General features: G+C 43.7%; 6 protein-coding genes and 1 non-coding gene across 12 annotated transcripts in view; 1 reads left to right on the forward strand and 6 right to left on the reverse strand.

Moving 5' to 3' along the window:
- Nucleotides 1-1,927: 1,927 nt before the first annotated feature.
- Nucleotides 1,928-5,095, reverse strand: med19a (mediator complex subunit 19a). Its single transcript, XM_024382970.2, has 6 exons — nucleotides 4,735-5,095; nucleotides 3,934-4,056; nucleotides 3,418-3,551; nucleotides 2,695-2,791; nucleotides 2,519-2,613; nucleotides 1,928-2,365 (listed from the first exon to the last, which is right to left on the reverse strand). Exons 1-6 carry the CDS (start codon nucleotides 4,952-4,954, stop codon nucleotides 2,300-2,302), a joined length of 735 nt encoding a protein of 244 aa, XP_024238738.1. The 5' UTR covers nucleotides 4,955-5,095; the 3' UTR covers nucleotides 1,928-2,299.
- Nucleotides 5,096-5,233: 138 nt separating this feature from the next.
- On the reverse strand, nucleotides 5,234-6,644 carry si:dkey-6i22.5 (polyamine-modulated factor 1). The gene is made up of 5 exons (XM_024382971.2): nucleotides 6,412-6,644; nucleotides 6,201-6,306; nucleotides 6,022-6,122; nucleotides 5,628-5,823; nucleotides 5,234-5,482 (listed from the first exon to the last, which is right to left on the reverse strand). The coding sequence occupies exons 1-5, from the start codon at nucleotides 6,642-6,644 to the stop codon at nucleotides 5,405-5,407; spliced, it is 714 nt and encodes a 237-aa protein (XP_024238739.1). The 3' UTR covers nucleotides 5,234-5,404.
- tmx2a (thioredoxin-related transmembrane protein 2a) lies at nucleotides 6,627-11,642 on the forward strand. 2 transcript variants are annotated; one of them, XM_024382973.2, is made up of 7 exons: nucleotides 6,627-6,762; nucleotides 6,999-7,736; nucleotides 8,685-8,761; nucleotides 8,935-9,018; nucleotides 10,685-10,759; nucleotides 10,960-11,089; nucleotides 11,207-11,642. In XM_024382973.2, exons 5-7 carry the CDS (start codon nucleotides 10,725-10,727, stop codon nucleotides 11,375-11,377), a joined length of 336 nt encoding a protein of 111 aa, XP_024238741.1. In that variant the 5' UTR covers nucleotides 6,627-6,762; nucleotides 6,999-7,736; nucleotides 8,685-8,761; nucleotides 8,935-9,018; nucleotides 10,685-10,724; the 3' UTR covers nucleotides 11,378-11,642. The 2 variants fall into 2 exon arrangements, with proteins under 2 accessions (XP_024238741.1, XP_024238740.1); XM_024382972.2 differs by lacking the exon at nucleotides 6,627-6,762 and having other exon boundaries at nucleotides 6,792-7,068; nucleotides 7,623-7,736.
- Nucleotides 11,643-14,227: 2,585 nt separating this feature from the next.
- Nucleotides 14,228-33,334, reverse strand: LOC112220962 (palmitoyltransferase ZDHHC5-B-like). The gene is made up of 13 exons (XM_042303097.1): nucleotides 33,082-33,334; nucleotides 22,790-24,229; nucleotides 22,560-22,681; nucleotides 22,329-22,486; nucleotides 21,718-21,890; nucleotides 21,531-21,633; nucleotides 21,343-21,434; nucleotides 20,996-21,128; nucleotides 20,802-20,910; nucleotides 20,611-20,717; nucleotides 17,769-17,817; nucleotides 16,905-17,733; nucleotides 14,228-16,493 (listed from the first exon to the last, which is right to left on the reverse strand). The coding sequence occupies exons 2-13, from the start codon at nucleotides 22,936-22,938 to the stop codon at nucleotides 16,388-16,390; spliced, it is 2,130 nt and encodes a 709-aa protein (XP_042159031.1). The 5' UTR covers nucleotides 22,939-24,229; nucleotides 33,082-33,334; the 3' UTR covers nucleotides 14,228-16,387.
- Nucleotides 33,335-47,687: 14,353 nt separating this feature from the next.
- Nucleotides 47,688-52,864, reverse strand: LOC112220963 (polyribonucleotide 5'-hydroxyl-kinase Clp1). Its single transcript, XM_024382976.2, has 6 exons — nucleotides 52,764-52,864; nucleotides 51,307-51,578; nucleotides 51,074-51,181; nucleotides 50,792-50,911; nucleotides 50,425-50,562; nucleotides 47,688-48,810 (listed from the first exon to the last, which is right to left on the reverse strand). Exons 2-6 carry the CDS (start codon nucleotides 51,574-51,576, stop codon nucleotides 48,115-48,117), a joined length of 1,332 nt encoding a protein of 443 aa, XP_024238744.1. The 5' UTR covers nucleotides 51,577-51,578; nucleotides 52,764-52,864; the 3' UTR covers nucleotides 47,688-48,114.
- Nucleotides 52,865-53,626: 762 nt separating this feature from the next.
- Nucleotides 53,627-58,294, reverse strand: LOC112220528. 4 transcript variants are annotated; one of them, XR_006079556.1, is made up of 4 exons: nucleotides 58,162-58,294; nucleotides 54,364-54,502; nucleotides 53,985-54,127; nucleotides 53,627-53,794 (listed from the first exon to the last, which is right to left on the reverse strand). It is a non-coding gene; the product is annotated as an uncharacterized LOC112220528 (transcript). The 4 variants fall into 4 exon arrangements; XR_006079558.1 differs by lacking the exon at nucleotides 58,162-58,294 and adding an exon at nucleotides 54,933-54,972; XR_006079555.1 differs by lacking the exon at nucleotides 58,162-58,294 and adding an exon at nucleotides 54,624-54,729.
- Nucleotides 58,295-65,702: 7,408 nt separating this feature from the next.
- The window catches only part of LOC112220964 (reticulon-4 receptor-like 2), a 5,412-nt gene continuing 1,387 nt past the window's right edge, over nucleotides 65,703-69,727 (reverse strand). For both annotated transcript variants that reach the window (XM_024382977.2, XM_024382978.2), the window contains exons 2-4: nucleotides 69,025-69,251; nucleotides 68,585-68,818; nucleotides 65,703-68,497 (exon numbers count right to left, since the gene is read on the reverse strand). In XM_024382977.2, coding sequence (XP_024238745.2) covers nucleotides 67,625-68,497; nucleotides 68,585-68,818; nucleotides 69,025-69,251 — 1,334 coding nt within the window. In that variant the 3' untranslated portion in view covers nucleotides 65,703-67,624. The remainder of the gene's footprint in view (nucleotides 68,498-68,584; nucleotides 68,819-69,024; nucleotides 69,252-69,727) is intronic.

Genomic DNA, 69,727 nt, shown 5'->3' on the forward strand with positions numbered 1-69,727 from the left:
TAGAAAACAGTAAAAATAAAGAAAAACTCTTGAATGAGTAGGTGTCCAAACTAGTGGTCGACCGATTAATCGGAATGGCCGATTACAAGTTTTCATTTCAATTGGAAAATCTGTATTTTTGTACACCGATTTGGCGGATTTAAAAAAAAAAAAAAAAATGTACACCTTTATTTAACTAGACAAGTCGGTTAATAACACATTTTTATTTTCAATGACGGCCTAGGAACGGTGGGTTAACTGCCTTGTTCAGGGGCAGAACGACTGTTTTTTACCTTGTCAGCTCGAGGATTCAATCTTGCAACCTTACGGTTAACTAGTCCAACGCTCTAACCACCTGCCTCTCATTGCAATCCACGAGGAGCCTGCCTGTTACGCGAATGCAGTAAGAAGCCAAGGTAAGTTGCTAGCTAGCATTAAACTCAACTTATAAAAATCAATCAATCATAATCACTAGTTAACTACACATGGTTGATGATATTACTAGTTTATCTAGCGTGTCCTGTGTTGCATATAATCGATGCGGTGCACATTCGTGAAAAAAAGGACTGTCGTTGCTCCAACGTTTACCTAACCATAAACATCAATGCCTTTCTTAAAATCAATACACAAGTATATATTTTTAAACCTGCTTATTTAGTGAATATTGCCTGCTAACATGAATTTCTTCGTCACTTCTCTTGCAACAGAGTCAGGGTATATGCAGCAGTTTGGGCCGCCTGGCTCGTTGCGAACTGTGTGAAGACTATTTCTTCCTAACAAAGACAGCCAACTTCGCCAAACGGGGGATGATTTAACAAAAGCGCATTTGCGAAAAAAGCACAATCGTTGCACGACTGTACCTAACCATAAACATCAATGCCTTTCTAAAAATCAATACACAGAAGTATATATTTTTAAACCTGCATATTTTGTTAAAAGAAATCCAGGTTAGCAGGTGAAATTGTGTCACTTCTCTTGCGTTCATTACACGCAGAGTCAGTGTATATGCAACAGTTTGGGCCGCCTAATTTGCCAGAATTTTACATAATTATGACATAACATTGAAGGTTGTGCAATGTAACAGGAATATTTAGACTGATGGATGCCACCCGTTAGATAAAATACGGAACGGTTCCGTATTTCACTGAAAGAATAAACATTTTGTTTGAGATGATAGTTTCTGGATTCGACCATATTAATGACCTAAGGCTCGTATTTCTGTGTGTTATTATGTTATAAATAAGTCTATGATTTGATAGAGCAGTCTGACTGAGCGATGGTAGGCACCAGCAGGCTCGTAAGCATTCATTCAAACAGCAATTTCATGCGTTTTGCCAGCAGCTCTTTGCAATGCTTCAAGCATTGCGCTGTTTATGACTTCAAGCCTATCAACTCCCGAGATTAGGCTGGTGTAACCGATGTGAAATGGCTAGCTAGTTAGCAGGGTGCGCGCTAATAGCGTTTCAAACATCACTCGCTCTGAGACTTGGAGTAGTTGTTCCCCTTGCTCTGCATGGGTAACGCTGCTTCGAGGGTGGCTGTTGTTGATGTGTTCCTTGTTCGAGCCCAGGTAGGAGCGAGGAGAGGGACGGAAGCAATACTGTTACACTGGCAATACTAAAGTGCCTATAAGAACAACCAATAGTCAAAGGTATGTGAAATACAAATCGTATAGAGGCTAAATATTATTTGAGGCTAAATTGATTTTATTGATGTACTATATTAAGTTAAAATAAGTGTTCATTCAGTATTGTTGTAATTGTCATGATTACAAATAAATAAATAAATACAATTTTAAAAAATTGGCCGATTAATCGCTATAGGTTTTTTTTGGTCCTCCAATAAATCAGTATCAGCGTTGAAAAATCATAATCGGTCAACCTCTAGTCCAAACTTTTGACTGGTACTGTAAATTATCAAAAATGTCTAAAAACCTGTTTTTGCTTTGTCATTATGGGGTATTGTGTGTTGATTGATGAGGGAAAAAACAATTTAATCACTTTTAGAATAAGACTAACGTAACAAAATGTGGAAAAGGTCAAAGGGTTTTTATACTTTCCGAAGGCACTGTACTCAGTCAGAACATCAGTGACCTTCTGTCTGTCATACTGTAACAACATTACTCTACCATGCTCACATCCAATCTGCCACCCACACACTTTCTCACAAACTCACATACTGTACAAACAGACATTTGTGTATCCCTCTCTCACAAATGCATAATCTCTCGTATCTGCATACATTCTCACAAACAGTTCCTGATTCTCTTCAAACACACTCACACGCTGCTCCTCACACACACACACCGTGTCTGTCTGGTCTATCGGAGGCTGTTGCTGTTGGGCTGAGAGCCAGCCAAGCCAGGGTGGTCCGGACTGTGGCGGTTCTGCAAGAAGAGGCACAAACACTATAGAAAAAGTCCCAACCCATAGCCATTGGCTTCAGCTCTCAGTCAATCCCCTCCCTCCTAACCCCTATGCCTCCTATATCCAAACGTCAGTGAAAGAGGTGGATAGTGGGTCAGGACAGTAAGTCTTACCTTCTTCTTTTTCTTCTCCTTCTTTTTCTTCTTGCGATCGGGGTCGTCATCCCTCTTTTTCTTCTTCTTCTTGGGGTCAGAGTCTGACGGGGTTTCTGTAAAAACACAAGGAAGGGTTTCAAAGGATGTGGGATGGTGTCAGTACCTCTGTGTGTGTGTGTGTGTGTGTGTGTTACCTTGTGGTATGGGATCTTGTGGTCGGTGGTGTTTGTGCTTGTTTTTACTCTTCTTCTTTGGGGGCTGTATGTGCATCAGTCTGTACTGCTCTGGTAGCTGGAACACAAACAGAGTTTATACCATCTTCACATCTTCGTTAGCAGTACAGAAATTATACAGCCAAATGTTGATTAATAAAGTTCCCTAGAATGTGTGAGCTGTGTTGGGTAGGTTACTTTCTAAACATAATCCATTCCAGTTAAATGCACAAATTTGTAATCAGTAATGGAACTGTTCGATTACCTAAACTCAATAACGTAATCAGATTATTTTAAGTTACTTTTGGATTACTTTCCCCTTAAATTAAGAAATATTATAAGAAGACAAAAAGGATCCATCAAAAGCATTTCGTGTTTCACCATTGTGGTATCTGACCTGTGGTCAGACTCAGGTGGAACAAACTTAAACCTGTGTCTTTTTTCAATGCTGAATTGAATATCCCTGAGAAAACAGGAAGGTGTGAATTTATTTTTTTGCAAACATTCTTTCTGAATTTAAAAGTAGTCCAAGAAGTAATCTAGTTTTTCAAAAGTATCTATAATATATATATATATATATATATATATATATATATATATTTTTAAATAGTCTGGTAAAGTAACAGATTACCTGTAATCAGATTACCTGTAATCAGTTACTCTCCGTGTGTGTGTGCGCGTGTGCATGCTTGTGTGTGTGTTTACAGGTCCGGTGTGTAGTCTGAAGCCGGTGAGGCTGGCTCCGGTCAGAGGGCTGAAGGAGTTGCCACACACTGGAGGCTTCTCTATCAGAGAGCGCAACGAACTGCCATCCTGGGTGCCAGGACAGTCTATCATACCTAGAGAAAAAACCAAAGTTATATTTTCACAGACTGGATAGGTGCAGTGAAATGGGAGTCAGCTGTAGTAGTACGGCGTCCCTTGAGCAAATTAGGATTAAGTGACTTCTTCAAGGGCACATTAAACACCATGTCTCCTCGGGTATTTGAACCAGTGACCTTTCAGTTACTGGCCCAATGCTCTAACCACTAGGCTACCTGCTGCACAGAAGAAAAGTGAAAACGGAGACACTGATTACATAGAGACAGAGGAGAGATGGAGAAGAGGCAAGTGTGTGAGGTATGGGAATACTCAGTGTGATGGGTCCACAGAAAATCACTGACATGCACAGACAAAAACACACAAAGTAAACAGCGCAACTGTGCTGTGTGTGTAGTTCACCTGGTAACTCTGGCAGGAAGTTGCTGAGCTTCTCCTTAACCTTCTTGCCACAGAACTTGTTGTAGGCGTGTTCCAGGTTGTAATGGGTGATTAGGTTGGTGTTGCCCGTCAGCTCATTGCCCACTGTGGGGCACACACAAAGGATAAGACACTGTCAATACAGTAACAAGATCCCTACAGACGTCAATGTCCCATTCAACGGTTCAGAGTGAGTAACTTGTTATGGCTAATGTGGAAACTAGGAAGTGTACCTAAAAATGTATAAAGCAAAGATAACACTATCTGCTAGAGAAATTAGATTACATTCCATACTGACCACGGCACACACTTGGGCTAGGCCTACAGAATGCACCATCAATTAATATACTACCCACTGGGCTAACTAGTCAGTAACCAGCTTGCTCTAGAGCAGGGTTTCCTCAAACTCGGTCCTGGGTCACCCCTTGGGTGCACGTTTTAGTTTTTGCCTGAGCACTACACAGCTGATTCAAAGAATCCAAGTTTGATGATGAGTTTGTTATTTGAATCAGCTGTGTAGTGCTAAGGCAAAAACCAAAACGTGCACCCAAGGAGGGACCCAGGACCGAGAATGGGAAACCCTGCTCAAGAGAACCCAACGGAGTAAACTGTTTACAGCCGGTCCCCCTTTACAGGTCATTACAGTCTATTGAATGGACTAGTAACTAGCTCCAACACATGTTAGTTAATATTAGAAAATAACACGAGGTAGCAAATAATAATATTCCACTCAAGTATGAATAAACATATTACGTACTGCCTACAATGAAATGTTAACTTTACCTGGTAGCTCTCGCAGTAAATAAAAAGGTTCGTTCATTGCTCCCGGCTTCCGTAGAGCAGGCCCCTCATCCCCGTGCTGAGGTGGCATCTGAGCCGCCATGGTGACTTGATTTGGCGGCAGAGGCGGTGGTGGTTTTCCCGATCCGAATCCCAAAGACGATGATCCGGGTGGTCCCTGAGCTTCATTTTGCCCATACAGATTTGAAAACATTTCCGTCATGTCTATTGCGAGTATCTAATATATATATATATATATTTTAAAGACATCGATTTCCTCCCCTATACTTTTAGTTTTGTACACATTGAGCCACGATTGTCTGACAACAACTTGTCTCGACTTCTTTGTGGCATAGTCGGCGTAGTACCGTAATACCAGCAATATATTTGCCGGTTAAATTGTATTGACAATGGTCCCGATATGAAAGTGTTCGTTTCAAAAGTTAATCTTGTATATTTGAATGATGTACTGTAGCTACTAAATGAAAGCAATACGTTTGTGTTGCGTTTTTGTATTTTGAGTTTATTTAATAACAAAAAGCACAAGGCAGACATTGGAATAAAATAACTGGTATACTCCTTACAAAAATGCACAGTTTACAGATGTCAGGGTTAGAGTTATGACTCAAATTGGTCAAATCCATTCTGCTTTAGAACAGGTCATTACTCAGGGTTAAACATCAAAGGTCGCAGGAGGGCAGAGGGAGGAAGAGAGCGCTTGGAACTCGGCAAAAGCTGTCTGTGCAGGTGCCTAGAGATGCAGGAAGAAAAAGAAACAATGAAAACATAATATTGCTAAACCAAAGCCAAAACTGACACTGACTCATTCCATATACAGGTTAGAGGACTTGTGCAGCTCTGTGCCCCCTAATGCAGTGATTCTCCATCTTGCTCACCTTCCACTCATCCACAGCTGTTGCGATGCGCTGTTCGGTCTGAGCGATGCCCTCCCTGCCTGCCTGCACCCTCTGAGCCAGCACAGCATTCTCCTGCAGAATCTTCTTCAGCTCCCTCCGCAGGTAAGCCTCCTGCTTCAGGTAGTATGGTGTCACAAAACTACACAGGTCCTGCTCAGGCACTCCACTGGGACGCCTGGGGGATATGAAGAGGAGTAGGGTGAACAGAAGTGGCACTGGACACTGATCTAAGGTCAGATCCTACAAGGTGAGCACACATAAATGGATGTAATGGCATACAGGACAATCCAAGATGGAGGAAGACACTAGGCACAGCAGCATACAGACACAAACAAAGAGACCAACATCCTCTTTGATGGTGACAGTGACTAACCATGCAGGGTCTTGGCTGTTCTTAGCAGCTTCTTCCAGTTTGTTCAGCTCATCCAGTTTGTACTGTAGCTCCCCCTCTTCGATCAGTTTATTGATGTCATCCTGTATAAGTGCCACACACACACAGTCAAAATTCTAACATTCCCTCATATGAAGTGTACTTACGGGATGGTCACCAACCTGTATAGTCCTCTGTAGGTCTTCTATGAACTGCTTGTGGATGTTCTCTGTCACCTGTGGGTTCTTCTTGTAGAACGGATGGAACGTGTGGGCAAATCTGTGAAAACTGACAACAGGTTCAGACAGATTTAGCTGTCTAGTATCCCAAGGGTGCAACATTGTTCAGCTCAACGTAATATATAGCCAAATGTATCATTCACGAACTACTTACCTTGCATCGGATATAAACTTCTGTAGGCTCTTCTCCATTACTTTGTTGAACAGCAATAGCCTGTTCCTCCGGGGCTCGGCTCCGTCTGACCGGCGAGAATCATTTCCATGACCCGACGACGGAGACGAAACATCTCCTGTTGCATTACTAGACTGATCCTCCATATTATCTCCTGAACTTTTAGCACCTTTGTGACGAATTTCCTCCTGAGTTGTTTCACCAGTTTCTTCCATGTTCAACTTTTTTTTTTACAGTACCCGCCAAAGCGCTAGAAACCTACAAGAAACGCCCATCTACGGAACGCCAACATGTACAAAAAGTTACTGTGTCATTGTACGCACGCGCAGATAGGTATTCTATGTTACGTACATTCACTTTGAGCAATCTTTGGTTGAGCTTTTGCTGCATCAACTGTAATTTTCCTCAAACTCCTTTCTTTCTCTTCTCTATGTTGCATGCTGCGTGAACATGGGGTTGATCACCGAAGTTATTGCTTTCTTTTACCACTTACCTCAAATATACAAATGGCTCTTCAAGCCTTATTACATATTGTCTACATTGATGTCCACTGCATTCCTCATACTTAGGAAGTGTCCGGGACTTTGCGAAAACCTGAACACTGAACGGGAGGACCGGAACCCATGCGACTTTGACTTGGTCAGTATCAGGGAAGCGTGGCAGCGCTGTTGCGCTAAATCTTCTGGGTTGTGGTGTTACTGTAAATATTTATTTTATAACACTTTGTATGTAATATTGTGGGGCCTGTCTTACAGAGAGAAGTGGATATTATTATGTTTATCGGTGCGATTGTCATGATGAAGAACAGGAGAGACAGTCAATTCTGAATGAATGACACCGGTTTGGCCAGGTGGCAGGTGTGAGCCCATTGTTGTCACTGAAAATCTCTCATATGTTTACAGTATAAACAGTAAACATCAGAACACACACATGCACAGGCAACTTGCCCGACAAACCCTCACATACCATAAACCACTTAAGGAGATGTTGATCTGCTGAGGATGGGTTTGCTCTTGACAATCTGTTTGTTTTGTAAACATGAGAATACAGTTGATTGTAATGGCACTGCTTATTTCGGTCACTTGTCCTAACCCCCCTACCCTCTTTTCTATCCATTCAGTTGTATTATTCCTATCTCTACTCCACCCCCTTATCTCTCTGTCATGAACCCTAATCTTTATCCTATTCTCCAGTCACCATAGAGCAGCATGCAGGGAACCTGTTTATGTTCAGTAAGGTGGCCAACATTATCCTCTTCTTCAGGCTGGACATCAGACTGGGCTTCCTCTATTTCTTACTGTGCATTGGTGAGCTGACATACTGTCATACTACCCTTAATGTCACTGCTATCAGTTATTATGCATTATAACTAGTGCCCAGAGGAAGTTGTTGTACTCCTTGTTCAGACAAGACAATGCATGCTTCAGTGTTTCAGTTGGACTTTGACTTTGTTAGTCGAAACCAACTAGTCTGTCTATGCTCTGTGAGTGATCTTGGCAGCATAGGTTAGGAGTTATAGCTAATACCAACTATACTGAACAAAAATATAAATGTTACATGAAACAATTTCAGTCAATTTAAATAAATTCATGAGGCTGTAATCTATGGATTTCACATGACTGGACAGGGGTGCAGCTATGGGTGGGCCTTGGAGGGCATAGGCTCACCCACTTGGCAGCCAGGCCCACCCACTAGGGAGCAAAGTCCAGCCAATCAGAATTAGTTTTTCCCACAAGGCCCACCCATGGTTACACGTGGTCTGCAGTTGTGAGGCCGGTTGGACGTACTGCCAATTCTCTAAAGAGACATTGGAGGCAGTTTATGGTAGAGAAATGTATATTAAATGATCTGGGAACAGCTCTGGTGGAAAATCCTGCAAGTCAGCATGCCAATTGCAGGCTCCCTCAGAACTTGAGACATCTGTGGTATCTGTGGTATTGCACATTTTAAAGTGACCTTTTATTGTCCCCAGCACAAGATGCACCTATGTAATGATCATGCTGTTCAATCAGCTTCTTGATATGCCACACCTGTCAGATGGAAGATTATATTGGCAAAGAAGAAATGCTTACTAAACAGCAATGTAAACAAATTTGTGCAAAACATTTGAGAGAAATAAGCTTTTTGTGTGTATGGAAAATTATTTATGCTCATGAAACATGTTTACTTTACATATTGCATTTATATTTGTGTTCAGTGTATCTATTCTACAGTATCATATTCTAAAAATGTTGCTGTTTCCTATCCTATCCCAGCATTCGTCATGACCTGCAAACCACCACTCTACATGGGCCCAGAGTACATCAAGTACTTCAGTGAAAAGACCATAGACGTAAGTGTGGTAATCCAAGCCTTGAGACGTGACAGCCATGAAGATTAGACAACATACTGTAGACTGTTGATCCGAGTTAGCTGACTGTCATTACAGTATTACTGACTATAAGTGAGCATTAGATGTTATTTACAACAGTTTAAATGTTACTAATCCATGTTCTACTGCTCTAGTAGCCCTGCCTGCCATGATGGTACTTTTAGTAGCAGAAGACACCCACCTGGGAACCAGACTACTATTCCAGTGATCTATTAGAGGTAATCTAATGTAATCTGGTCTAATCCCATTGGACATGAGGAGTTTAATCATGATACTCGTGTGACGTGGATCGTTGAGTTCTATGCTAACTGGGCTGAGTGTCAGTCCTTCGCTGACCTCTGTCTCACTTATTTGCTTCCTCCCTCTCTATCTCCTCTTGTCTGTGTACATTTACCCCCTCCTCTACTCTTATCCCAGTGAAACACTCTTCTCTAATGTTGTTGTGTTAACTAAACATGGCTGTCTCCTGTTCTCCTCGGTTTTTCAGGTATAACTGTTGTCTTTGGCGATGCCAGATTAAGTGATATGACATGCTATTCTATAAAATAATTTCTCCGTAATTAATATCACCTGATTGAGCTAATCATGTAAATGTAATTAACTAGAGAGTCGGGGCACCACAAAATAATATTTATAGAGCTGTTATCTTCTGAATAAACTCTGAAAGACCTAGTAATATTTTACATCAATAGCAGTCAATATTAATCGTCACCTTAATTCAGTCTCATCTGAAAGTTGTAAATTCTTGGTTATCTGCACGAACCCTGGCTAACAAGTTGAATCAGCAATGCAAAATTGGGTTAAATTATTTATTTACCAAATACCTAACTAATCAACACAGAATTACACATACACATAATTAATCATAACTTGATTACAAATTACGTCATAAAGGAAAACGTCCCAAGCGGTAGGAACAGACATGACATCTTGTTACACAAAAGAAAAGGGCTGGGCTTGAGTGAAAGAGCGGGAAGACTGAGGAACAAAGGGCGAAGCTGTGCTATCGTAAATACAGTATCTTATGCATTCTAAATTACCGCCCATTTGGAAAAGGAAAATGCAATAAATATTTACTCTGAACTGCGCTTCAGTAGATGGAAGGCCGTGTTGCCAAACCGAGTCCTTTGAAGAATGTCTCTGGTTGTCAATTGTATACGTTGTAGTAACGTCGTTGTGTGATAGATGGGATACTCTGTCTGTTCCTTCCCAACCCTCGTTTGTAGCTGCTGTTGCTAACTCAACGGCTAGGAGGTATCACTTCTGTAGTGAATAAGAGTTCAAAGTTCATACCATTCGCAACCAAAGCTCACGTTGGCTTCGTTCTGTAGTTATTATCTGAACCATTCTGACATCGGACCGTCGTCCTCACATCCTCGGAACAGGAGGTTATATTGTCGTTAAGGCTTTATATAGGAAGGGAGAGGAGGGCGTGTTTGAAAAGGTTTATAGCCCATGTCCCTTCACAGGGGCGGGCCACTGATTGAGCAGAGCCCTAACCTTATGAAAACCCAAATCTCACATTTTAGAAGCTAAAATCACATTTCATCCAATCACGAATAATTTCATATTCAAACATTTAAATTGAACAACAATTCCATGTGAATCCGATAACTCTGATGTGTATACTTTCCACTGTAGAGTTTGTCATCTTATCATTGATGAGAATGTCTCAGATGACAACCGAGCTGACATCATATTCATTAAGTACCACCGCATATGTTCAATTGGTTGGATTACCAGAATATAGTTCATTTCCCCCCACCTTCTGATGTTCCCAGAATCTCTATGTTAACCAAGGGGTTTGCAAATGTAACATCAGTAGGGAAGAGAGAGGAAAAAGGGGGGAAGATGTATTTATGACTGTCATAAACCTACCCCCAGGCCAACGTCATGACACTGTACTGGACTGCGGTTTGGGAAGATGGATGCTGGCCGGTACGGAGAGGTGGCTCAGAGGTAAGACTTTCCCTTATGGACATTGGAAGTGTTTCTGACAAACTATATTTTCACGAGAATGCTCCATTACATTTTTAAATTTAGATTCTAAGACCCTAGACTGCATGTCAGTCTGTCTACATTTAAGACAATAAGGAACTGCTTATTTCCACAGCCTGAATTGTATTTCTGCCGTGTGCTGACTATGTATTTTTCTACAGGTACAAGGTTAGCACCTCCTCTCTGGCCAAGCAGCTCCCTTCATTGGTGCTTTTCCAGTCAGGGCGGGAGGTCATGAGGCATCCAATGGTGGACAATAAGTTTCGAGCTGTGTCCTGGACTTTCAGCGAGGTGTGTGTTGTGGGGAATCATCGGTCTGTGTGCGGGCTTGTGTGTGCGTGACTTGATGAAGTGTGGAAATGGCTTTAGGTCCCCACTCACATAACCGTGTGCCTCATTCACATCTAGGAAAACATGATACGTGTCTTCAACCTGAACAAGCTCTTCAAGGCATCTAAGAAGATAAAGAAGGGTCGTGGTGTGAAAGGAGAGGACCAGAACCCCTCACTACCAGACGAGGGCAGCGAAGAGCGCCAACCTGAACCAGACACCCCAGCAGAGAGCAAGAAAGACCAGTAGTGACGAAGGGACAACAGGGACTGGATTGTTCTACTGCACACAGTTCACTGCTCGTCACACAATCGCTGTCAGTTATCACTGGTTGTATTACCAGACGACCAGGATTCAAGTTAATTCACGAGCTTGGGCTTGTGGAAAAGCTGCTGCACGCAAACCAAAAGGGACAGAATGAGCTACACTACATGGCCAAAAGTATGTGGACACCCGCTTGTTGAAAAATCTCAATCCTAAATCATGGGCATTAAAATTGGAGTTGGTCCCCCTTTGCTGCTATCAAATCAAATGTTATTTGTCACATGCACCGAATACAACAGGTGTAGACCTTACAGTGAAATGCTTACTTACAAGCCCTTAACCAACAAGAAGTTAAGGAAAAACCTTAAGTTACAAAAAGTATAAATAACACAATTAAAACAGCAGCAGTAAAATAGCAATAGCGAGGCTATATATAGGGGGTACCAGTACAGAGTCAATGTGTGGGGGCACTGGTTAGTCGAGGTAATATGTACAGTGGCAAGAAAAAGTATGTGAATCCTTTGGAATTATCTGGATTTCTGCATAAATTGGTCATAACATTTGATCCGATCTTCATCTAAGTCACAACAATAGACAAACACAGTCTCTGCGGCAGCAGACGAGGGTTGACTAGGGTTATAACAGCCTCCACTACTCTGCATTCAGCCACAAGTCCATTAGTGAGGTCGGGTACTGACGTTGGGCGATTAGGCCTGGCTCGCAGTCGGTGTTCAAATTCATCCCAAAGGTGTTCGATGGGGTTGAAGTAGGGCTGGGTGATATGGCCTAAAAGCAATATCTCAATTTATTTCAGAGGTTTGGACGATTCACGATATATATATATATCTCAAGTTCTTGTTTTTCTCTAAACAAATTAAAAAAGGTCCAGACATAATTTAATTTTCTTAATTAAAATTAATATACAAGGCATCAAGGCCTATTTGTGCAAAACAAATGAACACAAACACATCTATTGTTTAGGAATGTTTGACCACTAGCTGTTCGATTATATATTTATATATACACATTTTGAATGAACATTTATTAATTTAGTTAATTTGTTGTTATAATTAAAACAGCCTGTGGTTATTTGCTATTGGATTGGCAGAATGACATAACTACTAACACATTAGCCTACAGCTGGCCTGAACATAACTTTTTTTGAATGCACTTTAATTCTACAATGTCACACTTACCGATGGCGAGGTGAAGCCTGTGCCCAAAGCACTGCAGGTGGGTCCAGTTGTTCAAGCGCAATGCTTTTTTCATGTTGCTCCCGATGTCAGTTGTCATGCACACCGACAGACAATGCCAAAGAGTCTTTGAGACCCTGGGCTATTACTTCACCCGTATGATGATCGGGGAAGTATGGAATTCTTACCCCGCTACACTTCTCTGGCGTGGTTACAATTTGTGAAAGGTTGTGATTGGTGGATAACCTCTGTGCCCGTGTTGTCACGCAATTGGGACATGATTCGACATTGGGCTGACAGAGAAGAGACAGTGAGATGCTGCATTTGTGAAATGTTACAACATTATAACAGAACCTCGATTCTTGTAATACAGGCATTTTCCATATCGAGCTAAAACATAAACTCAAATATATAGAAAAAACTATATATCGCCCAGCCCTAGGTTGAAGTCAGGGCTCTATGCAGGCCAGTCAAGTTCTTCCACACTGATCTCAACAAACCATTCCTGTATGGAAGTCGCTTTGTGCACAGGGGCATTGTCATGCTGAAACAGCAAAGAAGCTTCCCCAAACTGTTGCTATAAAGGACAGAATCATCTAGAATGTCATTGTATGCTGTAGTGTTAAGATTTCCCTTCACTGGAACTAAGGGACCTAGCACGAACCATGAAAAACAGCCCCAGACCATTATTCCTCCTCCACCAAACTTTACAGTTGTAAGTATGCATTCAGGCAGGTAGCGTTCTCCTGGCATCCCCAAACCCAGGTTCGTCCGTCCGACTGCCAGATGGTGAAGCGTGATTTATCACTCCAGAAAACGCATTTTCACTGCTCCAGAGTCCAATTGTGCATGGTGAGCTTAGGCTTGTGTGCAGCTGCTTGGCCATAGAAACCCATTTATGAAGCTCCCAACAAACAGTTCTTGTGCTGACATTGCTTCCAGAGGAAGTTCGGAACTCGGTAGTGAGTGGAGTGTTGCAACCGAGGACAGACGATTTTTACACGCTTCAGCACTCGCCAGTACCGTTCTGTGGACTTGTGTGGCCTACCACTTGTCGGCTGAGCCGTTGTTGCTCCTAGATGTTTCCACTTCACAATATCAGCACTTACAATTGCCCAGCTCTAGCAGGGCAGAAATTCAACGAACTGACTTGTTGGAAAGGAGGCATCCTATGACAGTGCCACATTAAAAGTCACTGAGCTCTTCAGTAAGGCCATTCTAGTACCAATGTTTGTCTACGGAGATTGTATGGTTGTGTGCTCGATTTTAAACACCGCTCAGCAACGGGTGTGGCTGAACTAGCCAAATACACAAATTTGAAGGGGTGTCCACATACTTTTGTATATATGGTGTATCTAAATGGAAACATCTAACCTTCCCAATTATCGATGCCTTAAATTATTGAAGTGAAAATGCCTTACACCGCCATCTCACTCATTCATCCATAACAGTTTTACTGTGACTGCAGTGAGTTTGTTTTACTTTTACTTTCATGTTCTGATGCCTTTTGGGTCACATTTCACACCAAAGTATTGAGTCAAACTGACAGTTGGTATAATCTGTTCTGCCAAAAGTGAAATAAAACTTATCCTCCCAGACCCCTGCCATACTCTCGGCTGATTTTTGATTGAAGACAGACACGTTTCTCCATCAGGGCAACCTTTTAATCTGAGAAGACATCTTTAAAAACCACATCATAAGGCCATTTTGGAACTGTCTTTTTCATATTCATCATTGAAGTAATTTGTGACACTCTTTCCATTCAGCACAGCTTACAACAATAGTATTCTAATTTACTCATGTATATTCACTTCTTCACCACCAAAGTAAGTCAGACTTTCTCCAGTCCTGTATGTCTGACTTTTTGTGCCATTATGATGCTTAACTATTGTCATCATACATATCAACCGGGTGTGCATTTGGCAAGGATATTCTCTCTCTCACACACACACACACACACACACACACACCTAAACGAGGGGGACGCACACACACTGACTGGCCATGCTGCTGTTTGATTGGTTGGTGGGATAGTCTACTTTGTGTGCTTCAGAACATAACATGTGTTATATTCAGCTAGCTTTGACATTCCAACTCTCATAGTTTTGGATTAAACATAACACCACCTCTCACCCACACACACCTCTGTGTATCTGACCATGCCTTCCTAAATGTATTTGTGGCCAAAATGTTAAATTGTACCATATAGAGATTCAAAATAAAGAAATCAAGAGGCCAGAATATCTACAAAACAAACTAAAATATAACATTGTTATCTGGCTGTAGTCATAGGAAATACTGTAAAAAACAAAATGCTTAGTTTTACTACAAATGGTATCAAGGCAAAAAAAACAATCAAAACAGTCCTCAATTTCAACCCCCTCCCAAGACACATCATATATATTTCTATTAACAATAAGACATTACTATAGAATATCTATAATTATACCATCTATAAATAAACCACCCCCCAGAATTTGATTTCTTGGAATTGTCCAAGTACATTAGAATTTAAGGACAAGGCACTATGACAGCGATGTGGGCTCTGGGTTATAAATGACCCTTCTGAGAACAGATCTAGGATAATCTTAACATCCCCTAGTCCTAACCATTAGGGTCAAAAAGCCCCATTGTCTAGGGGCAACTTCATCCAACTCCAGGACGTAGAGATCGGTTTGGAATTGTGTTAAGAGCGCAATGGTTTCCCTGTGTGCTCAAATAAATAAGCCCCTCCCACCATAAACCCATTTGGCTAGACATCTTTATAAGGTTTTTCTAGCATTCGATTGACAGAAAACATTGCGAACATCAAAAGGACAATCATTTAAAACTACAAACAGAGAATTTGAATAATGTATCAATAAAAAACATTGAGTGTACATTCCACAAAGAGGCTTGTGCTGTATTTATGATTCAGAATTTCTATTTTCTTTGTGGCTTTCAACATCCTCAGTGATGTCACTTCAGCTGTCCGTCAGAGAGGATCATCACATTGGATGAATATTCCATCGAGATCTATGACAGGCTGAAGCAGCCTTCAATCAAAACAAGCGACCAGTCTAACTAACTCACATTAACAGTTTGTCACAAAGCAAAATAAATTATATCTTCATCATCTGACCCAATAATTCTTAAAGATTGTTTTAGACATGTATATAAAACAAATAAAGCTTTGGTTTTTTAGAAAACTAAAATTAAATTATAGTGGTTGAGGCATCATCACTGCAGACTAACTAATTAATGACTACTGTGGAGTGGGGATCCATTGTGATTGATCCATCTGTATGATGGAGCAGGAAGTCTTGAACCACAGAGTGCCACGATTGGTCACCAGTCCATATGCTCCCTCAGGCACCATACTGATTGGTTAAAAAGCCTTACTTCCTTCCAGGATTATATTTTATCGCATAAATTCTCCATGTGTTAATGTACCAAAACAAATCATATTTTTTATATAAGTGTTATAGAGAGAGTTTAGTACCCAGCAGTCATAATAGCATTTATGTTATACAGTCTATGGCTCACAGAGAGGCCGAGGTAAGGTTGTCCCATTCCAACACTGATCAACATCCAATATGAAAGATTGGCAGATAAAGATGGCCAGTTGCACTATAAGGATAGGAAGGTAATTGAAATACCAGTGAGCCAACACACCTCTATTCCACTATCCGACTCCATATTGACCATTGTGTGGGTGCATTTTAGTGAACATCCATCTTGAAGCCCCTCAGAGTAAGAAAATTGGAATCTGTCCAGTGGAACAATCTTCTTTCTATCATTGGCCGGGGCAGACGTCTGTCACTCAAACCGATATCTCATAGGTTGTCCCTCCGACGCCAGTCACCTTTTTCACCCCGCCCCCTGGTTTAGATGTACTGTGATTGGCCAAGCCTGGGCGAGATGTGGATCTGATTGGAAAGTCGGCGGGAAAAGGGGGAGGGGTAAGGATGCAGATGGGGTGACGGAGTGAGAGAGAAGAGGTGAGTAGATCTGAGTCAAAAATAGACTGTAATAACAAGACTTATGATAAGGTTACAAGAGTAAAAGGCTCATTGGGGTGGAGGAAAAGGGCACAGAACAGACAGGAGTGAGAAGACAGTAGCAGTAGACACAATTCAAACAGATATACATCCCACTAGTTACACCTGAGCATAGTTCTTATACACATTAAAAACACACTCCAGCAGAAAAACTTACTGATACCAAGAGGAGAAAAAGACTCACACAGATCAGGGAGGAAGAGGGTTCACATAGATCAATCAGGGAGGAAGAGGAGGAGTACGAAGAGTACCAGGCTTGTGGTTCAGATCTCTACTCACTGTGGAGCCTGGGTCCCTCCGATTCCGCCCCCTCCCGACAAACCACCTCCTCCCATTGGCCGAGCCTTGTGCTGGAGCCCTGCCTCTCGGGTGTAGGAGAGAGACTGCCCCAGGGAGGGGCCTCGGGGCGGGGGGGACACAGGGGGGTCAGGGGAACAGGCACGGGGGGAGGACGGAGAGGGCTGTTCAGAGACTGGAGGAAGGGGGCGAGAGGAGGAGGCACGGAGGTGTGGGTGTCTGGTGTCCTGCTGGAGGAGGTGCGGTGTCTCGGGGTGGGCAGTGTGTGGGGGAGGAGTCGGCAGGGGCGGGCTGATGGCGCGAAGGTACGCCCTGTGGGGGGAGGAGAAAGAGGCAGAGCCCTGGAGCAGCTGGCCCTCTCTCTGCTGGGCCATCTGTGCAGAGAGGAAGGGCGAGGTGTACCCCTGCAGGGGCGCATCCCCGACCCCGGGGGCCGGCAAGGAGAAGGTCGTCACCGGGGGAAACGCTGCGGGGGTGTGGGGCTTCTGGGGGGACAGCTCATGAGCAGCCGATTCAAACTCTGGGCTCTCGGACGGTGTCAGCAGGCTGTCGTAGGACAGGCTGCCATTCCGAGGTGTCTGATTGGCCAGGCTCTTGTAGCTGGTGTCGGTGGTGCCCTCTGATTGGAGCGTGCCCAGAGTATTGTGGTGCGTGTGGGCAGAGCGCATGCTGGAGGACAGGGAGCCACCGGTGGACAAGACAAGAGATGAGGGGTAGGAAGTGTACGACCGCCCCCCTAGGGAGTACCCGGAGATGCCCCCGAGACGCCACCACCCGTCCCGCTGGTTCCCCGGGGCCCTCGCCCCTTTCCCTTCCCCCTTATGCACCCCCACACCTATTATCGACCCCCATCAAGGGTGCTGGGCTCAGACCGATAGCTGGGCTGGCAACTCGACTGGAGGATGGAGGGAGAGTCCAGACTGTCCCCACAAATCATCTGGAGAGAGAGAGAGGGAGAGGTGGTGAAGGTAATGATAGGAGAGAAGAGCAGTAAAGGTGAAAAAAGCAACAGTGAAGGTAAAATGAAGAGCGTGAAGGAGGATGGGAACGTATGTTACAAAGGGATTACTTTGAGGAGACATTCCTCAACAGAAGACAACATAGAAATTTGTACAGATCACAGTTTCTACAGAGAGCCAGCAGGGGAGGATGAAGGTCTACTGGTGCATCATATTACCAAGAACACTCACCCTGCAAAATAACATTAGCGCCACAAGAACAGAAACATAGAAATCTATAAAAATACCGGCATTCATGTAAATGCAGAGTCAGGGGGGAGTCACAAGCATACACCTTTTTACAGACATAAATGGACACACACACACACGACACTAACTGAGACTTACTGATCAACTGATGGCCACTGAGTGATCAATTCAGAGTAAAAACAAAAAAAGAGGGGGATGGAGTTAAACAAAGGAATGAAGAAAGGCTCAGACCTCAGAGAGGGGTCTCTGCTAGTCCCACCTGGATGCCCTAGTCTTAATCCCACCCAGCCTTCCATAGCTGAGCTATCAACTTATTTGACCCTGTGTTTAGGAGAAGATTATAAACTAAAGAATTAGAGCTACGTCATCTCAGGGAATGGATCTCACGATGTCGGTCATCTCCAATGTTAAAGGTCTGGACTGCGTAAGAAATGTGTCAGTATGTATACACTCCTCTCCATATGCATTTGGACAGGGTAGCTAAATTGTTACATTTGGCTCTATACTCCAGCATTATGGATTTGAGAATAAATGGTTCATATGAGGCGACAGTACAGAACTTTTATTTGAGGGTGTAACTGACAGTTAACCTGTAAGTCTATGTCGTTGTTTTTTGTTTGAATTGTTTACGTGTTCACTATGCAGGGGAAATGACAAGTGGAACGACGTAGCTAATAACTGTTGTAACGGGAATTATTATCGTAGCAACACACTTTTGGAGTGAAGGCAATCCCACACTGTGTTAGCTAGGTTTTTCGTGTCTTCGGGTGTAGTTCGTAAAGGCTGAAGTGTGTATGTTAGGACGGTAACGCTATAATAATAAAGGCTGATGAAGTGTGTATGTTAGGACGGTAACGCTATAATAATGAAGGCTGAAGTGTGTATGTTAGGACGGTAATGCTATAATAATGAAGGCTGATGAAGTGTGTATGTTAGGACGGTAATGCTATAATAATGAAGGCTGATGAAGTGTGTATGTTAGGACGGTAACGCTATAATAATGAAGGCTGATGAAGTGTGTATGTTAGGACGGTAACGCTATAATAATGAAGGCTGAAGTGTGTATGTTAGGACGGTAATGCTATAATAATGAAGGCTGAAGTGTGTATGTTAGGACGGTAATGCTATAATAATGAAGGCTGAAGTGTGTATGTTAGGACGGTAATGCTATAATAATGAAGGCTGAAGTGTGTATGTTAGGACGGTAATGCTATAATAATGAAGGCTGATGAAGTGTGTATGTTAGGACGGTAACGCTATAATAATGAAGGCTGATGAAGTGTGTATGTTAGGACGGTAACGCTATAATAATTAAGGATGAAGTGTGTATGTTAGGACGGTAACGCTATAATAATTAAGGATGAAGTGTGTATGTTAGGACAGTAACGTTATAATAATTAAGGATGAAGCGTGAATTCATGCCAGGAATAAGAAGCGTGACGTTTTGGATTTCCTCCCTTCTGTAATAAGCAGCCAATGAGGTATTTGTCCTTTATTCATGTGTTTAATCTGATACTGTTATATATCCGGCTAAACTGTTTTTATGTCTGTAAGCACTTCAGAGTTATATCAAGCTAATAAGTCACTCATAAGATAAGGAAGTTGTAAGAGTGTGCTTAACTGTATTTTCATTTACTTTATAGTTCTCACGGAAGGTGATAATTCTGACTGAAACTACAGAATAAAGCCGCCAGTTAAAATCAAGGAACGGTTGTGCTCATGGTTACCAGAGGGAGCTACAGAGGGTATTTTCATACATGTGTTTTTTTTTTACCATTTAGAAATTAATGTACTTCATATAATTTTAAGATGTCACAAGTAGTTGGACAAAACTCACTTATAGTGTATTAAAGTAGTCTAAAGTATATTTGGCCCATATTCCTTGGACACTGACTTCATCAAGCGTGTGACGCTACAAACTTGTTGGATGCATTTACAGCGTGTTTTGGTTGTGTTTCAGATTATGTTTTGTCCAATAGCAAGTGAATTGGCAATAAAGTGCTTTCATTTCTAAACGGTAAAACAGTTATGTATGAAAATATCTTCAAATAAAAAAGGTGACATTTTGTACTGCCGCTTCATATTAAAACATATTTAATTGCAAATCCCAAAATGCTGGAGTATAGAGCCAAACTAAACGTTTTAGCTTCAGCGTCCAAATACATACAGAGTAGGGCCAGGATCGCGATACTCGTTAGTATCGTGGCAAGGAAACAAAACACAAAGCGGATTTAACTTCTTTAGGAAAACAGCTTTAATATTGGGAACAAACATCATTATGTTGTAAACCAGAGTCGCATGTATTTATTTTCCAAACTATAGCACACAATATTTTACATCCAGCAGGTTTTTAAAGGACCAAAGAGTGGTCTGCTTCGTGTTTTAATTTTTCAAAATATATTGTGATAGTGGTATCGTCACAGCCCTAATATGGAGGGGAATGTATGCATGTGTATGTCTGTGTGTGCATGCGTGCGTACCTTGTTTGGGTGTGTCAGAGCTGTGTGGTTCATCTGTGGGCTGCTATAGGCCGGCCGGTACTTGTACATAGATGGAGTGGGCGGCCCGTCAGACAGCAAGCTGCTCTCTGATTGGAGGAAAAAAACAACAGTGTTTAAAAACTACACAACGCCGTGGGATACGGGAGTGCTTGTGTGTGTTCACTGCTCACCCTCGGTGTCAGCGCGGGGCAGACCAGGATAGCGGAGCTCCGGTTTGGGAGGAGGTGGAGGCTCTGCATCAGCTGACTGGCTCTCCATCTGCTCTAAACTGCTCTTAGACTGACAGGGACAGGAAGGAACAAGACTGTTCATACACACGAGAGACGGCTAAGAGTTTATTTTGTGTGTGTGTGTGTGTGTGTACCCTGGTGCTGTGGCAGTCGTTCTGGATGCCGTTGTCCAGGACTTTGGCTTCTAGCTGGGCCTCGGAGAGAGGAGGGCGGAGGAAGGGAGGCTGCACCTCCGCTGTCTGTTTGCCCCGCCACCGCCCCACATACCTGACAGAGACAGCAACACACACATGAATGACTTCCCTGAAACATACACCAACTTCATACTACATTATACAGTAGAAATATTATTATATAGATATTTAGTTAACCACCATAACAGTGAGGCTATACTGAGTTCCTTACCCCTGAGGGTCTTGTTCAACCATAAGCTGCAACAGCAGAGGAAATGAGGAGGCATGAAGGAGAGACGGTCGCTAACCTGGGAGCCTGAGCGCTACAGAGCACGTGTGAGATGTTCCTCAGACAGCCATTGGTGAAAGGGTTAACGCCACCCCTAAACTTCCCTGTGACCTAGAGAGAGAGAGCGCGAGAGAGAGATGGTCTATTTTTAGATCATGTCAGCCCTCTCAGAGGAAAACACACCAAGACCCACACAGACAGACGTACCTGCTCGTTAGTGGTCCTACCCCGAGCTACCAGTACCATGTGAAAACCAGTAAGACCTGCTACTGGGATGAAGAAGAGGCCAGCAACACACATTGTAGCCATACTGGGAACACACAGTTAAGGACACCAACACCAGCGCAACAACTAGCGCGCGCCAGTGTGTGTGTGTATGTGTCAATAAGGATACGTGACAGCGGAGTGAACCCTGTCCAGCTGGTGCTGGTGGTGGAGGATGTAGAGCAGGCCGAAGCCGAACACACCCATGATGTGGATCGTCAGGGACAACAGGAACAGGAAAAAGTGACGGTAGTTCCTGCGCCCAATACAGTTGTTGACCCATGGGCAGTGGTGGTCAAAGTCCTGCCAGGTCACACACAGGTCAAAAGTCACAAAAGGGTCAATAGAGGAAAAAAATTAAAATTAGAATCAAATAACTGATGTTTCTCTGATATTTCTACTGTTGCCACGGACAACATGTTATAACACAGTTGTCACCCGTTATACCACCTGTAGTGTGAGCTAAGTGGCAGTCTGTAGAAGTACAGGTCTGTGTGTGTGCGCGTGTGTGTTTACCTCCACACAGTTGTCACACACAGAGCAGTGTGAACAGCGGGGCGGTCTGTAGAAGTACAGGTCTGTGTGTGTGCGTGTGTTTACCTCCACACAGTTGTCACACACAGAGCAGTGTGTCTTTACAGGTCTGTGTGTGTTTACCTCCACACAGTTGTCACACACAGAGCAGTGTGAACAGCGGGGCGGTCTGTAGAAGTACAGGTCTGTGTGTGTGCGTGTGTTTACCTCCACACAGTTGTCACACACAGAGCAGTGTGAACAGCGGGGCGGTCTATAGAAGCGGCAGCTGGAACACCACTTCATCCGGACCTGAATGCCCTTGATATCCACTGTCTTATAGAGCGGAGCGCGGAAATCATCCTCTTTATCCTCATCCTCTTCCGCTGTGAAAACACACGCACAAACCTTACACACTTTCTTCACACCTAAGTCATTTATCTTTAACACTCTCCTTACCTCTGGGAAAGACCCCTGGGTCCATAAAGGTGGCCATGCAGAAGTTGGCGAGGGTGAAGAGGAAGACCACAGCGTTATAGATGGGAACGACGGAGGAGACATGCTCTGACAACCACGGACACCTGGAGGGAGAGAGGGATGGGAAGAGAGATACAGAGATATAACATGGAATCTAATGTGTGTGTGTGTGTGTGTGTGTGTGTGTGTGTGTGTGCGTGTGTCTTACTCACGTGAAGCAGAAGAAGAGTGTGGTGGAGGCGACCAGAAAGGTGGTTGCCGCGGAGACGGGTACATAGCGGCTGGGGTGGAACCGACGGGGAGAAGAAGAGGCGGGGCCACCCACTTCTCCCCCTAGCCCCCCACTACTAAAGCCCGGCATCAGAGGGAGAGAGAAAGAGAGAGGTAGAAGGGGTATATCTAAAGAGAAGGGTGGTGGACGGGTCAGAGAGAACACCTCGGTGTCCGTATGGGACAAGGGAGCATGATGATAGAAGGGAAGGATCTTAGGGACCAGCACTTGTAATATTACACAAAGCAGCCGTTTGGGAGAAACATCTTAGAGAAAGCTAGCCAGATATTTGCACTTCAGCCAATAAAACCACTTAAAAACTAAAATAATGATTTTATAGTAAAGTCTACACCTTTGTTTACATGTGTGTAGAACTTTGCAGGTATATATTAGACTATATAACTTTTACACATCTTAAAAACGTTACACTATGATACAAAAATAATTGTGACTCTTAGAAATATTTTTATATGGCTTCATGTAACCTTATTTGGTTCAACAATATAAATAAATCAACAAAATCTCTCCTGTGTAGCGCAACAAAGACCCACACAACGAACTGCTTGAACAACCACTTTCTGACCTGGTGAGACAACAAACCAACCCTCCACAGGCATTGAACACTAACTTGCTATAACGCCTCAGCTATTACTCCTCAGCTATTACTCAGTGCTTGAGTGTTAACAGTTGTCCATTTACAAATTCTGGTAAGGGAAATGTGGGGCAGAAATGAGGAGGTAGTAACAGGACATCCTATGAAACAGCAGAACAGGGTTCTCTAGCAGAGCAGTGACCATCGACTGAACTCTGGTCTTAGAAAAGGTGCATCTAGGCACTGAAATGTGTGTTTGTGAGATAGCGAAAAGTGCGACAGAATGCTTGCAAAGGGGAGAGTTCAAGGCTCTATATCCTGCGGAGGCAGCAGCGGTTGAGACAAACAAAAATCTAAACTTTAAGCCAGTCTTAAAGCTGCCCAGCAAAAATCCACTTGCAGCTTTTTCAAACATTAAAACTTGTACACAAAAGCTATTTAAAATGTTGTATCCACTATTTCAGTACTCCGTCAATATGAAAGAATGGTGAGATCAGTCTTGTTGGGTCAACTGGACCAATTAGCTGTTATCTAGCGGTTTTGTTCAGTCTGTGACAATGCAGGTCAAATCAATTCATCCCAAACAGCCTAAATCTGTGTCGCCATGGTTTCGCCGTAAACATGCCTCTATTCCCATGATCCCTTTAAAATGGAGCCCTGCAGAAATAAGAATAAGCCACTCAGACAACTGCAGGTCCTCTTCTTTCTCGCCCGCTTTATTTCTTCGCACACACTCAAGTGTTCTGTCACACACCGTCGTTGTCTATTAGGCCAATCGGAGGGCACCTCCTGAAACAGAAAGAAATGGAGAGCATGTTACACAACTACTAGATTACATCAATAACATTAACCAACACCACAAACTTCAACCATTAGTAATTACACACACACACAATCACTAACACAAATGCAGCCATGAAAAACATAGTAGTGGTGCAAGGTATGACAATAATTCTTTACATACTGTAGCTAGTTGTTGCAAGCCAGAGCAGAATTGTGCATGTCTCGGGAGTGGCAGGTTGTGTGTTGAAACCTGACCATTTCGTCAACTCTACTCCATTTTCATTTTACAACACTGACTAACCAGGAAAAGGGTGTGTCTAAAAGAATCTTTCTTCCTTACACACACACACACACAACCTTTCTCTCACACTCCTCTCCCTCTCTCTCTCTCTCTCTCACACACACACACACAGGTATTCATAACAGAACCTCCTATCCACACAGATCTCATGTTATCACCTGAGGGAAAAGTCCTGTTCCATTAGAACACTGAAAACAGATCTTAGGTAATAGAGAGCAATAGTAATGGCGTGTTTTTGTAGGCCCTAACGGAGGCTAACTCTGCCATGGCTTGTTGGCCAAAGCCTACAAAGCCTGGTAAACACAGGCTTAGGAGATCTTATACATTTTGTTCTGAGAATCTTAAATCAGCTAACATCACTTTTTGCAAATTTTGATGCATAAGCACAAAGGCTTCATAATTCATACATGTCATGTTAACTGTCTGATATTATCTCATAGAACAAAATAAACACAACCATGAGGTTTCATTTCAGTTTTTCTAGGACTACAAACTGGCTAGGTTATAGGTGCATTTTATGGTATAATGATCAAACTCGGTAAACTAATACTATAGTAGATAGCTTAAGGAACATTGAAGATTGGAGGCAGTCTGGGGAGCCTGTCAGTCAACAAGGGTGGCCATTTTAAAGAAATGGCTGCCAGTCAGACCCCATTTAGACAACTAGTTGATTGTTCGGTCGATAGGCTGTTGGTCAAGCGGTAGCAACAATTTATTTTTGAATTTCATGGTGTACAAGACACCAGTCTGTCTGGCGCCTGTCTGAGTGGACTGATCCATTGTGGAGGCCGTGGGGATGGCACAGTCCATCACTAAGACATGTGCTACTGAAATTGTATATGGTTATATTACTAAAAACAATGGTGCAACACTAATAAAAATGATATTTTATAACAAATGCACCTTCTCCCGCATTGGATAGCGGTCATTCTGAACGAATCAGTGCGCTGTTGAATTGGCACCTAGTCCATGTTGCTATGTGCATAATAGCAACGTTATCCAGCATATTGGCGTTGAGAACAATGCGGCAGAGGCAGCAGCTGAGTTAGGAGAAGAGAAAACAGCACTTGCCTTAATTGTCTTAGCATAGTGAGGAGAGAGGAAACCAACTTAATTAGGTCTATAATCAATAGCCTAACTGTTTATATATCCTGGCTTTATAAAACTTTAAGCATCAGCAACCACATGTCGGATAAACAATTATACAAATGTGGCTGTTTTTCCATCTTTTCTATGCTGTAAAGGCTTTACACTTTTGTTGTTGTTTGTGAGAGCAAAATTGAAAGATTGTTCTAATACTTTTATTGCATCAAATGGTTGTTTTATACAACAGAAGAGAGTATTTTGTTAACTATTGTGTGTGTCTGTTCCACTGAGGATGGGCCTCTGGGAGATAAATATCCTCTAAGTATTCAGATGTCTTTTCGGTGATAAAAACGAACCATTCCAGAGTATGAGTTAATGTTTCTGTTCTATACTGTACCAGGGAGAGATGGTTCCAGTTTGGAGTCGGAGGGACAGACACTGGTCTCTATACAATCAAAACTGTTGACACAGCAGATACTGTCTGCTATGTATTAGTGCACGATGAGACAAGGATATCCCTCCCGGCCAAACCCTCCATAACCCGGATAACGCTGGGCCAATTGTGCGCCGCCCCATGGGCCTCCCGGTCGCGGCCGGCTGCGACAGAGCCTGGGCTCGATCCCAGAACCTCTGGTGGCACCTGGGAGGCCCTACATATGTAAGTTTTGAGTTGGTATCTTTAATGGATAATTTGATAAAGATAAGATTTAAGCATTATTCAACTGTCTACAAAGTCTGGCCAATTGTGCTCTAGAAACTGATTGGAGTGTGTCCACTTTTGGTTAACTTACCCTGACGATGTTACTATAAAAAGCTTTTTGGATTTTCTCTGTCTGGGTACTACATTTGAAATAAAACTGCCCTAAAGGCCTGAAAATGTGTTTTCTTTTTTCCATCCCAGTATGAGAGGAGTTGCTGGATTTATTGAATAAACATTTTTCCATAAAGTTAAAGTGAATTAAGATGGAATCTCGACGTAATTTATAACGTCGTACAAAGCCTATGGTATCCATCAAACTAATTATCATTGCGTGATTAATGTGATGTAGTAAAGTCATTGAAATACTTGGCACGAGAAAACATAATCTAGTTTTATTAAAAAGCGCAAGATGTGTTTAGTAGTCAATGAATGTGGATTTAACTCTGACTGCTAACCTATTCCTTTGGCATGTGAGAATCTTTCCAGAGAAACGCTTGGACCTTTAATTAAGGCTATTTTCTGGGAATTGTGTCGTTAGTATGTGTCGGATTTTACGACTACAGACAATTGTAAATTGGGTTATTTGCAGGGTTTCTTTATCATTTCAATAGCATTGGGTCTATGGTATTGACTAAAATCTGGGTTTCTGATTGGAATTCAACCATTGGTATGTTTTGCCTGGAAAGATACGGCCGCTAGTGTTTGTTTAAAATATAAACTGAACGTTTTAAATTTGGTTATTTGCTTAGTTCAAATTGAAAGACTAATTTATTCAACATAAATAGCGAGGCAATTTCGATGTAACACATTGTCTGTTGCCTAAATGGTCTGCTGGAATAACATATTGAGAATGGAGTCGTATTTAAATAACTGAATCAAAGAAGAGACAGTTAACTAAATCTAATGAATTCTAATAATAGCAGATAGGTAATTGCAATAGAGTTGTGCCCACCGAAATGTGTTTTTTTATTCTTATGGATTTACTGATGTATTTTATAAATTTGGCGCATTACATGTTATTTTTAAGCCGAAAGAGAAGAGAAAGTTGTAAAGTTTGTTTTTAATCTTACGATAGAGGTAAACGCCGAACGTTATGGATTATATTTTTTTCCCCACTGGTAAAAATTGGAGTGTTAGTTATAGCGGCTATATCGGGCTGTAAGGGATTCAGGTCTGAATAGTTGAATCGGAAACTTTTTGTGATAGTTTCTGAATATTGTTGCTTGGTTTTATTGTTTAGGGAACACCAGTGAATTTGAGCAGGAAGTTAATGTATTCTAACATTATAATCTGTTTCCATTACGTGGTACAATGTCCGGTCATTAAAGTGGATTGCAGTTTGAGTTTGATTTGATTTTTACATGGACAGTGCACATTAATCACAGTTGTGTGTGTCTAATGGCAGGGCATTCCAGACATGGGAAACTCTCACAGAGAAAACAGATTGACTAAAGGTGCTTTTCCTTAAGGGAACTATACAGTCACCTCTCATGGTAGACCTTGTGGTTTGGGTTTTCTGTTTAACAAAAGTACTGAGTGGAGGGGGAGCCTGGCCATTTAGAATCTTGAATACAAGACATGCGTCATATTGCAAAAGATTTTTCCAATTTAGGAGCTCATGCTTTCTGAGAATGTAATAGTGATGATAGCTATTGGGCTTCCTATCAAGCACTTTGAGAGCCTGTTTGCAGACAGACTGAATGGGTTTTAACGTTGTAAAGCAAACTTGGGCCCAACTAGTCAAGTAGTATCAGATTTGAAGTACAGTTTTACTACCTCTGTCGTCAAACAATTTCGTATGTATTGGAAATTAACTAGGTTAAATTTGGTTATTTGAGTTACCTTTTTCATTTGCTTTTTAAACTAGAGGTTGGAATCAAGTATGATAACGTGGTACTTCAAATTGGCTACCACCTGGAGCTTTTCCCCTGACACAGACATCTGTAGCTTGGCTATAAAATACCTTTGTCTCGGGGCTCTCAACAAATCATCTAAGTGTGATTCGTCGACCAGCCATTGCAATTGCAAAGCTCTCACTAATAAAGATTCAGTTTAAGTATAACTCTGACCTGTGTGATAGGTTTGTCTCTCCTCATTTGATAATACAGAAATTAACCACCATGTGTTATTATTACTTATAATTTATTTAGTATTGTTTACACTCTTTACTTCAATACTTATATAGGCTACTGTATCAATCAATCATTCATCCGTACAGGTCATCACACAGCATATGAGTCATTCAGGTTTTGAAATGCAATCAAGCGTGTTATAAAATAATGCGATGAATAATTAGCATAAACAATAAGTAAACTGTTCCATTTCGGAAATTGCATTCACAAAAGAATGTGACTGTTTAGTCTTTGCTGTAATAAAGGCTTTACAAAAGTACATAAGACTCTCTGGTAGGCTCATAATTTATTTGGTGTTGTTTACATTATTCCAATCAGAAAATCAGTCCAATGACTTTGTAATCATGGCACACAGCACTTCCTCCTTTTTCTTTATCTCCAATATTTAACATTACTAGTCAAATTTATTCCAAACATCCGACTTCCCCTTTAGCACGAGCTCGTAAATCAGTAAACATTCCCCCGTTTCGGGTTTATTGGTCAGGTCCTCTGCATCCATTTTGCTGTCATGTGTTCAGAGTTTGTTATAACCAATTTATTGATGCGATTATGATATGCTATAAGTCAGGCACTATTGGTCACGTGCATGCAATGCATACATGTGTCACTTAAGGATCAGACCCCCCCCAATTCTCGCCTAAAATGAAATATCCAAATCAAACTGCCTGTAGCTCAGGACCTGAAGCAAGGATATGCATATTCTTGATACCATTTGAAAGGAAACACTTTGAAGTTTGAGGAAATGTGAAATGAATGTAGGAGAATATAACACATTAGATCTGGTAGATATTTCATCTTTGAAATGCAAGAGAAAGGTCAAAATATAAAATTGAAGTTTAGGTGCAATTTAGATTTTGTCCACTAGACGGCAGCTGTGTATGTGCAATGTTTGATATTGATCCAGTGAAGCATTGCAATACTGCACAGTATTTTGTATCAAGTCTGCCCGAATGTGCTGAATTGGTCAATTGATACATTTAAGTAAATAACTATACAGTTCACACAAAAAATATATGGTAATACAAAATATTAGTTTAAACCCCAGGAATGTACATGATGGATCATTAGCTTATACAGTAACTTTCACACGTCTAGATGGCCAGGTGGGGTGGGTGTGGAGCAGGAGAGGCAAGAGACAGCAGGGATTCAAACTGTAGAACCCAGTTCCTACATGTGAATATAAAAATAGATTTTATCAAACAAAACTATGCTACATTTTATCTCTGGGACCCTCAGGATGACAAAACAGAGCAAGATTACTGAATGTAAGTCCATTATTTACCTCCAGAGGTGAATGTATCAAACCAGTTGCCGTGATAAGTTTAGACTTTTACTTTGTGTGAAAGCTGAAAGGTCTAAAAAGTATTATAGGTTAAACGTCTCACTGCTTAACACACACACATGCATACTGATGCCACACAAACTCACTGACCACATTACACTACTGTTACTGTCCATCTATCCTGTTGCCTAGTGAGTTCACCCCTACCCTACCTATAAGTACATACAGTGCACCTTCACTTTGTTACATTACAGCCTCATTCTAAAATGGATCAAATAAAATAAATCCTTAATCCACACACACACACCCCATAATAACAAAACCAGGTTTAGATTTATTTTGCAAATGTATTAAAAGTACAAAACAGAAATAAGTGTTCAGACCCTTTGCTAGGAGACTCGAAATTGAGCTCATGTGCATCCCGTTTCCATTGATCATCCTTGAGATGTTTCTACAACTTGATTGGAGTCCACCTGTGGTAAATTCAATTGATTGGACCTGATTTGGAAAGGCACAAACCTGTCTATGTAAGGTCCCACAGTTGACAGTGCATGTCAGAACAAAAACCAAGCCATGAGGTGGAAGGAATTGTCCATAGAGCTCCGAGACAAGATTGTGAAGCTGCACAGATCTGGGGAAGGGTACAAAAAAAAATGTCTGCAGCATTAGGGGCGGCAGGGTAGCCTAGTGGTTAGAGCGTTGGACTAGTAACCGAAAGGTTGCAAGTTCGAATCCCCGAGCTGACAAGGTACAAATCTGTCGTTCAGGGGTTAACTGCCCCTGAACAGGCAGTTAACCTACTGTTCCTAGGCTGTCATTGAAAATAAGTATTTGTCCTTAACTGACTTACCTAGTAAAATAAATTTTAAAAATTAAAAGGTCCCCAAGAACAAAGAGGTCGCCGTCATTCTTAAATGGAAGAAGTTTGGAACCACCAAGACTCTTCCTAGCGCTGGCAGCCTGGCCAAACTGAGCAATCAGGTGAGAAGGGCCTTGGTCAGGGAGGTGACAAAGAACCCGATGGTCACTCTGACAGAGCTCCAGAGTTCCTCTGTGGAGATGTGAGAACCTTCCAGAAGGACAACCATCTCTGCAGCACTCCATTAGTCAAGTCTTTATGGTAGTGGCCAGACGGAAGCCACTCCTCAGTAAAAGACAAAGACACTCCTACACCATCTTGGCTGTGTGCGTAGGGTCGTAGTCCTGTTGGAAGGTGATGTCAAGAATGTCAAGTGTCACGTCTGGAGGAAGCCTGGCACAATGCTTCACCATCCCTACGGTGAAGCATGGTGGTGGCAGCATCATGCTGTGTGGATATTTTTCAGCGGCAGGGACTGGGAGATTAGTCAGGATCGAGGAAAAGATGAAAGGAGCAAAGTACAGAGATCCTTGATGAAAACCTGCTCCAGAGTGCTCAGGACCTCAGACTGGAGGCAAATGTTCTCCTTCAAAACAGGACTACGACCCTAAGCACACAGCCAAGATGGTGCAGGAGTGGCTTCGGGACAAGTCTCCATGTCCTTGAGTGGCCCAGCCAGAGTTCAGTCTTGAACCCAATCGAACATCTCTGGAGAGACCTGAAAATAGCTGTGCAGCAACGCTCCCCATCCAACCTGAGAGCTTGAGGGCCTGCAGAGAAGAATGGGAGAAACTCCCCAAATACAGGTGTGCCAAGCTTGTAGCATCATACCCTCGAGGCTGTAATTGCTGCCAAAGGTGATTTATTCCTCGAGTCACTATTTCTATTATCTTTAACTCTGCATTGTTGGAAAAGGACCCATAAGTAAGCATTTCACTGTTCGTAAACAAAATGTGTAGACTAAGCATATGACAAATAAAACACATTTGATTGGCTTGACGTGTTGCGAGGCATCACTGATTTACACAGGGTTCCGACCCCTCTTTAGCTCAATTCTGCCATGAAAGCTGGTTTGCAACAAGGCTAGGCTGTATGCACCAATTAATTATGGAGATATGGCCAAGTGAATCTAGTCCAATATGGCCACATGCAACTGGTTGGCAGCCATAATATAAATGGCTGTCAGGGAGGTAATGGACAAAATCAGTGATGCACTATAGCCAAAAGTACTTCTTTTGACATGGCCTAGCAATGTGTGAAATCAAAGTCAACCACTTCTTTCACGTAGTCGCTGTCCGTGATTCAACCCCCAATCACAGCCGGATGTGATGCAGCCTAGATTCGAACCAGGTACTGCAGTGACCCCTCTTGCACACCCGGGAGCCCTTATGGTCAGAAATATTGTCTATATGATTTGTGTGGTTTATTTAGTAGGTAGATATTACAAACAATATCAAAATGACTAATGTTAACACCCTATTTTCTTCTAACAAAATCCAAATGACAGCAGCCATTTTATTAAAATGGTCACCCTGGTTGAATGATAGGCTTCCCAGACTGCCTCCAACCTTTAAAATGTTCCTTAAGGTATTTGTGTACCAAGCTCGCTAATTGTATCATAAAATGCACGATTGAGTATATTTTGTTCTTATGCGGTTATCTATATAATGGAACCTGAGCACCACAATCTTCAACAACCCAGCTAGTTGGCGAAAAACTCTACACCCCCTATGGCAGAGGTGCAAAGGTACATACCGATACAATCAACACCTGATTTACAAATACAAAATCTGTATATAATCTATTCAAAGTGAACACCGCCCATATTAGCACCAGAACAGCCCTACCTTCTCTACACAGACTATTTGTATCTGTGAAAGAAAGGCTGCTGGAGGTTGATGAACGAGGGTATGTGCCCCACTCAATTAGCAGACGACTAATAATCTTTGTAACACACAGTAAATCTCCCCCTTCTTCAATGGCTGTTAATCCTGAAATCTCCCCGTTCAGAGTACCCCGACTCTACTCAGTGTCAAGCCATTGTCACGTTAGCTAGCAAGCCATCTTTTTTCAGCATTACCGTACACCTAACCATAATCAAATTTCCAAACATACTGCCTGTGAGTGACGTCGAGTCTGACAGACAGCACCTCTCTTCTATCAAGTCTGTTCGATTACATGTTCCATCAATGTTAAACACAGCTAGATAACGTTGGACTCAGCCGTGTATGCTAGGTAACTAGCTACCTAGGCTATCAAGATATTGTACTTGTCCAAACCTGCAAATGTAACAAAATGACAAGAGGCTAATATAACGTATTGAGAGCCGTTGTGAAACTGTAAGAAATCTAATGCACTAACGTTAGCTAGCTAGCTAACGTAAACCAAGGCAGGGTAAATTTGTTTGATCACCGCTTGAGACAGTACAACTATAAACTGTCAGTTAAATAAGCTACTTAGATATTATTGGAAGAAGCAGTTCACAAAACAAGCCATACCTGACGTCCAGGGCTGATGTTTTCAAGTACTTAAGAGTGCGTTTCGGTCCCGAGGCTAATTGCTAGTATGCTAGGCCAATGTTGGAATCCCGGAACTGCCCTCGCTCCATTCATTTGGGACATTTGTCCAATCAGTGATTGAGATTAGCGTCATTCCCGGTGAGTCTGCGCTCCTTGTTCTATCTGTGGAGTCGGTGTGGCCTTGGGCGGGGATTACAGACATATTTTGAAAGCTTTCAACATGCCAGAGGTCGCTCGGGACAGTGGTCCCGTTAACTAAAGCAGGTTACAGCTTTGCAACAGAGGCACATCTACAATAGTCTGTCTGAGTACCAGGCTGTATAGCTATCATTCCACTCCTGTCATTTGCGAGAGACTGGCCTTTCAACGTTTAATATCCAGCTATGCATCCTGATTTCCAACGGATTTGCTCATTGGTTGTTGGAAATAACATAAATAGTTTACATGGCAACATGTGGAGCCTAGAAAATAGAATTAGCATTATAAAGCCCCCCCACTACGTTGTCACCATATTGTTTTTTTATTTTTTTATTTAGCTCATTTTGCACCCCAGTACCGCTACTTGCACACTCATCTTCTGCACATCTATCACCCCAGTGTTTAATTTGCCATACTGTAATAATTTTGCCACAATGGCCTAATTTATTGCCTCACCCCCCTTATCCTACCTCATTTGCACACACTGTATATAGACATTCTCTTTTGTATTATTGACTGGATGTTTGTTTATTCCATGTGTAACTCTGTGTTGTTGGTTGTGTCGCACTGCTTTGCTTTATCTTGACCAGGTCGCAGTTGTAAATGAGAACTTGTTCTCAACTAGCATACCTGATTAAATAAAATAAAAAATACATGTTAGAATCACCTTTGACAACGATTACAGCTGTGAGTCTCTAAAAGCTTTGCACCCCTGGATTGTACAATATTTGCACATTTTTTAATTTTTTTTTTCTTCAAGCTGTTAGGTTGGTTGTTGATCATTGCTAGACAGCCATTTTCAACTATTGCCATAATTTTCAAGCCAACTTAACACATACAGTGGGGAAAAAAAAGTAGTTAGTCAGCCACCAATTGTGCAAGTTCTCCCACTTAACAAGATGAGAGAGGCCTGTAATTTTCATCATAGGTACACTTCAAATATGACAGACAAAATGAGAAAAAAAATCCAGAAAATCACACTGTAGGATTTTTTTATGAATTTATTTGCAAATTATGGTGGAAAATAAGTATTTGGTCAATAACAAAAGTTTATCTCAATACTTTGTTATATACCCTTTGTTGGCAATAACAGAGGTCAAACGTTTTCTGTAAGTCTTCACAATATTTTCACACACTGTTGCTGGTATTTTGGCCCATTCCTCCATGCAGATCTCCTCTAGAGCAGTGATGTTTTGGGGCTGTTGCTGGGCAACACGGACTTTCAACTCCCTCCAAAGATTTTCTATGGGGTTGATATCTGGAGACTGGCTAGGCCACTCCAGGACCTTGAAATGCTTCTTACGAAGCCACTCCTTCATTGCCGGGTGGTGTGTTTGGGATCATTGTCATGCTGAAAGACCCAGCCACGTTTAATTTTCAATGCCCTTGCTGATGGAAGGAGGTTTTCACTCAAAATCTCACGATACATGGCCCAATTCATTCTTTCCTTTACACGGATCAGTCGTCCTGGTCCCTTTGCAGAAAAACAGCCCCAAAGCATGATTTTTCCACCCCCATGCTTCACAGTAGGTATGGTGTTCTTTGGATGCAACTCAGCATTCTTTGTCCTCCAAATATGACGAGTTGAATTTTTACCAAAAAGTTATATTTTGGTTTCATCTGTACATATGACATTCTCCAAATCTTCTTCTGGATCATCCAAATGCTCTCCAGCAAACTTTAGACGGGCCTGGACATGTACTGGCTTAAGCAGGGGGACACGTCTGGCACTGCAGGATTTGAGTCCCTGGCTGCGTAGTGTGTTACTGATGGTAGGCTTTGTTACTTTGGTCCCAGCTCTCTGCAGGTCATTCACTAGGTCCCCCCGTGTGGTTCTGGGATTTTTGCTCACCGTTCTTGTGATCATTTTGACCCCACGGGGTGAGATCTTGTGTGGATCTCGAGGGAGATTATCAGTGGTCTCGTATGTCTTCCATTTCCTAATAATTGCTCCCACAGTTGATTTCTTCAAACCAAGCTGCTTACCTATTGCAGATTCATCTTCCCAGCCTGGTGCAGGTCTACAATTTCGTTTCTGGTGTCCTTTGACAGCTCTTTGGTCTTGGCCAAATTGGAGTGTGGAGTGTGACTGTTTGAGGTTGTGGACAGGTGTCTTTTATACTGATAACAAGTTCAAACAGGTGCCATTAATACAGGTAACGAGTGGAGGACAGAGGAGCCTCTTAAAGAAGAAGTTACAGGTCTGTGAGAGCCAGAAATCTTGCTTGTTTGATCAAATACTTATTTTCCACCATAATTTGCAAATAAATTCATAAAAAATCCTACATTGTGATTTTCTGGATTTTTTTTCTCATTTTGTCTGTCATAGTTGAAGTGATGATGAAAATTACAGGCCTCTCATCTTTTTAAGTGGGAGAACTTGCACAATTGGTGGCTGACTAAATACTTTTTTGCCCACTGTAACTGTAATTAGACGACTCAGGAACATTCAATGTCGTCTTGGTAAGAAACTCGAGTGTATATTTGGCCTTGTGTTTTAGGTTATTTGTCCTGCTGAAAGGTGAATTAATCTCCCAGTGTCAGGTGAAAAGCAAACTGAACCAGATTTTTCTCAAGGATGTTGACTGTGCTTAGCTCCATTCCGTTTCATTTTTATTGTGAAAAACTCCCCAGTCCTTAACGATTAAAAGCATACCCATAACATTATGCAGCCGCTTGAAAATACGGAGAGTAATACTCAGTAATGTGTTGTAATGGATTTGCCCTAAACATAAGACTTTGTATTCAGGACAAAAAGTGAATTGCTTTGCCACATTTTTTGCAGTATTACTTTAGTGCCTTTTTGATAACAGGATGCATGTTTGGAATATTTTTTATTCTGTACAGGCTTCCTTCTTTTCACCCTGTCAATTAGGTTAGTATTGTGGAGTAACTACAATGTTCTTGATCCATCCTCAGTCTTCTCTTATCACAGTCATTAAAAACTCAGTAACTGTTTTAAAGTCACAATTGGCCTCATAGGGAAATCCCTGAGTTAGAAAGGACACGTATCTTTGTAGGGACTGTCCAAAGTGAAATTAATAACTTCACCCTGCTCAAACGGATATTCAATGTGTGCTTTTTAAATTTGTTTACCCATCTACCAATATGTGCATATCAAATCAAATTGTATTTGTCACATGCGCCGAATACAACAGGTGTAGACCTTACCGTGAAATGCTTACTTACAAGCCCTTAACCAACAATGCAGTTCAATAAAATATTGAATTAAGTGAGAAAAAAATGGAATCAATCAAAAAACAAAATTAATGGACATAACAATAACAAAGCTATATACAGAGGGTACCGGTACCGAGTCAATGTGCGGGGATACTTCTTTGCGAGGCATTGGAAAACCTCCGTGGTCTTTGTGGTTGAATCTGTGTTTGAAATGCACTTCTCGACTTGAAGGACCTTACAAATAATTGTATGTGTGGGGTACAGATATGAAGTGGTAATACATTTTTAAAATGTTAAACACTATTATTGCACACGGAGTGAGTCCATACAATGTATTACTGGTTAAGCACATTTTACTCCTGAACTTATTTAGGCTTGCCATAACAAAGGGGTTGATTATTGACTCAAGACATTTCATATTTTCAATTGTAATTCATTTGTAAACATTTCTAAAAACATAATTCCACTTTCACATTATGGGGCATTGTGTGTAGGCCAGTGACAATTGAATCCATTTTAAATTCAGGTTGTACACAACAAAATGTGGGGGAAAATCAAGGGGGTGTGAATACTTTCTGTAGACACTGTATCAAACTTTTTATGAACTACTGAAAGATCCATTACTACCATGTTTTAATTACTGGTATTTAAATGGTAAACTGTCACACACACAAAAAGAGAGACTGATCTTTTTCCTACTGAAGCAGTAGCTAGGGTGGGTGATACAAATACCCAGTCTCTTTAAAACAATTGGAGGCCCCTCACCAATGTTCCCTCTAAGCTGCGAGTGTGAAAGGGTACGCAGCTCCCAACAGACTGCCAAGCAGAATAAATATTAGCTCCCACAGAGAACCTCACTCAACTTTCTGTGACGTTTCACCCTTACCTTAACACTATCAACGTTTCCCTTTACTCTGGGAGTTGTGATTGAATCAGCGCATTATTAGCCACTTTCAATGCAACGTACCAAAACAAAACAAACTATGCAAGAGATTTTGTTGTAAATGTGAGATTATATTGAGATGCAAGTCTACACAGACAAGTGAAGCATAACCAATCAGCGCTGCAGTAGGCCTATTTGCAAATAGACCATTGCCATATATGGAGCTGTGCCATTCACTTTGAACTGGACTGTGTTTTCAGCATGAGCGGTTTCCTGAATAGATGTGCTTGTTTTGATACCAAAGCGAGAGCTACTTGACCACTGTCTGAAACTGTAATTTAAAGCAGGTACAGCCTCAGTGTTCACAGTAAACGTGCACTGGAAGTTGCACAACATTTCCCCAATGTTCAAGTTTGCAGTCAGTAGACCTGAAATTTGATCAGTGCCAAAAGAAATGAGGGAACATTGCCCCTCACCCTTCGATGTTGTGATGCAAAAATATTGGCAAAATGTATTGCTCATTGAACAAAAAATGTCTGCCCCGACATTGTTCATCACTATAAAACTGAATTCTTAAACATAATTGAGACTACTAGAAATAATGGAAAACTATGAGAATGTAGGAAAACCAGGTATAATCTTTATAGCAGATTTTGAGAAAGCATTTGATATAGTGATGTACGTCTAGAATATGTTAACCTCTCCGGGGTAGCCCCCCTTCTTCTCAATTTCCATCTAACTGCCTGTAGCTCAGGCCCAGAAGCAAGGATATGCATATTCTTGGTATCATTTGAAAGGAAACACTGAGTTTTGTGGAAATGTGAATTGAGTGTAGGAGAATATAACACAATAGATCTGGTAGAAGAAAATACAAGGAAATAAACATACGTTTTCTTTTTTTGTTTTATTGTTGCTGCATCATCTTTCAAATGAATAAGAACAGCCAAACATACAAATAGGATGCTGGGGATGATTTGAATGAAGAACATAAGATGGCAACAATAGCTGAGCAAAGTGTTAGACAAATAACTTCAAAAATGAGTGAGCTACATGACATTGAGCATGAAGTCACCCAGGTGTTCCACACAGATGTACCCAAGTGACCGAATTGGTACAGTGATACATTTTGAAGGAAATAACTATATACAAAATACATAAATGCTATTCTAACACACACCCCCCAAAAATATATATAAAAATACAAATATATAGATTATTTTTAAATAACGAGGGTAACTATTTACACATTTTCTATTTACAATATTGTGATGACCCTCAGTCCTCTACACAATATTGTGATGCTGGTGCCATGGCCCATAGCAGTCTCTTTCTGCTGTAAAGCAGAGGCTTACTGAACAGGTGGTGCAGGTGATGGGGCATTTCCTGTGACAAAGGGCACAACGACGTCTCCCTACTGTGCCCTTTTTGCCCTGAGGCACATTCATGCCTGCAGAGATGAATCTGGGCAGGTGAACACCACTGGTTGGAGCAGAAGGGACAGAGGTAGAGGGGACAGAAGGTGCTACAGTGGACTTGCTGTAGCTAGCAAGCTCCTAAATGAGCAGCACCCTGAAGGCTAGCTGTGAGATGGGGGGCTGTCCACAGCTCTTGGCCATTTCCTTCTGGAGGATGAAGGCATTCGCCACAGCAAAGTCAATGAAATTATAGAAAAATGTCTTGTACCATTTCATGATCTTGTGGAGAACATTGTAGTATACAGGTCCACACCTCCCATGCCCTTGTTGTAGTCCTTCACAGCAGCTGGAATGGGGACATTTTTTGTGGTCCATGCCCTGCTACCGTCCTTCAGACGCCTGACGACGTGATCGCCACTGAAGGACTTGTGGATAGTTGTGCACATGACCACCTCTCTGGTATCCATCCACTTTACAAAGAGCAGGCCATCTTCACGAAACCATCGCATGGTACCCCGCTCAGCCCACTTAGGCATGTCGTTCACCTTTGTTTTTGGAAAGCCCACTCTGTTGGTCCAAATGGTGCCACAAGCCCACACATCCCGCTTCCTCAGCTCTGTAAACAGGGTAGGACTTGTGTAGAAGTTGTCCACAAACAGTTTGTAGCCCTTCCCCAGCAGTTGAAAATCCAATAGCTCCATAACGGAATCATAACTCAGTCCATTAACAGTAGCAAAACTGTTTTCCCCTCATAAACAAAAACATTGCAAGTGTAGGCGCACACAGAATCAGCCAAAACAAACAGTTTGTAACCCCATTTGGTTGGTTTGTTACGCATGTATTGTTTGATGCTGATTCTGGCCTTTGAGGCTACCATCCTCTCATCGATGGACAGGTTCTGGGCAGGCTGAAAATAGGTATTGCAGGCCTCAACGATGCTGGGGTAGAGAGGTTTGATTTTGCAGAGCCTATCAAACCTTCCTGTGCCTCTTCTTGTTATGCCCATCAACTTCTGGGTCACTGATGTGAAGCACCCGTGAGATAGAAGACATGACAGTGGTGGGGAAAGGCAGTTGATAGAGAGCTGACGTTTACCAGTAGTCCCTCAGAGTTTTCAACTTCACCAGCCCCATGTAAATGACCAGTGAAACAAAGCAGAAAAGGTCTGACATGGAAATGGTCTTCCATGCCTCTTTCTTTCCTGCCTGCTTCTTAGCCCCGTACTTATTGGTGTTCACCACCAGGGAATCAACAACTGACGAGGTGAAAAACAGATGAAAAAGTTGAAGGAGGCTGTACTTTGCAGTCACGTCTAGGTGAGGTCCTGGCTGCCTTTTTGGTCTAAAAACTGGTGGAATTGGTTCCACATCATCTTCCAACACAAAGTGCCAACGACCCTCTGGCCCTCTGTTTGCAGGTTTCTGTCTTCCCCACCTCCGCTTCTTTGTCACTGACTTTCAAACCTCTAGATGGCAGGGTAGGTGTGAAGCCAGAGACAGCAGGGGTCCGGCTGGTTGAACAAGCTTCAGAGGGGGATGGACAACTAGATGGTGGCGCATAATCAGAATCACTGCCACTGTTGGGGAAAAAAATAGTTTCACTAAGAATACTTTCACGCATGAGCCCTGTATCAACACGTAAAATAAACAGATGTATTATATAGAGTACAGGGAACATAATCACTATGGTGAAGTGCTGTTTCATTCCATGTTTATATAAAATATATATATCACATACAATGTATAGCCAATGTGTACCTTAAAAATCTCAGTAATGGAATGTGTATATAATGTAAATAAAATAAGAAAATCTCAAAAAATTCTCAAATGAATAATATTTTATATTAATTTCAAATAACGACATTGGCATGAGAAGATTTTACCAGTCCAGCATGGCATCCTCTCCGTACAGAATCATGTCTTCTGCCTGAGAGTTTCAAAACTTGCCTCGCTGAAAGATTCATCTTCCTGAAGCAACTCGGTCTCGCTTTCTCTGTCAATTTCTTCTATAATTTGGGTTACATCTGTATATCTAGACTTTTTTTTAGCCTTTCCTGATTTATTCGCCATAATTTAAATATATAAAATTGCTGAAAATGCTCTTCGCTATATACTGCTATGCGTAAAACTCGTGGCTCCGTCAAGTAGGCGTTACGGTTTTCTTCCATCGAAAGAGAGTCGGACCAAAATGCGGTTCATTCGATCTTTAATGATGAAGAAACACGATCAATACAAAAACAATAAACGTACCGTGAAAACCAAAACAGCCTAAAAAAGTTTTTTAATAAAAAATAAATTATCTTCAATACCATTCATTCTTTACAACTCATAATTTTCATACATACTCAAATAATGGTATTTTAATTTAACTAATTTAACTAAACAAAAACCCCAAACAAAACCTCAGGGGAGCATCTTCCCTCCCCGTCACCCTACCTTTCCCTATCTCCCCGTCCCTAATCTATCCCCTTACAAATCTAAATGACACCCAGCCCTAAACCCCCCTTCCACCTCTCCCGAGCAGCATGCTGCCCCCACTTCCTCTCCTCCCTCTTCATCCTCCCCCTCAAATCTCCTTCCACCCCCTCACTATCCCTTCCACCCCCAATCTCTCCCTGTCTTCACCATGTTCTCCCTGGCTTCCCACAGCCCCTGTTTAAAGAGACTCATGAGAAGCCAGAGCAGAAACCTGTCCCTATCCATCCCTCTCGCTCTCCCTACACCTCTCTCTAACCTGGCCCACGTCAATACAAAATCCCCCCTTACCAAACCTAACACCCGTGCCCTAGCCCATACTGCTCCGGCAAAGGCACAGTCCCAAAAGACATGGCGCACAGTCTCCTCCCTGCCACAAGAGGATCTTGGACAGGTGGGGGATTGCACCAAACTATACCGGTACATGATGGAACGTACCGGCAAGCAGTTATGGAGGCTCAACCAATTCAGGTCCTTGAGCCTGTTGTCCAGACCCCGCGCCTGCACTCCCTCCCAGACCACTTCCGAGATGCCCACTACAGGCGCCGGACTCCCTGCCTTTCTGACCTCCTCGTACAGGTGCCTGTGATCTAAACCTACTCGGGCAACTTCAACCTCAGGGTGCTCATGCAGCCACTTAGCCGCATGACCAAAATGCCACGGCAGCTGTTCCGCCCGAGGACCCGTGTTAGACCACACCATTACGCTTCTCGCCTGATACGATAAGAACACCCGCAGGAGGTAACCGGACGGGTGTATCACTGGATGAGCAAGCTCCGTTAAGAAGAAAGAAACAAAAATTGCGTCCAGCTTGAGGGGGAAATGTGGTACCCCCCTACCTCCCTCCCCGATGGGACAGATCATGCGTGCCCTGGCGACCCACTCACACCTGCCACTCCACATGAACTGAAACACAAGCCTCACTAGAGGCCTCCTCAGACAAGCCGGCAATGGGTAGATGTACGCCAAATACAAAAGAGACGGCAACACATCCACCTTTAGGACCAGGACTTTGCCCATAAAAGACAAATACCTAGCCTTCCACATTGCTAGCTTCCTCTGTACCACTGCGATACGCATGTTCCAGTTTAGCGTCGCTGAGCCGGAGGTCTCAAAATGGACCCCGAGAATCCTCAGGGCCCCCTCACAGAGAGATAACCCCCCCGGGCACATCCGTTCTACCGCGCCATCTTCCGAAAAACTTGACGGAAGACTTTGCATGGTTCAGAACCGCTCCCGACGCTCGGGTGAAATCCCCAAAGATGGCAAGGGACCTTGTCAGGCACGAGTCCTTGCACAGCAGCAAGGAAGTGTCGTCGGCGTACTGCGTCATCTTAACACGCAGCCCACCACTTCCAGGGATCAACAAGCCTTCCACCCCTGTGTCTGCCCTAATGGCAGCCCCCAGAGGCTCCATGTACAGAACGAAGAGGAGAGCCGAGAGTGGGCACCCCTGCCTGACCCCAGACGAGAGGTCAAAAACGTCACCCAAGTGACTATTTACACTAACTCGGCACCCCGCTCCGACATATAATGTACGAATCCATCCTATGAACTTCTCCCCAAATCCTAATCGACCTAACACTCTGAATAAAAAGGATCTATTCACGCGATCAAAGGCTTTCGCCTGATCTAGCGCTGCTACCATTAAAGGCAGTCCTCTATCTTCAACCCAAGTGATGGAGTCCCTGATTAACTGTAGGTTCCATCTAATAGAGCGGCCCTCTACCCCGCACATCTGATCCTCATGGACGACGTAGGGAAGGGCTGTGCGCAACCGGTCTGCTAAAACCTTTGCAAGTAGCTTGTAATCTACACACAGCATGGTCAACGGCCGCCAGTTGCCAAGGTCTGTTACTTCCCCCTTTTTATATAAAAGTGACAGCACACCAACAGCCATTAATCCCCCCGGGACCCCCGTCTCAAGGATGGCCTTCAAGACTTCGAGGACCACCGGTCCAAGTATACCCCAAAACTTGAGATAAAATTCAGCCAGCAGCCCATCCATCCCAGGCACCTTCCCTTTTCCCATCCTCCTAAGAGCGCTCTCAACCTCTTCTAGTGAGATCTGGGCCTCCATCACTTCTCTAATGTCCTCCGGCAACCGCCTGGACAAGTGTTCTAAAAACACCTTTCCCTGCTCTACATCTATTTCCCTTTCCTTAAATAAACCTTGGAAATGATCAGTTGTCACCCTGACCATATCCTCTGGTTCTCTAACTATACTACCATTTTCTTCCCTAACGCCATGCATTACCTTCCTACTCTGTCTGGCCCTAACCGACTTAAAGAACATAGCAGAACAAGTCTCATTGTGTTCTAGAAAGCCACTATGCGCACACTCCAGGAAAGCTTGAGCCTTCCGCTCCTGCAACTCCCTGAGCTGCGCCTTTAGGGTTGCGGATCTCTCCCAGTCAAACGACCCGCCGAGGTTGCCTCCACCTCCCTCCTCTCCTCCCTTTTTTTCCTCTTGCAATACCCTATTATAAAAGCCCTAATCCTCACCTTAACTAATTCCCACCTCTAACACCCCCTCGCACATAGACCGGAGGCCTTCAAGCCTCCAAAAGAAACCATAAAACCCGTCAACAAAAGCCTGCTCCTCCAGCACATCCCGATCTAACTTCCAGTACCCCCTACCAAAGAGGCAGACTGGCGACCCCACTTGCAGGAGCACCCCGTCGTGATCCGAAAAGAAAACAGGCAACAGCCGCCCAGACAACTTACCCAAAGACCTGGGTACAAAAATATAGTCGAGCCTCCGCTCAACCCCCCTGGAGTTGCGCCATGTAGGACCGGCCATTTTCAGAGTAGTGTGCAGACCACCATCAACCAGACCATGGCAAGCCATTAGCCCGGTAATGGCGCCTGCACTGCTATCCCCCTCTATTCCTAAATCTGTATTAAAATTCCCCCCTATCACTAATTTCCTATTTGTGACACACAGGGGCGTCAGACAGTCCACCATCTCCCTCCTGTCTGCCACCACCTGTGGCCCATACACCACCACTAATCTAAATGTACAATCCCTTATCGTGACATCCACCCCTATAACCCTCCCCTGCATTACCACAAAAGAATCCTCCACTTTTACCTCCCTGTGCCCACACAAAATCCCTACCCCCGATGAGTGCACCCCCAATACCCCAAACTGACTCCCCCTTGCCCCACTCCCTCTTAAACCTACTAACATCCCCTCCATCCCTCAGGTGAACCTCCTGTAAAAAACAAAAATCAAACCCCACACCCTCCAAATAACCAAAAACCGCCCTCCTCTTAACAACATCCCTTAAACCCCTTACATTTAAACTAACAAAAGTAAAATTAGACCCCATGAAAGAATAAAATAAAAACATGTAATACACTCAAATTCTAAACCCAGACAGAAAAAAACAAAAACAGGAGACTCACCCGATGCTCCCCTGCTCCATATCTACCGGTGAGAACACCATCCGTACTCCCGACATCCCCCCCTCTTCCTCCATCTCACCAACCCAGGATGCAGGAATAGTGTTTGGCTCCGGGGTGCCCTGCACCCTGGGTCTACCCCCACACTCCTCCCCCTCCCCAGTGCTGCAGCTGGTTTGGAGAAAAAAAAGAAGAAAAAAAATCGGGGAGGCTGAGTCTCCAAACAAAAAAACTCCCCACCTCCTCCTGTACCCAGTCCTGAGTCTTGTTAGGTGTGTCCCCACCCAACAGAAGTTGAGGACCTGGGGAAACCAGCAGCAACCCAGAGGTTTCTCCCACCCCCAGCACTCTCTTGACCATCCCCTCCCTCTCACTGTCGGCCAATCGCACCCTCCTCTTCATTCTCTTCTTTGGTGATGGCGGCAGTGGAGAGATACTACCCTCCCCCCCCGCCAGCTCCTCCACCATGCCCCTCATCTCTTCCACCAGGGCACTTTCTCCACTTGCTCTTCCACCATCTCCTTCTCCACCACTCCTCCCTCGCTTTCTTCTCTCTCATGCTCCTCCACTCGGTTGCCTTCTTCTGCCGCTTTTCCTGGTTCTCATACTCCCGTGCCTTCTGTTTCCTTCTCTCTTCCATCCGCCGCTTCTTGCTCCTCCTCCTTCCTTGCGGCCTTCCCCTCTGGACCTGTACTCTGGTCATGAGGCGTGCTTCCTTCCCCTCCTCTTCTTCCCCCATCCCCCGCTCCCCCAGCCGCAGACGCATATGACCTCTGACGAGCCGGCACCCCCGCCACAGGTGTGCTGACGAGCCACACCCGTGGCACGCCTTAGGCTTGTCACAATCCCTCGCCTCGTGTTCCTCAGATCCACAAAATCTGCATTTTCTTGTGCTGCACGAGGCGAAAATGTGGCCGTAGGCCATACAGCGCCTGCAAAATGGGGGCTGACGTGCATAAAACAACGTCCCCCTGTCAGCCCCTAGGGAGAACATAGCAGGAGGATGGAGGTAGCCACCATGTCCCTTTGGGTCCTCCCTGAGGAGGGCCTGGAAGCCTCTCCTCCCATTCCAAAACCCAAGGGAGTCTTTGAGGTGCCTTGCTGAGGAGACGTTATCCATGTATCTCCCCAGAAAGGCCCTCACCTCTTCGTCTTTAACGTATGGGTTGTAAATGTTGACAGTTACAACCCTAAAGTTGTTCTTCGCCAGGCTTGTTATTTCATAGTGGCTCATGGGCCTCTCACCTCCCACTGCTCTTGCCCTTCTCAGGATATCATCGTGTTTCTCCTCTGTATATAGTGCCACGTCGTATGCTCCCTCCAACGAGTTGCCTTGGAAACAAAACACGTCCTTCACCGTCAGCTTTAGAATCCCCATCAATATTATCCTTCCAAAAGTTTCCCGTCCTAAAGGCTCCAACTCCTTTTCCTTCCAAGCAAACCAAATCGTGTTGGCCAGCCCAATCCCAGGGACTGACCGTGTTGATGGATTTAGCACCATCTCCGCAAGGAGAATGGCACTCGTTCTCTTCTCTTCCAAAACAAGGAAAAAAGAAAAAACAAAGTGACTGAGCCTATCTGGTGCAAACTAACACAGAGACAGGAACAATCACCCACGAAACACTCAAAGAATATGGCTGCCTAAATATGGTTCCCAATCAGAGACAAAGATAATCACCTGCCTCTGATTGAGAACCTCCTCAGGCAACCATACACTATGTTAGAAAACCCCACTAAGCCACAATCCCAAAACCTACGAAAAACCCCCATACACAAACACACCACAAAATAAACCCACGTCACACCCTGGCCTGACCAAATAAAAGAAGAAAACACAAAATACTACGACCAGGGCGTGACAGTAGGATTTGCAATGGCGAATAAACCTCTTTTACGCCAGAGTTTACGACAAAGGCTGGTCTTCAAACGTATAACCATTACATATTGCCGTTTACCTCAGCTCATTGGCTATCTTCCAAGCTAGATTTCAAGATGATCAGTGGTCATTGGGCCAAAATAGACAATCAATGATAGTCCGCTCCTACCATTGGTGCGCAATGTCATTGATTGGTGTCTTCAAATCGGGTTTGTTTCAGTCAATACGTCCCGGGAAAAGAGCCATCAAGTGTGACTGTGTTACTAACAAACAGGATTGCAATGAAACCAACCATGACTGGATAAACGTGTTTAGTGTGTGTATTTACCGTGAATGCTTCGTCCAAAGTTGAATGAGACCGAAATCACGACGTCAGTGGTTGACAAATGTTTCGTGTTAGTTTTGTTTATAAATATAAGATTTTATAGCCTAACATTCACTGTGGAGTTAGGACAATTGGCATTGCCACCAGAGGAATATTTTCTAAGGTAAGCGATTTTGTTTTTTCTGACGCTAATGCTTGGTTGGAAAATGCTAGTAATACTTTTGTTAGCTGGGGGCTCTCCTCAGATAATTGCATGTTTTGCTTTCGACGTAAAGCCTTTTTGAAATCTGACACAGCGGCTGGATTAATAAGATGTTAAGCTTTTAAATGATGCAAGACATGTATTTACAAGAATATTTAATATTACGAATGGTGTATTTAGAATTTTGGAGAATCTCTCATAAAATGGGTAAAAGTCATGTACAACAATCCTTTATGTAAAACAATAAATAACGGTTACGTCGCTGAGAACTTTGAATTGTCAAGAGGCGTAAAACAAGGTTGCCCTCTGACACCATACCTATTTATTATGGTCATTGAATTGTTAGCTTCAAAATCTAATGATTAAGGGCCTACAAATGTAAAGGATTAGAGATAAAAGTATCAATGTACTCTGATGCTTTGTCAAACTTCATCCTTGAAGGGCCTCATTGAGGACCTGGATAATTTAATTAATGATAGAAAATATTTGAGGATTGAAGAAAGACCAGTCTTTGGAATATGGCACAGAGTACAAGGAATGGAATGTTCGTTAAGACTGGTACCCAGGTTCAATCTAAAACAATGCTGGAGCGAATGTATGTAGCTACACACCACAGAGGCAAAATAAGATGCAACAGAGGCACATTTTATTAAAATCACAATAAAAAACATTTATAACCAAACAGTCTCGTGTGGAAAACAACTCTTGATAGAACATGTAGAAAAACACTCACCAGTTTTTGTACATTGCAAATGATAAAGTTGAATTGAAAAAAATATATTTACAGACATTTTCCTCCTCCCTCAGCGCCATTCCGCTCCACCGACTAACCCCCTCTCGCCTCCATTATCCTCACTCTCTGCCCAACACTTGTGTCCTCTTCTCTCTCTCTCATCAGTTGAGCGTGAAACCAAATATTGTCAGAACATATACTGCTCTGCTGCCCCAAACTCAGTGCCAATGAAATTAAACTCCTCTTGACAAAGCCATCAGGGATTTCAGCCATTCAGCATTTCTCTGTCTTCCCATTGCCTTTTCCCTCTCTCATCCTCTATTTGAGGTCGATGAAGCGAATGTCCATGATGAGCAGTGTGTGTCTGGGGAGGGGTCTGGGGGCGGGCGAGAGCACGGTCATCACCTGTGCCTGTGTGTCCACGTTAGTCACCACAATGAAGCCACACACTGGGCTCTCCAGCACACCCCTGCGCACCCCTCCAGCCCCCTCCTCCCCCTCATCAGCACAGCTTACGCTCAGCACGTGGTGTGTGAGGTCACGACCGGGTGTCACAGGGACTAGCTTCAGCTGGGTGTCGTCCTGCGACATGCCAAGCGGCAGGCATGAGTCCGGGATGGAAGGCGCTCCGATCTTGTAGATGCGCACATCAGAAAAGCGCACGTCGAAAGCGTGAGGGAAGAACAAGGCACTGCGAAAACCATAGAAGTACTCCCGGATCTTCTCGTCCCGAGATTCACGCCGGCAGTCTTTAGAGCGCTCCACGACCCCTCCGGATTTGGGTAGCAGCACAACTCGGACGAAGTGCGGTAGGTCCCGCTTCAACTCGTTGTAAAGCCTCTCCTGGTCCAGCACCAGAACCACATCCACCTGGAAGGCTGAGGCACAGTGGACCAGGGCCTGGTAGCCAGAACCCTTCACCCAGCCACAGGTGTTGATGATGCAGCCGCCCACACTGGCCTTCCTGTTTTCCTCACAGCGCTGGGAGAACACTTCGGCCAGACACGACGTCAACTAGGAGGGACAGTGGGAAAGAAAGATGGAGAGAAATGGAGGGGGAGTGAGAGAAAGGTAGCAATGGGGAGGGGCGAGAGAGATTATACGCCAGGCAAAATGTCAACCACAAAGTTATGGTTTAATAAACTCAGCAAAAAAAGAAACGTCCTCTCACTGTCAACTGTGTTTATTTTCAGCAAACTTAACGTGTAAATATTTGTATGAACATAACAAGATTCAACAACTGAGACAAGCTGAACAAGTTCCACAGACATGTGACTAGCAGAAACTGAATAATGTGTCCCTGAACAAAGAGGGGGGGTCAAAATCAAAAGTAACAGTCAGTATCTGGTGTGGCCACCAGCTGCATTAAGTACTGCAGTGCATCTCCTCCTCATGTACTGCACAAGATTAGCCAGTTCTTGCTGTGAGCTGTTACCCCACTCTTCCACCAAGGCACCTGCAAGTTCCATACATTTCTGGGGGGAATGGCCCTAGCCCTCACCCTCCAATCTAACAGGTCTCAGATGTGCTCAATGGGATTGAGATCCTGGCTCTTGGCTGGCCATGGCAGAACACTGACATTACTGTCTTGCAGGAAATCACGCACAGAACAAGCAGTATGGCTGGTGGCATTGTCATGCTGGAGGGTCATGTCAGGATGAGCCTTTTTTTAATGAAAAAAATAATTTCACCTTTCATTTACTAGGCAAGTCAGTTAAGAATAAATTCTTATTTTCAATGACGGCCAGTGGGTTAACTGCCTTGTTCAGGGGCAGAACGACAGATGTTTTACCTTGTCAGCTCAGGGATTCGATCCAGCAACCTTTCAGTTACAAGTCCAACAGTCTAACCACTAGGCTACCTGCCACCCCGAAGGGTACCACATGAGGGAGGATGTCTTCCCTGTAACGCACAGCGTTAAGATTACCTGCAATGACAAGAAGCTCAGTCCGATCATGCTGTGACACACTGCCCCAGACCATGACGGACCCTCCACCTCCAAATCGATCCCGCTCCAGATTACAGGCCTCGGTGTAACGCTCATTCCTCGGGCAGTTGTTGCCATCCTGAACCTGTCCCGCAGGTGTGATGTTCGGATGTACCGATCCTGTGCAGGTGTCGTTACATGTGGTCTGCCATTGCGAGGGCGATCAGCTGGCCGTCCTGTCTCCCTGTAGCGCTGTCATAGGCATCTCACAGTACGGACATTGCAATTTATTGCCCTGGCCACATCTGCAGTCCTCATGCCTCCTTGCAGCATGCCTAAGGCACATTCATGCAGATGAGCAGGAACCCTGTGCATCTTTCTTTTGATGTTTTTCAGAGTCAGTAGAAAGGCCTCTTTAGTGTCCTAAGTTTTCATAACTGTGACCTTAATTGCCTACCGTCTGTAAGCTGTTAGTGTCTTAACGACCGTTCCACAGGTGCATGTTCATTAATTGTTTATGGTTTATTGAACAAGCATGGGGAACAGTGTTTAAACCCTTTACAATGAAGATCTGTGAAGTTATTTGGATTTTTACAAATTATCTTTGAAAGACAGGGTCCTGAAAAAGGGCAGTTTCTTTTTTTTGCTGAGTTTATAACCTCTATGGTTAAGGGTATTAGGTTATCTGTCTCATCTTTCACCTTGTTGTAGAGTTTGATGTTGGTTCCTGGAGTGGTGGAACCAAAGTGGTAGACCAGCGGCGCCTGTACGGAGTACCCCTCCTCCACGTCAGCCGGACGCTCAATACACAGTGCTGACATTGTGCCCGGGACTGACACCTGAAGGGAATGCATCATGGTCATCAACATTACTAACCTTAGACACTGCCAGTCAATACAATCACTATATGTAATTGTCCTTATTAGCATAATGGCAGTGATAGTAGAGGCAACAGTAGCAATATATTGTATCTACACCACCATCCACAAACACAAAAGATGAATCTGCCTATATACTATTCTCTGTGCAGAGTCATTGGTGCTGATGTAGTTGCTTTGTTGATCTCACCCCACTCTGGCCCACATCCAGGTCCACCAGTGTGGGCCTCCTGCCCAGCCTGACAGCGTAGCTCAGCAACAGCCTGCACACCGTCGACTTCCCCACATCTGTAGGCCCCACCACCATTACCTGGGGCACAACGTTTTACACAAGAGAGCGTACAGTGTGTCTCTGACCAAGGTTCACTTCTCACATACACACACTAACCCAAGTCCACCTCTCACACACACAAACACTGACCTAAGTCCACTTCACTCAGACAAAAATACACACACACAGATGAACACTGACCCGTGGTCCCCTCTCATTGTCTCTCTCCGCCTGTCGTCTCATCTGTTCCAGTGCAGTGTGTGCGTTCAGGTAGAGCAGCATGGGTGTGTCCTTTGATATGTACGCCACCTGGGAGAGAAAGATTTACACATTTCTGCATATGTCACTCCTAGCAGTTACAGATAACAATAACAGATGCTTCAGCCAAACACATATCTCTCTCATCCATCTGTTACTCCTCTACAGCCTCTCACCTCTGTCTTCCCCGAGAGAGAAACACTACAGCCCTGCCAGGTGAACACAGCAATCTTGGAACCTGGTCCAAATGTGTACTTCTTGTTGCGGTTGAGCTCAGAGCCAAAGACCTCCGCCAATCCTGTGAGCAGCTCCAGATGCACCTTCTCCCCGGCCTCCACCTCGAACCGCAGCTCAGTCTCCTTCTCCAGGTCAAACCTCGTCCCCCCGCCACCAGCACCAGCCCCCACTCCCTCCTCACCAGTCTTCTCTGGGCCCTCAGTCACCATGGCTGTACAGAGACAAAGGTCAGATTTAGCCTGAACAACATTTAATACCTCACCGACATGTCCGTTTCATCTCTGCCATGTAATAAGCTCACTCTGGACAGGATTTATGTGACTGATTATTAGATGCTGCAATGTCAGATTTCAGTGATGGTCTCTCATAAGTCACAACACAGGATATGAACATCCCTGGAATGACCTTTGATAGGACAAGCATAGGGCAGAGTGCTTTATTTACAAAAACACTACATGACCAGTTGTATGTGGACACCTGCTTGTCAAACATCTCATTCCAAAATCATGGGCATTAATAAGGAGTTGGTCCCCCCTTTGTTGCTATAACAGCCTCCCCTCTTCTGAGAAGGCTCTCCACTAGATGTTGGAACATTGCTGTGGGGACTTGCTTCCATTCACCCACAAAAGCATTAGTGAGGTCAGGCACTGAGGTTGGACGATTAGGTCTGGCTCGTAGTCGCCGTTCCAATTCATCCCAAAGGTGTTTGATGGGGTTGAGGTCAGGGCTTTGTGCAGGCCAGCCAAGTTCTTCCACAACGACCTCTACATTCCATTTCTGTATGGACCTCACTTTGTGCATGGGGACATTGTCATGCTGAAGAAAGGGCCTTTCCCAAACTGTTTCCACAAAGTTGGAAGCACAGAATCGTCTGGAATGTATGCTTTGTACAGCATTGTATGCTGTAGAGTTAACATTTATCTTCACTGGAACTAAGGGGCCCGAACCATGAAAAACAGCCCCAGATCATTATTCCTCCTCCACCGAATCCACTCATTTGAAGGGGTGTCCACATACTTGTATATATATATATATATATAATGTAGAAGGCTCTGGTATAGGCCATGGCTGGAGGGCACTGTGCCAATCCAATCATTATTCAGCGCTTACCATACATGTTGAGAAGCTACAAATGCGTTGATCAAGAGGGGTGTTTCTTTCTACCTTTTTATAGTAACTTGAAAAGGCTAACGTTAGGTACAAACTCTAATATCATGCGAAAAGTAAACACTCGTGCTCAGAGCTAGATAGATGCAGTTCAATTAGCTAGCTAATGTTAGCGTGTAGGCTAGCTATCTGACAATGCCTGGTTAGAATGGTACCGGCGATAACCTGCTGAATACTAATAGCTATTTAGATATTTGTTTTTGACCGCCTTACTACATTTATTACTTACTTAGAAATGGGTACGTTTATAGCTCGTCCTAAGTGTTCAAACTTTCTGCGACAGACGAGTGACACTAGTCGCACAAATATGACGTCATGTTTTTAAAGAACCAATTAGCGTTTGCAATTGCGTAGTTAAATCATAAAATTGAAAATATTGGTTAAATTTCAAAGTATGGAATCAGGTTGATTTAAAATGTAGAACATTTATTTTTGACAGGCACAAAACTTTATGCACATATTCCATACTTTTCTAAACAAAGAATGAGACAGAAGAAGAGTAATAGAAACATACGTGTTATTCTCCATAGAAAAAATATTAAAACACATGAGACTTAACATAGGAAATTGACCAGTGAATACTCAGCAACAAATATATTGTTATCCAGTGTTTCCCAAACGGTTAAAGAGTAAATCCCCAGTGTAAACAAGCCAACTCAATGCGTGTGTATCAAGCCACTTTGTCACAGTGTGGTCATTATTATGGACAGATATTTTTTTAAGGTGATACTCAGGGAATACACTGATAGTATACTGAAAATATTTTGTGAACCACCACTGTACAGTAACCTAATAGAGGGAATGTGTTGCACTTCAGAGAGATACCACTAGATATCACCATGTATCCAGGCCAGAGGAGCTTGACGCTTGGGTCATCAGAGGACAGACTGGGGAGCAACCCCGTTGGTCAGTCCCCATCATTCTGCGTCCAGTTTCCAAAACCTAGAGGAACAGCTGGAAACAACAGGAATACATAAAGTAGAAACTAAGATTGTTTACAAAAAAATATTTGGGAAAGGTGGTCATTATCATAATAGTTGAGTTATGTAAAGCCATCATTGTAAATAAGAATTTGTTCTTAACTGACTTGCCTAGTTAAATAAAGGTTGAATAATATAAAAATCGGGGCAGTCCAAAATTCTTCACTGGGTCTCTATTCATTTTTCAGTGCCTCCTCCAGGGCTGCAACCACAATGGCAGGCTCAGGGAACTTCAGCCTGGCAGGTGGGCCTAGCTTTATGCCTGTCCAGAGGCACACCTCTACAGGAAGGAAAGAATGCTTAGTACAAAATAAAAGGACAGCTTCTGGTTGCCTCTGTGTCATGCCAAAGCTAAACAATATGCTCTGTATTCCCGGACACCTAATCTGTACTTTAAATTACAATTCTGTGTCCAGGAAACAGGACCCATGAGAGTAGAATTGTTCATAACATGACCTGGAGGAACACACCTTTCCCTCCCTCCACAAGTGTGACCTCCAGGCTTTTCTTGCGGGGTTTCTGGGGGTTCAGAACCACGATGAGGTCTGGGCGGGCAGCCAGGAGGGCATCTCGCACCCCCTCAGCACACCGTCTGTACACGTATCAGCTCTTACTGCAGAATGAAAGTTTTTATTTTCAAAGGCAATTTGTCTAAGACTTCTAAGTGGTCTGTTCCGTTCCTGTATATTGAGATTATCCAGATTGTACCGATAGAAGATAGGCAATTGTTTGGTGATGGGAATAAGGTTATGTGAATATGGAACTCTGACTCAATGCATTTACCTAAATTGATGTGTGTGTGTGTGTGAATATTCTTTAGGGGGTGCCTGTGGATATTCCAGTACTCACCAGTGTTCAATGACCACCCTCTGGCCCTCTGTAGCAGTCTCCGTTTCCCCCTCCTCTCTTTTACCCCGCTTTCGCTCGATGACTAAAGTCTCCTCCTCAGTCTCTGCCTTGTTGTTTGCCTTGCGCTTCGATCCTCGACCTGTCCAGAACAAATAAATGGTTAGTACTTTCATAAAAGAATCACGGCACATCGATCATTAGGCTACTTCCTTACTACTGGTTATGAGGGAAATACTCAAATGGAAAAGCTGTCGCCCGACCTGTTTTAAAACGAGCCGCCATTGTTGATATTGATTCAGCTTGCGTAACATCAAACTTCGGCGCGCATGTTGCGCTTCTTTTGTAATGGACTATTCCAAAATTCAATCGAAGGGGTTCAACATTTTGGCCGACAAAAACCCATTCATTGAAAGGGGCGATCAACTTCAGATTTTCAGCCAATAAATAACTATTTACAGTGCATTCAGAAAGTATTCAAAATTGTGCTACGTTACAGCCTTATTCTAAAATTCCCCTCATCAATCTATACACAATACCCCATAACGACAAAGAAGAAATATCGTATTTACATGAGTATTCAGGCTCTTTGCTATGAGACTCGAAATTGAGCTCAGGTGCATCCTGTCCACCTGTGGTAAATTCAATTGATTGGACATGATTTGGAAAGGCACACACCTGTCTATTTAAGGTCCCACAGTTGACAGTACATGTTAGATAAAAACAAGCCATGAGGGCAAAGGATTGTGTTGAGGCACAGATCTGGGGAAGGGTACCAAGAACACAGTGGCCTCCATCATCCTTAAATGTAAAAAATTCAGTACAACCAAAACTCTTCCTAGAGCTGGCTGCTTGGCCAAACTGAGCAATCAGGGGAGAAGGGCCTTGGTCAGGGAGGTGACCAAGAACCTGTTGATCACTCTGACAGAGCTCCAGTTCCTCTGTGGAGATGGGAGAACCTTCCAGAAGTACAACCATCTCTGCAGCATTCCACCAGTCAGGCCTTTACGGTGGTGGCCAGATGGAAGCCACTCCTCAGTAAAAGACACATGACAGCCTGCTTGGAGTTTGCCTGAAGGACTAAGACCATGAGAAACAAGATTCTCTGGTCTTATGAAACCAAGATTGAACTCTTTGGCCTGAATGCCTAGCGTCACATCTGGACGAAACCTGGCACCATCCCTACAGTGAAGCATGGTGGTGGCAGCATCATGCTGTGGGGATGTTTTTTAGCGGCAGGGACTGGGAGACTATTCAGGATCGAGGGAAGATGAACAGAGTAAAGTACAGCGAGATCCTTGATGAAAACCTGCTCCAGAGCTCTCAGGACCTGACTGGGGTGAAGGTTCACCTTCCAACAGGACAACAACCCTAAACACACAGCCAAGACACCGCAGGAGTTGATTCAGGACAATTCTCTGAATGTCCTTGAGTGGCCCAGCCAGAGCTCGAACTTGAACCTGATCGAACATCTCTGGAGACCTGAAAATGGTTGTGCAGTGACAATCCCCATCCAACCTAACAGAGCTTGAGAGGATCTGCAGAGAAGAATGGGAGAAACTCCCCAAATACAGGTGTGCCAAGCTTGTGGCATCATACCATATATTTTTTATAACTTTGAAAACATTTCTTAACCTGTTTTTGCATTGTTGTGGGTAGATTAAGGGGGGGGGTCGATTTAATCTATTTTAGAATAAAGCTGTAATGTGGGAAAAGGGGTCTGAATACTTACTGAATGCACTGTAGGTGCTATCACACATGTAGGGCCTAAAATAGCAGTGCTAGAGAGACTGACAGGACATGAATCAAATAAATAAAACAAATGTAGGGGTATAGCTGGGAGATAGGCTTTACATTGTCATAAGATAACATCCTAAATACAGAAGTGATGGAAATGTTTGTCCTCTTTTTGCTAAATGTAGGGTTAACTTTAGTGTGTATGTATGTATGTATGTATGTGTGTATGTGTATATACACTGCTCAAAAAAATAAAGGGAACACTAAAATAACACATCCTAGATCTGAATGAATTAAATATTCTTATTAAATACTTTTTTTCTTTACATAGTTGTATGTGCTGACAACAAAATCACACAAATTATCAATGGAAATCAAATGTATCAACCAATGGAGGTCTGGATTTGGAGTCACACTCAAAATTAAAGTGGAAAACCACACTACAGGCTGATCCAACTTTGATGTAATGTCCTTAAAACAAGTCCAAATGAGGCTCAGTAGTGTGTGTGGCCTCCACGTGCCTGTATGACCTCCCTACAACGCCTGGGCATGCTCCTTAGGGATCTCCTCCCAGACCTGGACTAAAGCATCCGCCAACTCCTGGACAGTCTGTGGTTCAACGTTGGTGGATGGAGCGAGACATGATGTCCCAGATGTGCTCAATTGGATTCAGGTCTGGGGAACGGGCGGGCCAGTCCATAGCATCAATGCCTTCCTCTTGCAGGAACTGCTGACACACTCCAGCCACATGAGGTCTTGCATTAGGAGGAACCCAGGGCCAACTGCACCAGCATATGGTCTCACAAGGGGTCTGAGGATCTGATCTCGGTACCTAATGGCAGTCAGGCTACCTCTGGCGAGCACATGGAGGGCTCTGCGGCCCCCCAAAGAAAAGCCACCCCACACCATGACTGACCCACCGCCAAACCGGTCATGCTGGAGGATGTTGCAGGCAGCAGAACGTTCTCCACGGCGTCTCCAGACTGTCACGTCTGTCACGTGCTCAGTGTGAACCTGCTTTCATCTGTGAAGAGCACAGGGCGCCAGTGGCGAATTTGCCAATCTTGGTGTTCTCTGGCAAATGCCAAATGTCCTACACGGTGTTGGGCTGTAAGCACAACCCCCACCTGTGGACGTCGGGCCCTCATACCACCCTTATGGAGTCTGTTTCTGACTGTTTGAGCAGACACATGCACATTTGTGGCAGGGCTCTGGCAGTGCTCCTCCTACTCCTCCTTGCACAAAGGTGGAGGTAGCGGTGCTGCTGCTGGGTTGTTGCCCTCCTACAGCCTCCTCCACATCTCCTGATGTACTGGCCTGTCTCCTGGTAGCGCCTCCATGCTCTGGACACTACGCTGACAGACACAGCAAACCTTCTTGCCACAGCTCGCATTGATGTGCCATCCTGGATGAGCTGCACTACCTGAGCCACTTGTGTGGGTTGTAGACTCCGTCTCATGCTACCACTAGAGTGAAAGTGAGCAAAAGTGACCAAAACATCAGCCAGGAAGCATAGGAACTGAGAAGTGGTCTGTAGTCACCACCTGCAGAACCACTCCTTTATTGGGGGTGTCTTGCTAATTGCCTATAATTTCCACCTGTTGTCTATTCCATTTGCACAACAGCATGTGAAATTTATTGTCAATCAGTGTTGCTTCCTAAATGGACAGTTTGATTTCACAGAAGTGTGATTGACTTGGAGTTACATTGTGTTGTTTAAGTGTTCCCTTTATTTTTTGGAGCAGTGTATATATAGCAGTTGTTAATCCCAAATTACTAGTTAAATAAAGGTTCAATTAAAATATAAATCCATTCACAGCCAGCCGGGCACTTGGAATGTGTCAGACTGAGTGCATGTGTTACATAATCCAAAAGATTCCATGATGCCATACTTTGCCAAGCCAAAACATGACACACTGAAGAAAATGTGTAGAAACAATTTGAATTATTAATCGACAAACATAAAAGCAGATGAAAAATGTTAACGTTATTGAATAATATGAATAATACGAACAATATTGTAAAAGTGTGACTGTGAGAGACACAATTAATGTCACCATGTACCCAGGCCAGAGGAGCTTGACTCAGTCTCATCAGAGGAACTACTGGGGCGCAACCACATTGGTCAGTCCTCATCATTCTGCATCCAGCTGCTACAAACCCTTGCTGACTGGCTGCAAAGAACAAGAGGGAGAATTCACTATTTTAGCAAATCATTTTAATGGGATATTTATTCCAATCAAATAAGTGGATTGCCTTAATTTAGTGTTTTTCTCTTGGTCTCACTGTTTACTCTCTTGAGTAGCCAAACCCTCTCAACCAGTCTGTTTATTTCAACAGATTCCTTTCTATTACAGTTTGGGTCAATCTGATTTGAATTTAGTAATTTTAATTGGACACGGAACGACAACCCCCTGAGCTTACACTGGTTGAATCAGCCTTGTTTCCATGTCATTTTGTTGAACCACTGTTGAATAGACATCTGTGTCCAGTGGGAACTACTAAGATTGTGCCTATGCATACTTCCCTCAAATGTTTATTCAGTCTTCAGTGCCTTCTCCAGGGCAAGAACTTCAGGCTCAGGGAACTTCAGCTTGCGAGGTGGGCCTTTATTCCCGACCACAGACATACCTCTGTAGGAAAGGGAATAATTAGACAACAGACGAGACCCAAGGAGAGAAAGACACTTCCCATAGAGGTGTATCCCTGGAAGACAGTACTCCCCTTTCTCCCCAGCATCACTTCAAAACCTTTACTCTGGGGATTCTGGGGGTTCTGAACCACAATGAGATCTGGGCGGGCAGCCAGGAGGGCAACTCTGACCCCCTCGACATTACACCCGTAAACTCGTCAGATTTTACTGCAGAAAGACAATAGAAAAGTGAGGTTTTTACTGTTGATGCTTTTCTGCAGCAAAGATGTAACTTATCCCTTTGCACTTTAAATTGTGTTAACTGGGTAAATGTTGCTAGATTACAATAAGCTATATGCATATGCCACATTATGCAATTTGACTGACTGTGTCCAATGAATTAATCTTTTGTCATCTTGTCACCCAAATACATTGGGTCTTGCCTTACACGTTGAACCGCAACCTGTACAACAGCAGGCAGTGGTGTTAGCTAGATGGTAGTCTAGCAGTTAGAGCGGTGGACCAGTAACCGAAAGGACGCTGGTTCGAATACCAGAGCCGAGAAGGTGAAAAATCTGTCAACGTACCCCTAATTTGCTATAGGGGCGCCGTAATACTAAGGCTGAACTTGTAAAACAACACATTTCAATGTACCTGTCCGGTGTATGGGACAATACAGCATTACATGTATTTACATATTTTTTTTTTATAGCTAGCTACAGGCGTTTGTGTTTTAAGTTAGCTAGCTAGCTACTATAGAAGTTAACAAGCTAACCTTTCCTTACATATCATAATGTATTTCCGAGTTTTGTGTCTCTACTTTAGTGTCTAGCAAGTTATTTTGTAATTCGGAGACACTTCGGATAACTCATTTCATCAGTGCGATTTCATGAATGATCTAGATTTTAAACGTTTTTGATGTTGTAGGGGTTACCTGCTTTTGCAAAGGACGTTACTGTTGATCTTGCGTAATGATCGAATTTCCGTACGTTTTGTGGGCATGGGAATGGGCTATTACATTGCGGGGTTGTTCATTTTGATGGCATACAAAACCATTCCAGAAAGTGGAGTTGTGAACTTCGGCTAAGATTCATGGAGGTGCTTCTGTCACCTAAAATAGAAGTTGGCTGACACATATGGGGGCACAAAAAGGATCTTGGATTTGGCAAATATTTTGAATATCTATAAATGAATATAAGTGCACAGATTGGCAACACAGGGGAGAGGATCATGTCTGGAAAAAAAGATTGAGGAGGAAAAAGAGAAGATAGAAATTAATCTCAAGTGGAGAGCATCCAAAATAAGAGAATGGAGGTAAGCCTACAGAAACATGATAGAGTGAACCAGATGGGTGTGTTCGTGTCCTCTTTCTGCTAAATTGAGAGTAAATATAATATCACAGGAATAGCAGCCCAAATCTCAGAGCCAAACACGTTTCCATTCTTACTCAAACAAAGGCTGTCTCAGAGCGAGAGCGTCACTTCCATGAGTGCCAAAAAAGAAGGGACTCTCACAAAGAGCCGAGGCGAGGTGAGCATGACTCATTTACAGTCACAGACCCACACTCTGTCACAGTCATACATTCTTTCTATCTCTCTCAAACACACACAGGCTACTATTTCTTTCTCTCAAACACACACACACACACACTCGGTGTTCTCCTCAGATCCCAGTCTGTCTTCGCCGTCTGGGGGTCTGTATTTTTAGCTCTGAGATGAGCCGGAGAGGGGCGTACAGAGCCTCAAACAGATGTACCCTCTTCTCTTTCTCCATCCTTCGATACCCTCTTACCTCACAATGTGACGCAGGACGATGGAGCGAGCCCCTCCCACCGCCATCCTCCTTTTGAGTATAGGCCTAGGACACACACAAAACACAAAAGCATGCTGCCCACAGAAACGCGAAGAAAGTGGATCCAAAAGTTGTTCAATACCTAGGGACGGACACACACCACCATGCTATACATGTGGGTATGTGTGTGTATTCTCATTTGCATGCCTACGTACAGTTCATGTGTGCGTAAGATATGCCAGTGATTATGATCCAGAAATACAGTGAAGATCTTCACACTTCCATCTCACCTCTTCTCTCTCTTCCTCCCTTTCGTCATCATAGACCTGCACTATCTGAACTGAGACTGACTGTGTTGTTATCGCGTCTGGATTTGAATGTCATTTACATAGAGCCTCATATTCTCTATCCAAAGACGTGGCAGCCAGTCACAGCATGTTCAGGCAGCCTTCTGTGGGGTGGAAAAACCTCAGAATTCCTCTCTCTCACTCACTCGCTTTCTTTCTTTCCACTTGGTGATCTGTCCGAAGGGAGGTCACTGACCTGACGGTTCACATTACCCTGCTCTGATATAGTAAATAGGTGGAAGTGGTCACATGCGGATGTAATGGCTGGTCACCTGTGCTACAATAATGGATGTTGGTCACATTCTTTTTAGCAGTGGGTGTCCTGATACTGCACTTAGTACTTCGTACTCCCATATTTCAAAGAATAGGAGATACAAATGTAGATAGTGTGGTTACATGGCAGCAGATATATGGAGGGGTCAGGGCCTCACAGTGAGCCATACAACTTACCAACAAAACCACCTAGTTGGAATTGAATGAATACATTTCAGCCTCTCTGAACCTCATAACTGTCCTCCTAAGCTCTCTGTATTTCTCTCTGGTCCCATTGACGTCATTGGGTGGCTGGGTTTGGGCTCGTTGAATAAGACACCCGTGTGAAGACACACGTCACCAAACAACGCCAACGACACGCCAACTCACAACAACAGACTCAGAGGGCCTAGCTGGGCAGCCAAGACGAACACTGCCATCTGGGAGAGAGAGCGAGCGAGAGACAGGAGGAGGGAGGAGGGGATAGAAAGAGGGAGCGAGCGAGAGAGATGAATTTGACAAGGATGAAGGATGAAATAAAGGCAGATTGACTGATAGTTTTAAAATGATTCGCAGTACCATAAAAAGACTGACAACTAGACAAAAGAGCAGAAGGAGAAAGAGATATGAAAGAGAGAGAGCAACTGAATATGAGTAGGCGCTCTGCGGCACACACGCATCAAAGTCTATTGCCTGCTAATGGTCTCTCTATGTTCCTAGAGCAGAGTTAGTGCTAATGAGCTCCCAACAGACACCTGCAGAGTGCATGGACACATTATAAAAACATACCGATGATGCGATCATGACATATTATAACACTTCAATAAACATGTTATGAACCTGTGCTCTCCTTTGTGGAAAGAGTGCAGGTATGGAAAGATTTGATAAGAAAGAAATGGAAAGTATTGAGAGAGGGAGGGGTCAGAGAAGACAACATACGTGTGATGATGACTGATGTATAGTGAGACCAAATTGAGGGAGTGAGTTATCATCCGAGAGGAAGGAGAGAAGTTGAGAGAGAAAGAGGGAGGGAAGGGTGAGAAGAAGCTGAGTTGTGATGAGCTGTACCTGTATATATCCTGTAGAGGGGGAGACTTGGACGGAAAAAGAGAGTGCGACAGCTAGGAAACTAACATCTACAGTGCCTTGCGAAAGTATTCGGCCCCCTTGAACTTTGCGACCTTTTGCCACATTTCAGGCTTCAAACATAAAGATATAAAACTGTATTTTTTTGTGAAGAATCAACAACAAGTGGGACACAATCATGAAGTGGAACGACATTTATTGGATATTTCAAACTTTTTTAACAAATCAAAAACTGAAAAATTGGCCGTGCAAAATTATTCAGCCCTCTTAAGTTAATACTTTGTAGCGCCACCTTTTGCTGCGATTACAGCTGTAAGTCGCTTGGGGTATGTCTCTATCAGTTTTGCATATCGAGAGACTGAAATTTTTTCCCATTCCTCCTTGCAAAACAGCTCGAGCTCAGTGATGGAGAGCATTTGTGAACAGCAGTTTTCAGTTCTTTCCACAGATTCTCGATTGGATTCAGGTCTGGACTTTGACTTGGCCATTCTAACACCTGGATATGTTTATTTTTGAACCATTCCATTGTAGATTTTGCTTTATGTTTTGGATCATTGTCTTGTTGGAAGACAAATCTCCGTCCCAGTCTCAGGTCTTTTGCAGACTCCATCAGGTTTTCTTCCAGAATGTTCCTGTATTTGGCTCCATCCATCTTCCCATCAATTTTAACCATCTTCCCTGTCCCTGCTGAAGAAAAGCAGGCCCAAACCATGATGCTGCCACCACCATGTTTGACAGTGGGGATGGTGTGTTCAGGGTGATGAGCTGTGTTGCTTTTACGCCAAACATAACGTTTTGCATTGTTGACAAAAAGTTCAATTTTGGTTTCATCTGACCAGAGCACCTTCTTCCACATGTTTGGTGTGTCTCCCAGGTGGCTTGTGGCAAACTTTAAATGACACTTTTTATGGATATCTTTAAGAAATGGCTTTCTTCTTGCCAATCTTCCATAAAGGCCAGATTTGTGCAATATACGACTGATTGTTGTCCTATGGACAGAGTCTCCCACCTCAGCTGTAGATCTCTGCAGTTCATCCAGAGTGATCATGGGCCTCTTGGCTGCATCTCTGATCAGTCTTCTCCTTGTATGAGCTGAAAGTTTAGAGGGACGGCCAGGTCTTGGTAGATTTGTAGTGGTCTGATACTCCTTCCATTTCAATATTATCGCTTGCACAGTGCTCATTGGGATGTTTAAAGCTTGGGAAATCTTTTTGTATCCAAATCCGGCTTTAAACTTCTTCACAACAGTATCTCGGACCTGCCTGGTGTGTTCCTTGTTCTTCATGATGCTCTCTGCGCTTTTAACGGACCTCTGAGACTATCACAGTGCAGGTGCATTTATACGGAGACCTGATTACACACAGGTGGATTGTATTTATCATCATTAGTAATTTAGGTCAACATTGGATCATTCAGAGATCCTCACTGAACTTCTGGAGAGAGTTTGCTGCACTGAAAGTAAAGGGGCTGAATAATTTTGCACGCCCAATTTTTCAGTTTTTGATATCTTAAAAAAGTTTGAAATATCCAATAAATGTCGTTCCACTTCATGATTGTGTCCCACTTGTTGTTGATTCTTCACAAAAAAATACAGTTTTATATCTTTATGTTTGAAGCCTGAAATGTGGCAAAAGGTCGCAAAGTTCAAGGGGGCCGAATACTTTCGCAAGGCACTGTAAATGATTTGAACCCCTAATGCTAGACAAAAAGTTCAGTGTGCATGTGTACATGCGTGTACATGCGTGTTTCTGTGCGTGTTTGTTTGTCCATCTGTATCTGCATCATTCAAGTGTCAATCTGTTGAAGGGGAGGATTAATTCTGGTGCTAAATGTCAATCTTTCACCCTATCCCATCACCCCTGACACGGTCACCCCTGACTCACACCCCCCTGCCCCAAGACAACCACATTTCCCAATGTATCATCATTTAGCTAGTAACAGAGCAAATAAGGAGGTGATCAAGACGTGAGAATGCAGTTCAAATCTCTCTCTCTCTCACACACACACACACACACACACACACACACACACACACACACACACACACACACACACACACACACACACACACACACACACACACACACACACACACACACACACACACACACACACACACACACACACACACACACACACACACACACACACACACACACACACACACACACACACACACACACACACACACACACACACACACACCCCAAACTCAATAAAAAGAGCTTGAGGGGTTTAAAAGCAGCAGATTAAGACTTTAAATGAGGCCATAATTAAGACTTTAAATGAGGCCATAATTAAGACTTTTGACCTTCTCAGTCTCAGCTAGAACCATCTGTCACGGAGTGAGCAACCAAATATGTCAAACCTCAGTGAGACGTTTTGGAAATGTATGTTACAATATCCAAAGACCAAAGAGAACTGTCCATGTCTATTTAAAATGTCTCTTCATCCTTCTATAATCTTTTCACATTATCCCCATCTATTTTAATTTCTTCTTATTTGTTCCCTATTTGACCACTTTAGATTCTATCCTTCTAGATCAGGGATGGGCAACTTTGATAGGGGTGGGGGCCACAAAAAACTCATCATGAGGGGCTGTAGTGGATAGTGGGTCTGCATACCCACATTCATACCCAAACAAGCAGTCAGCACTGGCCATAGCCTTTTGGGGGCCCTAAGAGACATTTTGTTGCCCCCCCTCACCTTCCAAGCAAAACATTGTCTTGACAGCGGAGGAACATTCTTTAGAGTTAATTTCCTGCAATTCTACACATTTTGCCATGGGGTGTAGAACAAATATGACCATTTTAAAGCAGATTTGCTGCAATTCTACACATTTTGCCATGGGGTGTAGAACAAATATGACCATTTTAAAGCAGATTTGCTGCAATTCTACACATTTTGCCATGGGGTGGAGAGATTTGCCATTTTATAACTAAATTCATGCAATTCTACTCATTTTTCCATGGGGCAGTGAGAAAAATGTGCAGCTTTATGGTTAATTTCCTGCAATTCTACTAATTTTACTATGTAGTGGAGAGAAATCTTGCCGTTTTGAATATCTGAGTGAGAGTGACTAACAACATCAATGCCCCCTCCCCCCTAAGTAATGTCACCATGATAAATACAAGTTTAGATGGCTGACTAGACTAATTGACCAATCTTAACCATGTTAGCTGACATGGGTTAATTGAGTGTGTCAGTGACTGACAATAAAAAGCTCATGCACAACCACATTTCCAAGTAGCACCTTGTGTATTCTACTATTATAACCCTCAACAGTAAAGACCCTGGCTGACTTTCTATAGAAAGTTGGTCATTTGCCAGTCCCTGCTCTAGACACTACACCTTGATAGGGACCTGTAATGTAGCGAAGGCTGTAAGTGTGTGTTTCTGGTGTTTTATAATACAATGGTGTTGTACTGTGTTTTCTCCTTAGCGATTTGACCTTTTGGAGGAAAGCCAGAGAAAGAGAGACTCCCACACGGTTCCATTTTAGTAAAACCAAGAAATGTTTTATTCACAGCTTCCATTGAAAAGAAAATGTGCAACATTATCACAGTTTCCTTCATATTCCATTCAACCACACGGTCAGGGGAGGAGAGGGAGTGGCACATGGGGAGTGACAAACAGAAATGCCCCGACACTCATCATTACCTGGTTGGGTTTGCATTTGATTTGACAGAGATGTACATTCAGCCATGCACCTGCTGTCGGGAGTGTGTGTGTGTGCGCGTTAGATCTGGAATCAAACAGCTGTGTCTTCTGCTCTCAGTGGAATCCTCTTAGACTCAGACTTATTTAAATAGGACAGCTTGCTAACGAGAGGGATTGTTAAACGACTTTTAGCACGAGAGGCTACTGACAAACACACACACATTAAAGGAATGACTGGGGCACTCCTTATCTGGTGCTGACCCGCAGCAGGACACTGTCACTCCTTTGGACTGGATCAACCCTGCTAGACCCGGGCTTCAGTCACCATAATGGGCTATAGGTTCTTCCCAGTATACTGTCCTTCTGTGTGCATCTCACATTAACACAGAGCGAGACACACACAGTGGTCACGAGGGGAACGGCAGACTTAGAAACAAGAGGTAGAGACAGACTATTGAAGGGAAAGATTTCCATATATCTTTTCAAATCTACTCAATCTTTACATACAGTACACTAATAAACATGAGGGTGTTGCTCATGGCAACAATCACCAATGGAAAAAGAGAAAGAAAAACTAGAAAACCTGAAGAATGTTGAAGCATGGGCTTCATACAATAAACTACACAGCAGTGTCATGTATGTAGCTATCTAGTGTCACAAGTGTATCACTACCTACAGAGTTCGTGTGAGATATTTACAGTGTGGTTTTTATTGATGGTGTTGACAGGAAAAATAGATTACATGTCAAATGTTGGGAGATGGAGAGGCACCCTCGTTTTCACTCCCTTACTGGCACTCTGACCTGGCCTGATGTCTGTTGTATGTCGTAACAACTCTTAATCCTATCACTCTCACACTCTCTCTCTTTTATCCCGTCTCTTGCTTGCCAGCATCCTTTAAAGTCTTGTATTTTTGTTTCTGTCCTATCCCTGTTACATACACGCTCACATCCTTTACTTCACATCTATCCACCTCTCCTTTACCATTTCTGTGACAGATGTCTCACTGCAGTATTTTTCCATAAGTATTCCTGTCTTCCTGCTATTCCCTCTATGAGATACCCTCCGTGTTCTCTGTCTCCTGCTGCGGTAGCCCTGTAGGAGCAGCACTCTGGTGTCCCTGGTCTCTCAGGTAGAGAGGTGAAGGTTGAAAGGTCAGTGACAAATATGAAGCCAAAAGGAAGTGTTGCTTTTGAAAATCTTTTCTTAGCAGGACTGGCACGCAGTGGTTGACAATGGTGAGCGTTTTGACATACAAAATAGCCAGCGTCACAACGCCTGCGTTGTTCGCTGCGAATACAAACTAGTAGTTATGGTGATAAAATTCCTGAAAATGCCACCAGCTTACTGAGTGGTATGAATTGAATGCAGTGCTATGTTGTGGTACTAAATGTATGGATGTCTTGGTGTGGTGTGTTAGTGCGGTAGTAGCAGTAGTGATTGGAACTTGCGTAAGCTGGCCACACTATCGTGCTGTCAATGGCGACAGAACCTGCTGCTGTGATGTCATCTCAGTGAAAAATGAGCTCAGCTCTATCAGCAGCAGCGGCGCCCTCCAATGAAATGGTGTCCTACACTGCATCTCACCTGTACTCCTGAGAGCAGCTCCCTACTGCCTGCCTGCCTGCTCCTACATCAGTGTACCGCCCCCTGGGGGCCAGGGGGGAAACTGAAAGGAATCAAGATCCAGGTGTGCAGAGGAGAAAGAGAAAGGAGTTGGAGAAATAGAGTTGGAGAAAAAGAGAAGCTGACAGGGCTGTTCAGCCAAAGAGAAGGTGGAGGCAGAGAGTTAGCACAGAAAGGGAAAGAAGAGGGATGAAAGACTGAGTGGGGGAGAAGGAGGAGGAGGGCAGGAGGACCGGGGTGTCGTAGCCGGGCGGACACTCAAGCTCGAAGCAGCGCACGGAGGCATCTTCGTTCCCGTAGTTGGCCCAGTACTCCTCCTGGTCCACCTTGGGCAGGTTCACCTCATCCTCCGCAAGCTCGTACTTAGAGAAGAAGGAGTTTGAGGAAGGGTTGGAGGGCTGGTTGGGCTTGACCGAGGAGAAGGGATGCGCCTTGACCGTTTCGGAGCTCTTCTGGAAGATTCCTTTGGACGAAGCCACAGGCTTGTGCTTGGAGAACCACCATCTTGTCTTGGTGCTGAAGGTGGTCGTGGTGGTGCCGGCCAGTGACCCAGGGTCGGGGAGGGGGCAAAGGGCAAAGTCCATCTCTCGAAGGAAGCGCAGGTCCTGTCCACGGCGGGGGGAGGGGGAAGTGCACATCAGCTCGGAGGAGGAGATGCGAGCTGTACGGAACCACTCCCACAGGGGGCGGGCCTCACAGCCGCAGGACCAGGGGTTCCCATTGAGGCGGAGGAACTGGACTGCCACAGCATCTTTCATGGCCTGGCCCGGAAGCTCTGCCAGGGAGTTGTTGAACAGATAGAGGATGGTCAGACGGCCCAGGTCGCGGAAAGCACGGCGGTTCACCTGCCGGATTCGGTTGTCGTGGAGCAGGAGGCGGTCCAGGTTAACCAGGCCGTGGAACGCGTTCTCAGACAGCGTGCGGATGCGGTTGCCGTGCAGGAAGAGGTGGTTCAGGTTGACCAGGTCGGAGAAGAGGTCGTCCTGGATGAAGTGCAGCTGGTTCTCCTGTAAGGAGGAAGGACATTGTCAGTGTGTGTGTGTGTGTGTGTGTGTGTGTGTGTGTGTGAGTTATACGAGTATGTGTATCCATACCTGCAGGTAGAGGAACTGCAGGCTGTAGAGCTTGAGGAAGAGGTCGTGGGGGAGAGCGGCCAGCTTGCAGCGATGCATGTGCAGGCTCTGCAGCTTCTCCAGTCCCCGGAACGCTCCACCCTCCAGTCGCCGTAGCGATGGGTTGTCACCAAGGTCCAGCTCTTCTAGAACCCTCAGGTTGCTAAAGGCTCCAGCCTCAATCAATGTGATGTTATTGGAGTAGAGCCAGAGAACCTATAGGGGGAGGGGTTGAAAAGGGAAGAGGTATATAGAAAGTGATCGTTACACATCTGAGAAAGGACACAGCTCCAATACGAACACACAGAGCTCAAATACTAAGCAAAATACTACATTTAAATGCAAAACTATGCAATATCAATCCACAAAAACAATTATAGTTCATTAAAGAATAACCTACACAAAAACATACACATTCTAACCTGTGTCTCGAAGCCAAAAGAATCTGCTCTGAGCTCGGTGATGCGGTTGTTCTGCAGAAAGACGCGCTGGGAGTCGTAGGGAACTCCGGAAGGCACGGTGGTGAAGTTCTGAGACTGGCAGCTTACCGTCATGGGTGACGGGTAACACACACACAGCCTTGGACAAGTCCCCGCCCCACTCGGCTTCACCGCCACCAACCACAACACCAGCCATAGGGTGAGCCCACCTGAAACATACACACACACAGAGAGAAAGAGACAGATTAAAATAATGGAACATTATAACAACTAGCAGATGAATAGTACAGTAAAGACAACCAGAAAAAGGGCAAGGGATGCAGAGCTGTTTTCAGCACTTGGAGCTGTCCAGTGGAGTGGTGCAGAAAGTTGTTGATGGACACGGATATGACGCAAAAGCCAAGATTGATGCCATGATCTCAAGTCTGACTAATAGGCCCGTCGCACTCATTCATAATAAATTACATTATACAAATCTCTACCTGATCATGTTACATAGGCTAGTCAGCCTATTGGGCATAGACCAGTTTAACTTCTAGTTTTGATTTACATTTGGTTGAGTTGTCAAATGATGTGAATTCAAAATGAAAATCAACCAACCACCGTGTCATTGGATTTAGGATACGAGTTGGATGAAAAAAAAGAAGAAATTCCCTAACATTGATGACTTTTTTCAAATCCAACC

Source organism: Oncorhynchus tshawytscha, linkage group LG21, assembly GCF_018296145.1.
Source record: "Oncorhynchus tshawytscha isolate Ot180627B linkage group LG21, Otsh_v2.0, whole genome shotgun sequence".
Lineage (NCBI taxonomy): Eukaryota > Metazoa > Chordata > Actinopteri > Salmoniformes > Salmonidae > Oncorhynchus > Oncorhynchus tshawytscha.

Excerpts from the sequence above, each read along its gene's own strand:
- med19a (XM_024382970.2), bottom strand. The coding sequence starts at position 4,954 with ATGACGGAAATGTTTTCAAATCTGTATGGGCAAAATGAAGCTCAGGGA. Across the intron at positions 3,552-3,933 it reads CTTCCTGCCAGAGTTACCAG|GTATGATAGACTGTCCTGGC; the intron begins GTGAACTACACA and ends TTTTTTCTCTAG. Across the intron at positions 2,792-3,417 it reads TCAGACTACACACCGGACCT|CTACCAGAGCAGTACAGACT; the intron begins GTAAACACACAC and ends TTTGTGTTCCAG.
- si:dkey-6i22.5 (XM_024382971.2), bottom strand. The coding sequence starts at position 6,644 with ATGGAAGAAACTGGTGAAACAACTCAGGAGGAAATTCGTCACAAAGGT. Across the intron at positions 6,123-6,200 it reads ACCTACAGAGGACTATACAG|GATGACATCAATAAACTGAT; the intron begins GTTGGTGACCAT and ends GCACTTATACAG. Across the intron at positions 5,483-5,627 it reads CAGCTGTGGATGAGTGGAAG|GCACCTGCACAGACAGCTTT; the intron begins GTGAGCAAGATG and ends CTGCATCTCTAG.
- tmx2a (XM_024382973.2), top strand. The coding sequence starts at position 10,725 with ATGGATGCTGGCCGGTACGGAGAGGTGGCTCAGAG. Across the intron at positions 10,760-10,959 it reads TACGGAGAGGTGGCTCAGAG|GTACAAGGTTAGCACCTCCT; the intron begins GTAAGACTTTCC and ends ATTTTTCTACAG. Across the intron at positions 11,090-11,206 it reads TGTCCTGGACTTTCAGCGAG|GAAAACATGATACGTGTCTT; the intron begins GTGTGTGTTGTG and ends ATTCACATCTAG.
- LOC112220962 (XM_042303097.1), bottom strand. The coding sequence starts at position 22,938 with ATGCCGGGCTTTAGTAGTGGGGGGCTAGGGGGAGAAGTGGGTGGCCCC. Across the intron at positions 22,682-22,789 it reads ACACTCTTCTTCTGCTTCAC|GTGTCCGTGGTTGTCAGAGC; the intron begins GTGAGTAAGACA and ends CTCTCCCTCCAG. Across the intron at positions 21,129-21,342 it reads TGTAGCGCTCAGGCTCCCAG|GTATGTGGGGCGGTGGCGGG; the intron begins GTTAGCGACCGT and ends TGTCTCTGTCAG.
- LOC112220963 (XM_024382976.2), bottom strand. The coding sequence starts at position 51,576 with ATGGTGACTGAGGGCCCAGAGAAGACTGGTGAGGAGGGAGTGGGGGCT. Across the intron at positions 51,182-51,306 it reads CTCTCTCGGGGAAGACAGAG|GTGGCGTACATATCAAAGGA; the intron begins GTGAGAGGCTGT and ends TTTCTCTCCCAG. Across the intron at positions 50,563-50,791 it reads TGGATGTGGGCCAGAGTGGG|GTGTCAGTCCCGGGCACAAT; the intron begins GTGAGATCAACA and ends CATTCCCTTCAG.